The 61,649-nt window shown below is 43.2% G+C and overlaps 1 protein-coding gene across 1 annotated transcript; it reads left to right on the top strand.

The window, feature by feature from the left end:
* Positions 1–18,752: 18,752 nt before the first annotated feature.
* On the top strand, positions 18,753–40,686 carry GPI (glucose-6-phosphate isomerase). The gene is made up of 18 exons (XM_066557328.1): positions 18,753–18,982; positions 23,200–23,290; positions 23,666–23,734; positions 26,464–26,583; positions 28,402–28,485; positions 28,571–28,717; positions 30,451–30,522; positions 31,545–31,589; positions 32,362–32,415; positions 33,285–33,345; positions 34,805–34,848; positions 35,072–35,224; positions 35,535–35,664; positions 36,025–36,101; positions 37,417–37,545; positions 37,945–38,020; positions 38,103–38,169; positions 39,626–40,686. Exons 1-18 carry the CDS (start codon positions 18,864–18,866, stop codon positions 39,747–39,749), a joined length of 1,662 nt encoding a protein of 553 aa, XP_066413425.1. The 5' UTR covers positions 18,753–18,863; the 3' UTR covers positions 39,750–40,686.
* The last annotated feature ends 20,963 nt before the right edge of the window (positions 40,687–61,649 follow it).

Here is a 61,649-nt window from a genome sequence, read left to right as displayed (position 1 = left end):
TTTTTAAAAAAAGAGGAAATCAGCTTTGAAATGTATTATGAATACAACTCAGTGTGATGGGCTGTAGGAGGAAGAAATCATCAGCTTGGGAAAAGAGCAGCACTGGCACAATGGCCATGTGCAGATGTTAATAAGGATATGCCTATCAGCAAGGTGTGGGATAAGATTAGGAGGATGAACGTTAGTAATATAATCCCCAAAGAGTGTGTTAAAGGAAAAACCTAATTCACGAGAGGTTGTTTCTGTTAACCAGATGGAGATGTGTTTAGGAAAAGGAAATGTGGGGAAAACCAGGGTGATTTTGGAAAACAGACTTGACCACTAATGTCCTATTGTATCAGCAGTGATTTTCCCTTTGTGGTTGGCAATTCCTGTGGAGCTGCAGTGAGAGCATGTTGGAGTGCAGGATGAGCAGAGCAGTGTTCCCTGGTGTTGGGGCTGTGTGTGCAGGTGGAGCTGAGCAGCAGTGAGCACGCAGCTCTGGCTGGGGCTGTGTTGCACAGTCTGTACAGTGTGTCACAGCCCTCGTGGCCACAGCCTGACCCACTCCTGCTGCCTGGATGTTTGACAATGCAGGCATACATGTAGGCAAATCGGCCTTCTAAAAATACATTTCACAAATCATCCATTCCAGCTGTCAGGCTGAGAGCAGTCCTTTTGTCCCGCAGCCCCGGACAACGAAAATCCCATTTCAGACAAATGAAATTTAGTCCTTTTCTGCCTGCCAGGAAAGCTGCTGACCTGTGCTTTGTGCCCTCAGTGCTCTGCCCACCATTGTGTCCAACCTGAGGCTCAGCACACACTTGGCCTCCTGCCCAGGCCTCAGTCTCATCTGGAAACACTGAGCATGGCTGGCTATAAATGGCCACCTAAAAATAAAAAGCGGGACAATCACCTTTTCTTGTCAGACAAATCAAAGTCCAGGTCACCTTAAAAAATGCTAGGCTGCAAGCCATACTGGTTATAGGGAAAATAAATAAGTACATGAAGTACATAAACCTCTGAATCCTGCATGGGTCAGTCCAGTTGTGATCGAACTGAACGGAGGCCGCTGACTTCAGCTGACACTGGATGTGTCCCATGACCTTCTGGTTTATATATTTAGATTCCCCATACTAATCTTCTCTTCCACAGGTCTGATGTCATCACCATTATTATAAGCAGAACTTGTGACTTGATTGACAGCAAACAACCTTTCCAAAAAGTAGCCAAGGAGTAAGAATGTTTTGTCAGAGTGACACATGATCATGACTGCCTGCAGTCCATTTTTGTTTACAGGCAGTGGAAAAATTTCAGATATTTATAAGGTCAGTGTCCCCAGTCCAGAGAAGAAGGAGATGTGTTTGGTTTTAAATTGTTGTTCTGCTTACAAAATTGACTTCCAGTTGGGCTTGAATGAAGGACTAGGCTCTGAGGTAAATCCTTTGCCTGCTGCAGCCTGGAATGGGCTGCTCCCAACTGCACACACAAAGGGGTCACTGGCATGCCATATTTTTGCTTTAGGAAGTCAAATACTTAAACATATGCATAATTCTTTTTGACTGTCTGGTGATTCAGATGTCTGGGATCCTTGTTTCATTTTTCTTGTTTTTTTGAAGACTTTCACAAAAAGGAATCAGCTTGCAAAACCACAAAAATGTACTTCTCAGGCAGCTGCGGTAAAATATTTTGCATGGCCATCTCAATACTGGAGAAATCTTTATATTTAAAAAATCATTCTGATGATTAGCAAATGAACATGAATTCATTATCAGTAAGGCATTAGCAGTTGCCTTAGAACCATTCAAGGTATGCTGCAAACACAGAGGAGCTGAGAGAATATTTGTGAGACAGAGTGTTGACATTCAGTCATACTAGAACTTAGAATATTGTTTTAAAGCAGATATGCTGCAAATGTGGGAATGAGAACTAGACTGGTTTTTTTTTCTACTTAATTTGGCATTTAAGTATATGGCACAATAGGGTCTGACAAAAAGTAAAATGTAAATCTATATAACTAACTCCACTTATTAAGAGGGTGTTAAGGACTTGTAATATTACAGAGTCTAAATACTATTTAGGAAGAAGTGAAACAAAATTTAGAATTAATTCTAGAACATTTATAAACAGGTATAGAAAATAGTGTCCTACTACTGAATGTTAGAAATTAGAGTCTGACCACCAAATGATGTTCCATTTGTTTGACCTCCTTCAACTGATTCCATTAAAGTGTTGTATATGTTTCAGATAACAAAATTTGACTTTTTTAGTAAGTATCTTATATTGGATATAAAATTGTTATTTTAACAGTCTATACTAAACATTTTACCGTACAAATGGTAAATTTTATTTAATTTATGTTAATATAAATACACAAAATTAATACATGTTTTATAAATACATATAAATATTTAAAGTGGTCTAGAAAGAAGCTTAAAAAGATAGATTTAAATCATTTCCATGTGGTAATTCCTGTAACATGGGATTGTTGCAGGGGGACTGGATAGGGGCCCACGTGCTATTGCATTCACTTAGTTTTTGTCAGGGCACTGTAACAAAGGCAACTGAATTTCAGCTGCCTTAGTGGTACTGTTATTACCTTTTGCCTATACAGATTTTTATTGTGGAAGACTGCCAGATAAGGAGTAATTTTGTAATTGAGAACGTAGAGTTGTGAAAGTAGTTTGAACAGAAGGGTAAAAGGGAAGCATATAAGTTAATATCTTATGGATGAAATTTTGCTGAATTACTTGATAACGCAGAGAAAAGTGTAGTAGATCTACATATGTTTGTCATATGTTGCTTCAGTAGATTCTTCATTAATTACTGAAATGCTCAGTGTTTCACTGTGTATCACATGTCTGAGAGTGGGGTGTGAGTACACTCCTTACAGCAAGGCAGGAATCCACTGCCAGGAACCGCCTGTGAGACTGACCCAACCAACCCTGCTGTACCCACCATGCAGAGCCTCTTTGGGGTGCCCTATCCAAACCAGGCCGGGTCTCCTGGTGACATCCTGAAATGGGAGATGCCCATCAGCTCCTCTTTGGCCATGACAGAGCTTTGGCTTGAGAAGATATTCAGGATGTTGACAGAGAGGAGTGGGACTCATCTACTAAAACCTAGCAATGCAGGCTTGTCTGTTCTCCATGGGAGAGTGCAGCCCTCCGTGCTCGACTGGCTGAGGACCATTTTCCTCTGGCTCCAACAGGAAAACCAGCATAGGTGACCTCCCTGGCACCAGCACAGGTGCCCTCACTGCTGGTTTCAGGTTCCTGATTTGTTTAGTCAGCTTTCAATGCCTTCATACTTTCTCAGTAACTGCTGCCAAGGCTGTACATGGTTTGTTTGTATCATCAGGCTCTGCGGGGCCGGGCTCTCCTGCCCACATCTGATACCAGGTTTGAGCAGCTTGCTCCCCTATCACTAAACTAAAGTTGATGATACAGTGCCCAGTCATTTTTTTGTTTGCTTGCTTGCTCTTTAAGCTTTCTCAGCAAAAATGGTACCCAACAGGCTGTGTTATCAGGTGCAGCTATCCTGCACTGCTGGACACATGCCAGGGATGCCGAAGCAGATGTCACAGGGATTATGGTTCACTCTGCTGTTGTCTTCTTCACAGTCCAGAAATTCCACAGTTGAAAATTAAGGGCTACCAGAAGTTGTTTCTCTGGCATCCCACAGAACTGAGATCTTTCAGCTGCACCAGGCAGAGAGATGCCCTTGATGTCTGAATGATGCTTAATGGTGCTCTCTGCATCCCTTGTCTCAATTTCTGTGCCCTCCTTGTTTCAAGAGGCACCTACAAACCTCTCTGTTGTTGCTGGGCTCCAAAGGCCACAATTCATCTGTCGATACAAATTGTGTGTAGCTTTGCTGAAATTGATAATTGTGGTTCCCAGCTCTTTTGCATGATGTCTAATCAATTGCAGTATTGTAAAAGAAGGTAGATCAAGCTACCAAGTCTGTATCAGACTATCAGATCACAGTTGTGCCTGGTGTGAGAGGCAGGAAACAAACCATCAGTCCCACCAGAAGTGCACATATGAATTATGCAACTCTTGTGTGAGTTGTCACATCTGTGAGCACAGGGACCATGAGACAGCAGCCCTGTGGTAGTAACTGACAGCTGAGGGAAGGAAGATCTTCCTTTGTGTGTGCTCTGCTAAATAATTCAAAGACAAGATAAACAGCACCTATAGATGCATCTTTTCTTCATTTCACAGTAATGGGTGAATACTCTAAGTCAAATATGTGCATTTCAGATCCTTTTAGGCACCCATCAAGCCACCAGTTACTAAAAGATAAGGGAGATAAGACAAATTCTATACACCAGTTGTTTTCTGTTGTTGAGTTTTGCATATGTTAGTTTTTCTTTCAGAATTCCAAGAGTAAGGAAATTATATCATATAATTCTTGCAAAGTTAACCTTGGATAGTGGTATTGAGTGTCAACAGACTGTATTCACATCTCAAGGATCATTGTAATTCCAGGAGCTGGGAGATGAGAAGGCAATAAATAATAGGATACAGGGTAAGCTCTTCTTCCTTTTGAATGGGAAAATATTTCAGCCATGGTGATGCAGTTGACAAACGTTTGGTTTAGCATAAAAGGAGCAGAAAAGAGATTGAAATATATAGTCATATAGGAAATAAAAAACCTAATCAATAAGTAGTCACAAAAGCAGTGAAAAACTTCTCCTAGAGTGTTCTTAAATTAAAATGTAGAACATGCACATGTATCCTCCAATCTGGTCAATATTGTTTCTAGAGAATAAAAAATCTGTAGATTTGTTGGGGGAACACAATTTGCCATTTCCTGGAATAATTGCCCACAAACATGAGCTTGACCCCTGTGTTAAACTAATGAACTCTTGCCTGTGTATGGAGGGTGATCCCAGGGATGGATGGTTACAGAAAAGTCAGATTTGGATATTAGACACACATGTCCCTAGCAGAAGTTGTGGTTTTCTCCTCATGTGGATTAAAAACCCACTGACAATCTTCAGAGTTGCTAATTTAGGCCTTTCTGATTGCAAGTTCCAGGCAACTCCATGTTTTGCTTCATAGGACTATTCTAGGAATGGTGGTTTCCTGAGAAAAACAAGCTCATAAGGCTTTGGAACTCTCTCTCTCTCATGGTTTCTGTGCCTGCAGAATTGGCAAACCAGCACAGAACATAATAAGAATGAAGTTCAATCTGCAGTGGTTTTACACCCTATGTTTTTAAGAGTCTGCAATCATTTTTCTGAAAACACATGAACAGAAATCTTTGTAAAGCTCTTTCCTCCATCTGTACAATGGTATACAAGTAATTTGGGGACTTTCAGTCATAACTATAGTAGCACTAGCAAAAGCTTGTTAGCTTCAGTCATGTTTTTTCTTGTTAATTTTAAAAACTGTGGTGCTGCTCTTCCAGTGAGATCCATTTGCACATAGGTCTCATTGAAGGCCCAGGACCTGCATTTAATATGATTCTATTCTGTATCTAATCACACTCCCATTTTACAGAAAATGAAGGTGGGAAGTTGGTTCAAGGTCAGCAATTTATTTATTAATAATAACATTTGTAAATATCCTAAAAATCGAATTCAATAGGAATTTGAACACCTCAAAAATGCAAAGATCTGGAGAGTTTATCCCCTGAAAAATTGGATGATATCATGAATGATGAGGTATAAAATTGTGTCTGTAATTTAAGAACCTGCAGCTATTTGCAGTGTAGTGATTTTTGCCCCCTGTTTGACCATACCTTTTAAATTCAAGTGTCTGATAATACAGACAAGCAAAATCAAACAGGTAGGTAGTTCAAACAGAATCTGTAGAAAGGACAGCAGTAACATATAGGTCTTTTTGAAAATATTCAGTCTATAGAACTGGGATTTTAAAGAGTGAGACTGGCAAAAGAATCAGGCTCATCTGATATGCAGAGGAAAAAAATGTCAACCTGAGGGTAGCATCTTCTAGAACAAAATCTACATTTCCAGAGAACTTCCTTGAACTGAAACAAGCTGCAAGATGAGCTCATTTCTTAAAATATTAATAGTAAACTTGGGTGAGACATTCTTATTATGCTTTCACTGATGCAAATTCATCAAATTGCAATGATAATAAATCTTGAGAGATTAAGTTTATAACAGAATATCAGATGGTTGTTTCTGGATTTTCTAAGACCCTGAGATTGGTTTGGCATGCAGCTGAACCATCATTTATCTTTGCTGACAGCCCGGTTTTCATTCCCAGCCTTTGTGCTGCTGTGCACCAAATGACACTGTCCAGTTGGGGGTATTTTTAGTCTGCTCTGTAGCAGATGCAGGCTGGCACATCCCTGCTTCCCCAGTGATGTGGGTCACATTCCCAGCAGGAGCCACACCAAGAGAGGAGGAAGGAAACCACTTGCAGAAATGGGAGTGGTGCAAAGCCCAAGCCTCAGAGCTCTGCTTTAGTGGGTCAGCAGCCAAGAACTGCGTGTGAGTAGTGCTTTAAAGCTGTCTTTGCTTCCCTTCAGGGACTCCACTTGCAATTGAAATATCACACATGGGGAGTTTGCCAGAGCTTTGAATTAATATGCACATGACCAGAACAGTTAAAGTCACCTCCTGTTTGGTGCTGAGAATTCCTCATCCTCAGATGTGTATTCTATCACTGCAGCAGTGAGGGACGTTTGGAGTAGTGAGTGTAGAATAAGGAATATATTCCAAGAGTTTAGTTGTGCTGCCTTTTAAATGTGCATATTTAAATTTAAATGTTAAATTTAGCTGCGGAGATCAGGCCCTATGACTGCAAAAAAATTATTTTTCTAGAAACCAAAGTAACTGAAATGTCTGTATTAAAGCATTTCCATTGAGAAAAATACCTCTAATCTGGAAAGATGTAGCATTTAATCTCAATAGCATGTTTTAAGACCTTTACTCTCTATTGTATAGTATATGTGCAAAATCAGTACAATGTGTAATATGTATATAATTATGCATAATTATTATGATTAATATTTAATTAATGCTAGCACAACAAATAGTAAATATAAAAATTACTTCAAAAAGTAATAGTTATAGGAACTGATGTAATTCAATTAACAACAGAATTCCCCATTGTTTTCAGCAGGACCCCACTTCCCTGGCTGATGGAGTCACCTTATGAAAATGAGACCAGGACAGCTGGATCACAGACCTGCAAACCAGGCTTGGGCAAGGTGAACTTGTGAATGTGCACTTTTACTGTGAATGTAGGCTAAAAGTACACGTATTTTAACAACTTTGCTACCCTTCTGAATGAAAAAAGATCTGCTTGCTTTCTTTTTAGATGAGTCCTTCTCCTGCAGGTTTGTCTCGTTCTTGTGTCACCACTAATGCACTTAGGACTCAATAAGCTCCATGGCTGTTGCATCATGAGCAGAATTATTGCTTGCACTTCCTGAATTTATCTTCATTTTCATATTGAAGTCAGCAATAGTACCTTTTAATATTAAATGGGCCAGGCTGACAGCTAGTAAATTGAAACTGCAAAGGAAATGTGATATAAAAATCAGAGGAGTCACCATTTCTTTTCTCCCAAACACTTGAAATAAGAGTAAAAATCTTATTTCAGCTTCGCTGCTTGTAAAGGAGAAGAAACACTGGAGGTTGGAAGAGAAGAAGTTTCTGTGTGGTGTCTAAAAACACCTCAGAAGGAGCTTACCTGTCACGAGCCCCCAAGCTGATACAAACGGGAGCAGGCTCCGGGTACTAAAGTGATTTCAGATTTATCATAATAAAGAGAAAGGCCTGAAGCCAGGGGGCCCGGGCCGGGCAGGAGCGTTCCCTCAGGGATGGAGCAGCGCCGGCGCTGGGGCCGCTCAGCAGCGATGGCCCCGATGCTCCAGGGGGAATAGCACAGCTTCCCTGGGTCAGATGCCCCCTTTTTAAGCTGTTTTTTGTCCCTCTGGATTGGTTTCTGTTGGGATCCTTCATTTGCAGGAAGGCTTAAGGCGCTTGATTGGGCCATGACATTTCTGTCCAGGCTGGCTCGTGGGGCACTTTACTGAGGTGTGTTATGGTACCCTGAGTACCGTATTTCCTATAACTGCCCTTTAACCCCTTTTACAATATAACAACCAAACTAACAGTGCGTGCTTAACGATTATCAACTATTTTACCACAGTTTCTCATCTATTTTTAACAATTGACAGGGGTTTCACAGCGCCGCTCTCTGCCTGCAGAGCTCCCGAGAGCGGGCACAGCCCCGGGGTGCTCGGAGCCGGCCCTGGCAGGGCATGAGCATCACACTCAGCCCTTGGAAGGGTTCTGGTCCCTCTGGGTGCCACTGAGTCCCTCTGGGTGCCACTGAGTCCCTCTGAGTGCCACCGAGGGAACCCCGGCCAGCCCCCACACCGTGCACAGCGGGATGGGGGCGCCCTCCCGTGCCCCGGGGGTATGGAGGGCAGCCAGGCTGATCCCGGGGGTACAGAAGGACAGAAGGACAGCCAGGCTGATCCCGGGGGTACAGAGGGCAGCCAGGCTGATCCCAGGGGGACAGAAGGACAGAAGGACAGCCAGGCTGATCCCGGGGGTACAGAAGGACAGAAGGACAGCCAGGCTGATCACCTGCAGCAGAGGAGACGCTGGAACAAGGGCGGAGGATGAAGGGGCTGGCTCTTAGCAGGGGTTAATCCAAGGTTTATTTCAGGAGCTCCGGGGAGCCCCTAGAACCTCAGGGGGCTCCTGCTGAGAGCCCCGGGTGAAGTGCAAACCTAAAGCAGGTAACATTTACTGATCAATAAACAGCCCTAAGGGATGGATACTGGGGAATGGACATTTAGGACAGCGTGTGGGGTAACACTTAGGGGGTTGACCCCTGGCCTCTGGCTGATCACTCAACGTCCTGGACCGAAAGTTCTAGATGGAGGGGATGGGATGCTGAGTGACTGACAGACTGACAGGGTGGGGATTTGGGGATGATCTCAGCAAAGGAAAGGGATTACACAGGTAGAGGGAGGGGATACCATTTGGGGAAAATAAGGGGATACAAAGACGAAACCATTATAAAACATAAAACCACACTGCAACAAGAAGGGGCATTCCCACCGAGCTGGGCACCATCTCGCTGGGAAAGCTGGCACCGTGCGCTCAGCCCCATGTGGCACTCGGGGAACTCCTGGAGCTCTGTGGTGGTTTTTTTGCCAGGTTTTTATGGAAAAGGGAAGCACTCGGCAGTCCCCATGTGCTGCAGTGTCACCTGCAGGGGCTGGCTCGGCTGTCCCAGTCACCGGGGTCGTGGCGCTTTCAGCCGGGCTCCTCTGGCCACAGCTGTGAATTGACAGGGGAATTTTAGCCTTTGGTCACACATACATACCTGAAGGGAGTTTGTGCTGCTCAAATAAGTGTTATTGACCACTACTGAAAGCTCTGCCTTCTGTAGCAGTGTTATTGAAAATTCGTGGGTGTATGCTTATTATTTAAAAGAGTGCCCTTACTTTCTGATATAATGGTAAATTATAAATTTTTATAATGGTAAATTATAAACTAATTTCCTACTCAATGGTTAAAATCCATTTTGCAAAGAGGAACTGTACCCAAAATGAATGTATTCCTGGGCTACCAAAACAGATTTCTATCTGGTAGCCAGTATTTGTTTCATCTAACAAAAAATAGCAGTCTTTGTTAGAAAAAATGTCTTTTTAGAAACTCTATTACTTGGTAGCTTTAGCAAAACAATAATTAACTGAAGAGATTTTATTCTGTGCTAATAGAAGTGATTTATTGCCACGCTCAGGACAAGCATCTCATAAAATAACTCTTCCAACTTTCTCAAGTGTAGGATTCTACTGCTGGGTTTGCCTCCCATGATCATACTAACAGTGGTACCTGTGCTCCTCCCCCAGGAATACAGGGTTTAACTACACATGCATCTTAGCAGAGATGAGACCCAAATGTGGCAAAAAGGAAATTGCTCTCATCTTACAGAGCTTGATTAAAGCTTTAGGCATAGAGCTTTTTAAATGACAAATGCTCAATGAAATAATATTATGTCTTTATACTCCAGAGCACTATTAATCTGAGGTTCTAGGACTTTGAGAAATGTTAATTAACTCATTACCATTCACATAAAGTGTTACCATTACATTCATTTTGTGGGCTGATAACCAAAGCATGGAATTATTATATTTTTCAGAAAGAATGAGATTGGGATTCTCTTCCATGTGTGTTCCCTATCAGGTATTTACAGAGATTTAACTGTTTATGCAGTACTGAACTCCATGGATCTTCAATCAAGTCACCCCAAAAGGAACAGCAACAATTTTGGGAGAGATGGAACAACTTCAGCAGAACCCAAAGAAGGATGTTTCTGCAGCCTTAAGCTTTGTGTTGGGTATTTGGGAGCCCAGATCTGATAGCTAAGAAGTTGCATGCTCTGGGAAATAACAGAGACACTTTTGGCTGTTCTGCAGAAATGTAAAGGTTTGCATCACTTTAAGCAATTTTTTTTCCCCAGGAAGCTGCCTGCTCTTATAATTCAGGATAAATAATATGCAAATTAGGAAGCCACTGTTTGGTCCATTGAATTGCATCTCAGGCTTGCTGCAACCTGTTTGTGGTTTCAGTATAATGAAAGAACAGGATCACTGCAAAACACACCACAGAAATGTTGTGCAGTGTGGGTACAGAATTTGTTCACCTGGTGCACACACAGCCTCGTGCTTTGTTTCCAATGGAAGCCACCTGCAGATAATTTGGGGGAGAGATGTAGAAGCCCCATAGGCAAAGAATAATCTGCTGTATGCATTAGACCTCAGCCTTAAATCTGTTTGTATGGGAAAAACATGAAGTATGACATTTTCATATACTTCCCACAAGTTTCAGTCCAAGAAATGACTGCTTTCCAGTCCCACAGGTAAAAATTTAGCCTCTGAAATTCTTCTGAATCTTGTGAACCTGTTGGTCTCAATGATTTTTCTTAAGAATTAGTTTTGTAATATAATTACATGTTTATGTTATTATTGTTAATTTTTTTAATTTCACAACAAATTTTGCTTTGTTTCCTGTTACAAGAAAGCAAGGACTGAGGTTCAAGATCTACTTTTTCTGTAATGTGCTGCATTTTTTATGGTGGATTTTTTTGTTTGTTTGGGGTTTTTTGATTGGTTTTTTGGTTTTTTTTGTTTGTTTGTTTGGTTGGTTGGTTGGTTGGTTGGTTGGTTTTTTTTTAAATCAAGGTCTTTCATGCCTGATTCATTTTTAGGGTAAAAACCAAACATCTTTCACTTTGCCTTTTCCCTTGCCCAGGTCATTCTTCTCATCCTTTTATTAATTTCACCTATCCCTGAGGTATCCTTTATTGAGGTTGCTGCCACTCATAATCTTACACTTCCTTCCATATAAAAGTACTGATTTATCTAACATTCTTCAACTTCTTAATTATCATTTTTTATGCACACCAATATTTTCTTCACTTGTTTTGACCACAGCTAAACATGACCTCAGTCTGCTCTCTAAGTAGGGACCATTTATAAGAATTAATCACACAAGTAACTTATCTTCTTCCCTTCCATAGCTCAATGCTTTGTACTTAACAAATTTGAGTTTTGTGTGCCATCAGCCTGCCCAGGTGATGCTACTCAGCTGGGTCTTTTGAAATTCTTTCTAGGCCTCTCTAACCCTCACATAAATAACCTCTCATCTACAGATGATGCTGCTCCCTTGTCAAATTTAGCTCTTTTCTAAATCAGTGATAAATATGCTAAATCACAGAGAGCTATTATTTTATTTAGTACAATTGCTAGTATAATTCCAATATAAAAAATCTCTAGTTTGACAATTTTATGTCTCTGAAAGTTAGCCTGTTTTCTACCTGTGTTTTACTCTTCAGTAGCCATTACCTTTATTAGAATGGCAAGTCATTAAAACATGGTGGTTTAAAGCTCACTTCTACTCTGGCTCCCTTTTCCAGATCTGTGATAAATAGAAACTGATAGGAAATACCTCTATTATACAGAATCAGATTTATTTCCCCATAATAGTAGAATTTATATTCTTAGCCTGCCTGTGTTACAGGGGGTTTGGCCCACAGAATGATTTCTTTAAAGGAGAAAGGTTTTTGAGCAGTCTTGGGAATCTGGAGAGGTCCCAGCTGACTGATGCCATAAGGCATGGGATGTCCCTGTGGTCACTTGGGGTCATCTGTCCTGGCTCTGCCCCCGTAAGCCTCCCAAGCACCCCCAACTTCCTTGCCAGCATGGCAGTACAAAAAGTAGCAAAGGTCTCTATGTAACCTCAGCAATAACAAAACCAAAAGCAATTTAATATTAACAACTCTGTGTTCAGCACAAATTCAAAACATAGCCCTGTTCTGCAAAAAAAATTAACTCTACCCTAGCTGAAACCAGCACAATGTCTTACTAAAAAAAATATAGTTTCACACTTCGGAAACTGAGTTTTATATACATAAAAAATAATCTCATGCTTTGGACAAATCTCTAGTGTTTTAAGGGTGACATATTTAAAAATGTTTATTATTAAGAGAACCCCCAGTGAAACCACCGACTCTGCCGTTACCTGCCGTGGTAACGAGACGGACCGCCCTGATGGCATCCAGAAGCACAGCAGCAGCAGGCAAGTTCGGAATTCCTTTTCAGGACCGTTGGCAGCTCCCGGGCAGGGAAGGACCAGGCGGGCCCCACACGCGGGTGGCGAATTCTCGGTGCGGTACCGCCATCTCTCGGTCCCGCTCCGCGCAGCAGCGCAGCGCGCCCGCATCCCGCGCCCGCATCCCGGTCTCTGCATCCCGCACTCTGCATCCTGAGCTCCGCATCCCGCATTCCTCATCCCGCGCTCTGCATCCCGCCCCTGCATCCCGCACTCTGCATCCCGCGCTCTGCATCCCGCCCTCTGTATCCCCCACTCTGTATCCTGAGCTCCGCATCCCACATTCCTCATCCCGCACTCTGCATCCCGCCCCTGCATCCCTCACTCTGCATCCCGCCCCTGCATCCCGCCCCTGCATCCCGCCCCTGCATCCCGCACTCTGCATCCCGCCCTCTGCATCCCGCCTCTGCATCCCGCCCTCTGCATCCCCCACTCTGTATCCTGAGCTCCGCATCCCGCATTCCTCATCCCGCCCTCTGCATCCCGCCCCTGCATCCCGCCCCTGCATCCCGCCCTCTGCATCCCGCCCCTGCATCCCGCACTCTGCATCCCGCCCCTGCATCCCGCACCCTGCATCCCGCATTCTGTATCCCGCACTCTGCATCCCGCACTCTGCATCCCGCATTCCTCATCCCGACCCTGCATCCCGCACTCTGCATCCCCCACTCTGTATCCCCCACTCTGTATCCTGAGCTCCGCATCTCGCACTCCTCATCCCGCACTCTGCATCCCGCGCTCTGCATCCCGCGCTCTGCATCCCTCGCTGGACATTCCTGCACTCCGCACTCCGCACCCCTGCACTCCGCACCCCTGCGCTCCGCGCTCCCGCAGCCCCGCGCTCGGCGCTCCCGAGCTCCCCCGCAGTCCCGCTGGATGCGATTCCCGTGGGCTGCTCCCGGGAGCGGCGTTTCCCCGGCAGGAATCGCCCTGCACTGCCGGGCACGGCGGGCCCGGGGCTCCAGCTCCACTCGCACTGTTCACAGCCTCCTCCACACCGGGGGCTGCTCCCCAGGGGAAGCCTACGAACACCCGGCAGGGCTGTAACAGGAGTATTCAAGAATCCCCCACCCCTCCGAGGGAAAAAGTAGAGAGTGTAGTCTGCAGAACTTCTCTGCGTGAGTTTTCAAACCCGTAAAACCTGTGATAGATAAAAAGTGTATTGAAAGCGCAGCTCTACTTTCTAGCCAAGACATGTTCACCTATCACGAATCTAATCGACAGCTGTACTTTTAAGTACAAAAGATGTGGTGCAAGACCTGGGATTGGGTGTGTGGAGTCCCAGTCCCAGTGACTCACCAGGAACCATGCAGAGGTTCACTTTCTCAGCACTGCCACCTGGAACTGCTCTGCAGTAAGTGTCAGGAGTGCCAAGGATCTGTACAGTGAATTCAAAGTCCTGGAGGTGCTGAACTCTGCACAAGATCCACCAATATCCATGTTTCCTAAACCTGGACATGCCAAAGTGTTCTGTTATCTAATGAATCAAAAGTCCTTATGAGGACTATATGAACCACACAGTTACTAGAACCAAAGAATTATCCCATACAGAAATTGATTCCAATAGACAGGCAATAGAGAATTAGCAGTGGGAGCCTTAACCAAAGTAAGCACCTGTGATTGCTCTCCTGACCACCAAGAAAGCCTTAAAAAGTATTCTGCAAAGACAAGCCCAGGAACAAAAATGACAACAATGGATATAATGGACACATTGATCTTACAGTACATGGCATTTTCCACCCACAAATCACCTCATGGCCCAAAAGAAACAGGTAACTGCTGTTCTCTGTTCTGTACAAGACCAGCATTACTTTTCCCCTTGTGAGTTTCCTCCACTGGTGCATGTGCCAGGTACCCTTTTCTTTTCCCCCTCATGTTGTTTAATTGATTTAACAAGCAAAGTTAAATTCAGAGCAATTTCTTCCTGTCTGTGCTTAGCATAAAGTTTGCTCTCTCTGTGCCACATTTGAAGAGGAGTTTGTACCTGAACATCACAGTCTGGGAAAAAAGATTACCTCTCCTTGCAAAGCATCCCAGCCTTGAAAATGCAGGACACTTACTTTATCAGAAATACATAAAAATGTAGGCATGGACCAGCAGCTCAAGTATTTCTGAGTTAGTGCAGTGACACAGCCCCCTGACCTCAGGCTGTGCTTTTGCCCCACAACTGCTCCAACCCCTCCAAGGTGCTCTCAGTGAGCCCCAGTACACCCAGCTCCCCAGATGGGAATTGCCCAGCCAGGTTTGTCCCTAAACTAAAAACAAAAGCTGATGGCTGTGAAGCACTCTGAAAATCTGGGTCTGGGTCCTTTTTTGTCTTTGAAACCAGGAACTGGATTTGAATGTTTGATCCCTTTTTTATTGTCCATCTTCAGGAAATCCATTCTACTACTTTCTATGAGGCCATGGAAGTATTTTTTTCCATTACTGGAAGAAGAAAGTAGGATTCAAGACTGTAGTTTTGTTTGCTTTCGTATAATAAGTTAGTACAATGGATTTAAATTGAAGTGGAATTATATATGAAAATTTTTTATCATGCCAGAAAATTTCAATTAGGGGAAATTAGCCACTTGGTTCTTTCTGATAAATTAATCATAGAGATTATCTATTAAACGTGGTACTTAACCTTTCTGGCATAAGTGCCTCAGGCAGTAGTATTTAGGCTCTCCACATTAATTTGGAAATATTAATTTCTAGGCAGCTGTCTTCCAAAATGGAATTTTCACTTGTCTTTTTTTTTAAGTAGGTCATTGTGCAGCTGTTGTTAAAGAGCCTGGCATTTGTGGAATGGTAAATCCACCATTGTACCCTATCAGCCACAAAATTGATCTCCATCAATTACAGAATATCCTTTACTGAAGTGCCCTTTCTCAGCCCCAAAGGATGGCATCCCTCACTGTGGTAGCCTTTGGCCTTTTCTGGAATGGGAATGTGTTTCAGTGGGTTATCCTGCAGCAGCTGAAGCACCACTGTGTTCACACTCTCTGCCTGCCATGAGATAAGGGCTTGCCTTAACTTCATGTTAGCACTCCTATCTCCATTAGAGCTGCCTTCAAATGAATCCTGAGGGAAATGGGTATGACAGCTCTCAGCTGCCAAAGGAGCAGCTGGTTCACCTGCTGAACACCCAGTCCAAACCTTCCTCAATGAAATCAATTGGTGCTTTCACTGGGGACAGGCCTTGCTGTCTCTGTGGTGCTCAGCTGTTGCACAGCTTATGGAGAGACAAACCTTGTCCTCTGCTCCTTCAGAATTAGAATCAGGACCTTGGCCTGCTTATCTTCCTCATATGTCATAAAATTTGCATAGTCTGCTGCAGGGATAGTTTGAATTCTAGAACTCTCTGCATTCTAGTGAGAAAAAGAGAGTAGGAAGGTGCTGGAACCAAAGGATTCTATGGAAAGGAGTCTAAGGAAAGAAAATATGAATGGCAGACAATTTATATAATTTTAGGTTAATGAAATGAGAAATAATATCTCAAAATCTTAGAATAAAATGTTAGAAAGACAAGAATATACATTGAAAGAAGGACAATGGAATATACATTATGTGAGCAGCAGGCACATTAGCAATGGGTAACCAAATCAGTGTACCAGAAGACAGAATTGGTAACCAGGATACCAAACCTGTGACTGTGGTGTCACAGTCAGTTTGTCCCTACTGTTAACTAGAATCAATAGATTATCAATTACCTTATTGATTACCTGAACCTATAAATTCTTGCACAGATACAATTAAGCATAAGAATGCTTGTAGACTTGGAATGTAAAGTTAACAAAATCCTGCTTACTTTGGGATTGGGTCAGATAAACTTGAAGATCTTCGAGGTTTAAGAGATGGAGGATTTTGAGATAATTCAAATAGTGCAACAACTATGATAAAATAAGAAAGACAGGGAAAGGGAAACAAAATTGAGACCTGTGTCTCAGTCAAAAATGAATGAACTGAAATTCAGACTTGGACTGAGATATTTTGTGTTTCATATTTTGTGTGAAAAGGGAAAGAACTATTTCAATAATAATAATTCTTGTGATCAGAGCAGTAAGAAGCTAATGTGGCTCTCCAGTTTGGAAAGGAAGTGGAAAAGTGAGGTGGCCAGAAAACAGAAGTATAGTAACGAATGAGGATTTAAGAACTGTCAAAAGATCTTTTAGCAGGCCTTGTAACCTGACTGTGAAATCCTGAACATGAAGAGAGTAACAGCTCAGACACCACGCAAATTTTACAGTGAAAGGCAGGATGGGAATTGCCAGTTTTGAAATAATAAAGGTGGAAAAGTTGGTGCAAAATTGAGACATTATCATCAATTTAAAAATGACAGGACAGCTGGGAGGACCTGCAGGAAAAGTGGCTGTTAGTGTGTAAACATGGCAGACCTTTGGCTGATCAGAAGAAAGAGGCTCTGAAAACAATGCCTACTGCTAATAACAGCAGAGAAACTTGGGAAAATATGTGTACAAGACCCCTGGATTTGATAGGGATGTGGTAAGAACAATTTAATGAATTCTGCTTCCTCTGATTTGAGAAAAATCTGACAGGTGAGTCAGAAGTTTCATGGCTGAATATCAAATGCTGTCAGTACGATTAACATTTTTAAAAAGGGTATTTTCTCTCTCCCTGTGACTAATAGAAGATATTTATTAAGCCAAAGAACTTTACATCACAGGTTACACCTGGATTACAGTTTCTGACTGAAAAGGAGGCTGTGATTATTCAGGGTTGTATCCTAAAGGTCTTGGACAGGAAGGAAAATATGTAAAGGTGACATGGCAGTGTGCATGATATGTCTTTTTAAAGACTTACTGGGCTCTTGTGTTCTCCTCTGTGGCATCGACTCCAAAGTTTAATTTTTGCCATTTTATTTTCCTGCCGTACTTGAAGGCGTACAGGGAACCACATGCAGTGAAAAACAGCCAGGCAGATTTGGGTGCATGAAAGAAGCAGCTCTGGCTTGGTGAAGTTGTCCAAACCTATGACTGGCAAGGCTGAGAGTGGCCTCCAAAGATGTAAAAAAACCCCTGAGAATATATCAAGTGATTAAGATTTATTTTGCTGAAGAAAAAATGTTTTGGTCTATTAAACAGTTATTTTAAGTCTGAAAAAGCAAACCTTAGAAACAAGCAAGAGCGAGGTATGGAAGGACTTTTGCTAAGGATCAATTATGAATGCTTTTTGTTTTGCAACAAGGACAAGATGCTGATTCTGCAGCTTAAGACTTGGGCTGTGATTTTAGTACTCTGAGTCAAGTTCACGCTCTGTGACTCTGATTTGGGCCCAGATCCATAAAGGAGCTTAGGTGCTTAAAACATGATTTGACTGGGATTTGCTCCCCTAAGCTGCAGAATGCAATCTCTGGAATTTGACAAACTCCTTTATACACCCATGTTTAAACAACATCCTGCTTTATGCCCAGAACAGCTTTTGCCTCCAAGGATGGCACAGCTGCTGCTCTGCCTGCCCCGGCCTGCCCAGAGCTTAGCCAGGTGTGATGGATGGGGTGGCAGGCAGGGATGAGGGCAACAAGGACACGGGCAGGGGCCTGGGATCCGGGGACACGGGCAGGGGTCCAGCAGCTGGGGACACGGGCAGGCGTCCGGCACCCAGGGCAGCACCCGGTGCCCCGGCGTGCGCGGCTGCGGCGGTGCGGGTGTCACGCAGCCCTGTCCCCGCTGTCACCAGCCCTGTCCCAGCCCTGTCCCAGCTGGTGCTGAGGCCGCCTTCGAGCGCTGCCGCAGGACGGGCCGTGGCCCGGCCCGGGGTAAAACCAGCCCGACCAGGGACGGCGTTTTCACCGTGCACCCGCACAGCCGCGGGCGGACACTGGCCCCGGGAGGCGCTGAGCCGTGGCGGGGACACCGCGATTCCCTCACACGGGAGGTACAACCGGGAGCGCTGCGTGTTCCCCGGGGCTCCCGGCCCCGGTCTTAGTCTCAGCCTCAGCCTCAGCCTCAGCCTCAGCCTCAGCCTCAGCCTCAGCCTCAGCCTCAGCCTCAGCCTCAGCCTCAGCTCCAGCTCCAGGTCCAGCTCCAGGTCCAGCTCCAGCTCCAGTCCCCGCCGCCGCCCCCGCGCCGGGACCCGCGGCCGCTCCTCCCCGTCTGGCGCGGCACGGAGGGAATCCCACGGCGGAGGGCGGGGACGGGGCCGTGCCGGGCCCGGCCGGGGCGGGGCGGCCGCAGGAGGCCGCGTCGCCGCTATAAAAGCGGAAGAGGCGGCAAGAGCTCTGCTGCCTTGCCCGGTTCATCCCGCCTTGACTGCTCATCCTGCGGACATGGCGCTGTCTGGCGACCCCCATTTCAAGAAGCTGGTGGAGTGGCACAAGGCCAACTCCTCCAAGCTCGTCCTGCGGCAGCTCTTCGAGGCCGACAAGGATCGCTTCCAGAAGTTCAGGTGAGGCCGGGCGGCCCCACGGCTGAGCGGGGCAGCGGCCGCGGGCCCTGGGGCTGCCGCGCCCGGGCGGTGCCGCGTACGAGGCCCGGGGAGCCGCGGCCCCGGAGGGCGCGGCGCGGCCGGGCCTGGCGGGCAGGGCTGGCGTGGCCCCGCTCCGCTCGCTCCCCCCGCGCAGTCCCGGCGGGGAGCGGATGGCGCACGGCCCGCGGTGCCGTGTCCGCCACGGCGGGGCCGCGCCGGGCCATGCGAGGCCGATGGCGGCCCGGGCACACGCGCCGGGGGGGCCGGGCCGGGGGCGGGGGAGCCGCTCGCAGCGCCCGGGGGGCGGCCGCGCCGCCTGCCCTTGACTCATCCTTGCAGCAGGGTACGTGCCGGGCAGCACAGCGCCCGCTGCGCTCGCACAGCCGCACTGTGGGGCGGCACTCGCAGCCCTCTCGCACGCCGTGCTTAGTCACGATAAGCTCCGCGATAAAATCGCGAGGGGCCGCGCATCCCCCGGAGCCCCCTGCGCCCGTACAAGCCTGCCCTGTGGCGGCAGCGGAGCCGTGAGGGGGTTTAGCCCTCCCTCGCCTCACGCCATCGCTGCTACAGAAAATGCCTTGCAGCGCGTAGGGGAGGAAGTAACAAGTGGAGGCATCGTGATAGCGTTCAGCGCCTTCATCTTGTAAAGTAGAACACGTATTTTCTGTTTGCTGGAGGCCGTGCTGAGAAGGCGCGTGTGTGGTTACGTTGTTGTACTATAGCAGCAGTCGGAAAAGTCTAATATGAGATTCATCCCAAACTTGGGTTTTAAGATGAGCCTGAGTGATAGAGATAAACCGACCTTCCATTCTAGAGTGTTGCGATAAGACTTGTTGCGTGCATCAAGCTTTTCATTCCTGTCCTGCGTAAAGGGATTTTTTTCCCCCTTTTGAGCTCATTAGAAAATTCTTACATTGTAATTAAAAATTGTATATGAAGTCCTGCGTATATATGTATGTGAGATAAAATATTATTTGAATTGATGGGAAAACTATGCTGAATTTTTCAAGTACTGGCTTCACCTGGCCCTTTTAACAGGACTTTTTTTTTATTTTTAAGAAATTGATCAGTAATGTCTTATTAAATCTGCTGGATCCTCACTAATAGACTTAGTTCCCATTGCAAGTTTTCCTTATCTCCAGTATTTTTTTGTGAAATGGTCTTTACTGAGGTTTTTTATTTCAAATACCTCCTCTAATTCATGTCCTTTTGTGCTGCCCATAAGTAAACAGTTGCAGTATCTTAAGATTGCTTCATCTATCTTAATCCATTCTTTTAATTATTTCAGTTCTATTTCCTGCAAAGCCATCTCATTCTAGTCCAGGAGCACTTCCTCATAGCAAAGCACAATTGCTGAGCTGATAGCTTCACTCTTGCCAGTGCTGGCTGCTCTGAGCCAGATCAGCAGGAGGATGGTAGTTAATATCTGTGGAAAACTGTAGTCTGGAGGTTTGGCCACGTGCTCCTGTGTCATTTGCAGCTTCCCTCATGTGAAATTAAGGTTTATGAATATCTTTTCGTTCTGGTAGATGTTGTTGTAAAATCATTGACTTCCTTCCTTTAGAAGGAAAAGAGAAACCTACCCAGGTGAAAGTGCTTCCTGATACTGGTTCTGGAGGAATTTCAGAACTGGTGTGAATAGTTTTTAATCTGAGTATTTTAATCTGGGTACAAGTATCTATTCAATATTATTGGAATAACATTACACTCACTGACTGCATCCTCTCAAATATGTATACAAAAAAATCCTTTCTTCCTTTTTTTTCCTAGTTCAGCATTTATATGTCCTGTTTGCCTGATAAGGAGTGTAGCCACACCTGTAAGAGATCTTTGCCTTCTTTGCCACCCAAGGTGGTGAGGTAAGGCCTGATAGGAACAGGAGTTCTTATCAGTGTGGGTTGTTCACTGAAAGCTGCTGGTTTTGAAAGGGTTAGAAGAGATATAATGCAGCCATCACAATACTCAGCAGGTAAGGGATGTCTGGGTGCTGACACAGTGTTAGAATGACCCTCCTGCTGCTTGGCTTGTCCATTGTCAAGGATAAGAGTAAATGGAAAGTAAGTGCAACTGGAGAATGTGGTGGGAGATGCAATCACTGAGATGCTGCAGGTTGTGGGCAGCATCACTTGGAGGTGGCTGTGGCCTACGTGACGAGGCTCTTGTCCCCCCCTGAGCAGCACCACCACCAGCTGCTGCATTGCAGTGGGTGCTTGGGAGAGCACAGCTCGGCTGCAGGGCTTGGGGCTTCTGTTTGAACAGAGGGTGGATGGATCCACAGGATTGCACTGTACACTCTGTGCTCCACCTTGTGTGTGGCAACTTAAATCTGGTGGCCATTACTTGATTTGGCTTTGCCTGAAAAGTCTTGGGCAGCACATTTCTGCAGTTTCTTCAAATGAGCAGTGGCTTGAATCCAGCCATAATTTCATGAGAGGTTTTGTCTTCTGGTCTAGTGAGATTGATTTTCGTTCATATATATAAAGTAATGAATTCTAGGTGGAAGACATCTCAAGTAAACATGAAATCCTTTTCTTTGTGGAGTAGAACACTTGGAGAGGCTATCAGCTGCTGTTTAATGTAGAAGGAGATTTCCAAGAGTTCTGCTTCTCTGAAGTGAAGCGAAACTGAAGACCTGTTAGTATGCTGATGGTCTTGCTGTATCATTAGTGAAATGTCTTCAAGTCTGAGATGTCTTTAAATAAATTGCATCAAATATCAAAGGCTTGGGTTTTTTTTTTTCCATGCTGTATCTGAGTAACAGTAGTGGCAGGTGAGCCAAACCAGTCCTTCCACTAGGTAGCCATATTTCAGGGCTCCTGGTGCTGGGGGTCAGGGTTTCAGGATTGCTGTTGGCAGCCTGCTGAGGAGAAGGGCGGTTAGCAGCACTGGTACTGCTTTTCCTCACTTATTAAAGAAACACGGTTCTGAGACTGTGCTTGAAGACACCTTCCTTTCCTTATTCATGCTTATACTTTAAGACCATAAGAAGGATGTTACTGTTAATGAACGTTTAATGAAGTTAACAGTAAGTGAAACCACTGAAATGATAAGACCTTGCTGGTTATTACTGTTATTGTGAGTTCAGCTCCATTCTTCCTTTGAAGAGTGTTGCCTGTCATGTTATGTATGAAGAGCAATTTTTACTCTTATTGTTATGAGTGTATGTATTATGTATTATGAGTGTATTATGCTGTGGTGTGTCCCTGTGAATATATATCAGGCATATGTGGTGGCTAAAATAACAGAGCATGTTTCTGTGCTCAGGTATTGAGAAAGAAGCAGCAGGGGACACAATGAACAGAGCAGAAACACAGAATTTAGATGGCTGCAATTTCCTGTGGGGTATGTGGAGCAACAGGGAAAGTGAGATGTGCTTTTATCAAAGGCTGACTTACAGAATTCAGCTCTTCAGTTAGAGTAATTTATAGATTTGGTTGGAAATTATTGCAAAGAAGAAATTGGCAAAAGAATATTGTAAAGGATTAGAGGAACTACAGAACCTTGTATCATATAGATACAAGGATAGTAAATACAAATGGGCTCACTTGGTTTCTGCTGGGCTACCATTGCTGTGTTTCCTCTCAGATGTGAACCTACAAGTGCCTGTATTCTGATGGGTTAGACTGTAGCTTGCAGATAATTTGTTAAATAGTTTGGGGACCTCCACTGAATCAATGAGGGTAGTGAGACTAAACCATGCACAAATGAGATTTAATTCTGCATAGTAGTTGGCAGTGTTTCTGTTCACGATGTATAGATTTTTAAATTAGACTTATTCAAGACTCTGTGTGAAAGAATGACAGGACCTGTAGGAAGACAGTTTAATTTTCCAGCAGCAGAAGAATGTGAAAAGCTCTTTACTGATAATACATTAGGAAAAAGCTGATTATTGCTAGAGAATGCTAGTGGAAACAATATGTGATTGTCCAACTATGCATCAAATATACTTAATTGTGTTTGGGTTTTCACAAGCAGAAAGTGGACACTGTAATTCAGATTGTGGGAAAACATGATTTTCAAAAAAAACAGCAGTCATTTTATGAAACTTTTTGGGCAAATTGGTCACTCTTCTTTACTAACTTAGTCTAATTAGGATTCCCATTATTTTTGTAATCTACAGCAGAGTTACCATTGTCATCCTTAGAACAGTCACCCCTCAGGAATGTGCAATTTAACAACCTGTTGATTTTTGACAGCTTGACCCTGAACACTGACCATGGGGACATCTTGCTGGATTACTCCAAGAACCTTGTTACAGAAGAAGTGATGAAAATGCTGATTGAACTGGTAACTATTTAAAATCTTGCATTAATAAACAAAATAACTTTTACCTGTAACTCACTATTCTAGCACTGTTTATAAACATTAGCTAACATATAAGTTAAAAGGCATCTGTTTACAAGTCTTGGCAGGATTCAAATTCTTGCATTGTCATCTAGCCTTGAGTTACAAAGCCATTTTTCAATGCATATTTGCATAAAAATGTGCTTTGAAAAAGGAAAATAATATTTATTTTTACCTAGTATCTAGTGAGTCTTTTAATCCATCATAATTTGTTTCCCTGTGTTGTGTTAAATGTTCACACTCTTTAATGTAGCTGGACCTTTGTAATATGTGTTGACTTCCACTATTTTAAGAGGAATCTATATTTACCTTTCTCAGGCAAAGTCAAGGGGTGTGGAAAGTGCCAGAGAGCGCATGTTTAGTGGAGAGAAGATCAACTTCACTGAGGTAAGGCTATTTCTGTCCATGGTTCTTTCCACTTTACTTGTGCTTATTATGGATGTTTATGCATCTGTGTAAGCAAAGTCTGAAAAAACTTAACTTTAAATACTTCATTGAAATCCTGAGTGATTGGAATGTTTGCTGCACTACTTCAAGAGAAAATTTTACAGCTCTTCCTAAAAATACCTCCTTCCTTCAGTACATCTTATTTTAGAGATTTTGGTGGTATTTTTTTTTCTCTTCCCTGTTTTGTGGAGAGAAAGATGAGTTAGACCATGCAAAGGACATGGAGCAGAGTATTGCATTACATGCCTTTTGCCTAGTGTTAGTGTTCATAAAGCTTAATAAACTGCCTAAAGGGTGTGAAGGGAGGATTGTGTAAGACCTTCTCTTTTGGACTGTGATGCTGCTTGTTTTTCAGTACAATTAACAGTTGAGACTATAAACAGTCTTAGGAAATTAGCCATGTATTTCAGTAAGAGGATGAGTACCTTCCTCCTTTTGTAGATCTGAAGGCTCTAGTTATGGTTAAATCTTTACTAAAACATATAGAAAACCAACTGTACTTTTTCTGATGTTAAAAATAGGATGGAAACTGGGAACTCCACGGTACAGTGGGTTTAATTAGTCTGCATTAAAAATGAAGTCTACTTAGTATGTTTGAGGCAAATTCAGAGAAACCAGTGTTTCCTTGGAGTTGGCTATTGACTGGTTTAGCTATTGCACAAGCTGTTTGCTTAAAGTAACTCAGCAGTTGGACATTGTATTGTTTGTGAATGATTCATGTTTGTGAAAAGGCACAGACAGAAAGAAATACAGTTTCACTGGAGAAGTGGTTCCTGTTCCTTCTGTATTAATGCCTTCATTTCACAGATGTAGCTACTGAGAAAAGAAAGCAGGGAAAGAGGGTGAGGAGTCTTAAATCTGTCTGGAGGTTTTGTCTCATACTGCCTTTCACTAGCCTCATGGAACACAAATTATTACAGGGTTAGCCTATCTCTGACTGTATTATGGAGTTGTTCCTCATTGTGTACTGAGAGCAGGTGTAGCAGTTGAAGTGTCAGAAGGGTACAGTTTGCACAGAAAGCACCTGAACACGATATCAAACTCTGATGTGTTTCTGCTGCTAGCTCCCTCTTTTCCTGCTGTCTTGATACCACTTCATGTATCCTGTAAGTCTAGAAACACCTCTATCAGGCTGTTCCTCAGTTACTTCCTTCCAGTTCAGAAGTTGACTTAGATGGGGTTTGCCTAATTTTTGTTTGTATAGAATATCAAACCAGGTTGGTTTGGCTCTGGAATAGGAGCACGTGGACAATGTGAAACTGTCAGGTGTTAAGCAGGATGCTGTCAAACAGCATGAATAAACCTAAAGCAGTTGGACATGAGGGAGCTTCTTGATGGCAAGAACTGACTCGTCCACTACTCTTGATCTGCTTTAGAACATTCTTTGGATTTTTATCTGAAGTATTTTAGACTTGTCTGTGTTTTGGTGCTGCAGGCATTGGCTGCATGGTGTGTGCTTATGTGGAAGTTCTTCATCGTGCACCCATGTGTGTCACTGCCAGGTGTTGGTCCCAGACGAGTTAAAACTTGGAGCTTGATATGGTGCAAAGAGTATTACAGGATAACTCATCTGAGCACTCATCATGGGGCCAGGCTCTATAGCCTGCATGGTGTTTGGGGAATACTTCTGCTTAACCATAGAGATCAGGTCAAGTTATGATCAGACAAAGCATCCTTCAAGCCTGATAGTGAGCAGTACTTACCAAATACCATTCCATGGCTGAGTGCTGCAAAAAAATTTCTCTGTTCACCCCAAATCTGAGTGGGTATACTTTAATTAGCAAGTGAAAGAGGGTTTTTGTATTCCAAGTCAGTAACCACAAGCTCAATGATTTTTGAATTAGCATTTGGTATTTAAATCATAACTTGGCAGTTCATATTGTCTGTGTTGTCTTTGTCTCACAGTGCCTCTCATTGTGGAACAATGAGGTAGAGCAGACTAATTTTTTTAATTTGTTCATTAGTATTGACTAATTCCTTCATTCTGGATTAAAACTGTTAAGCTCTTAAAACCACAGGGCAGATTTTGGTGCTTTGACTTATGTGCAGCTGTGGAGAAGTAACATAAATCCTGCATGCTAGGAGATTTTTTCTTATAGCACAACTACTAAATATATTTGGTGTGCAAGTGTTCAGGCAGCATTTAATTGTGGGCAGTGGATAGAGGGATGTGGCTATTGTATTCTTTGTTGTCAAATGCTTAAATTATGTCTCTTCCTATATTAAATGGTGTACTCAGGATAATTGAGAAGATGCCTGAGAAAATAACTTCAGCTGCTTGTTGTAATTGATTTTTTTAGTGTTGTCATCAATAAGAAACAATTTCATTCTTCAATACCTAAAGCATGCCAAAATAAAGATCACTGGGTCATGAATATTGCTGGATTCTGCACTTTTAAAGGGATTTTGAGCCTTTTCTCCCAAGTGAACTTTTCCTTTGCATACTGTGCTGTTGTAAGCCCCTTCCACTGGGTCAGTGGAGTGAGAGGGGGATTGAGGTAGCCACTGATGTGTGTATGCACACACACTGAAAACACTGCTCTCCTAATCCCAGTTAATCTAAAGGGTTTTTAAATCTTGATGACTATACTGCCCTCTGGATGAGGCATCTGAGGCCCTGGGGTGTAACTTGGAGAGAGCCTCATCTCAGTTTTCTCCCCTTGTTTCAGAACCGAGCTGTGCTTCACATTGCTCTGAGAAACCGCTCCAATGTGCCAATCCTTGTGGATGGGAAAGATGTTGTTCCAGAAGTCAACAAAGTGTTGGACAAAATGAAGCACTTCTGTCAGGTATAGTACCACCACAGCTTATTTTTTACGTGTTTCTTTTATACCCAGCCAGGTTCTTACATGTGGATTGTAGACTGGTTCATGTGAATTGGGTCCTTTTTTGAGGTTTACAATAGTTCTGGCTCAAGCATGGAGTTGGAGCTGATTTTATTGATCCACTTTTCTCTCCCTGTTTCTAGTTGGGTTTTTCTTTAATGGGCTCCCTAGATTTTGTTCCTTCAGCAGTAATCTCATGTGTACTTTGGAAGTCTTGTAAATCATTAAGTGCCATTCAAATACTACTTTATTTCTTGCTAATTTTTGAACTAATTGGCTGCACCAGGTAGAAACTGCCACTTAACATTTGTGTAAAATCAGGAGGGAGGTAGGAGTTCCCAGCTCAATTGCAATTTGATTATGCTCTACTTAAATAGTTTCTTAAGGATCTTCTGGGTTTAGGTCAAATTACTTTAATTCTATTCTGTTTGCAGAATACCCACCTGGGTAGTTTTAGTGCATTTTAAACAAGGCTGGGAGGACCTGGACCTGCCTGGTTGCTGTTGTGAGTCTTAGCCAGGTGGTAATGCCCTGTTTCACTGCAAATTCATACTTCTATGCAGAATGAGCTTGCATTCTGTTCTATTCTTAATGATAAATGCCAAAACCACAATAACTGACACCAGTTGGTGTGGATTTGGTACTTTCTTCATATGCTGTGAGACTTGAATGGCCATGGAAATTCTGTGGTGTCTGGCACTGTAGAATTTCTAGCTGATTTAGGTTTTGGTAGTGCAAAACAAGAGTTTTCACTGGTGCCATCCTCTTGTTTGCTCTATGGTTTCAACTATCAGAACATGTGAATATCACTTTCATGTGGATGTATCTTCTCTGCAAAATAAAAATCATGTTAAGCAGTTTCTTTAAAAATATTAACAAAGATGCTGGTTTCAGTTGACTTAGAAGATGGGATTTTGAGACTATGGCAGCATCATCTATGGGGTACAGGAATGCTGTTAGTAAAATGGATTTTCTGTTTGGAAAAATGAAAAGTTTAAACATTTGTAGCAAAGGAGAGCGAAAATCAGCATAACTAAACACCATGTAGAAAAATTGCTTTAGAACTGGGGAATGTACTTGGAAGTATTCATGACACCAGGAAGATTGCTTTTGTGATTGGAGCAGATTGAATGCAGAGGTGGTAGATGATGGACAAAATTTAATGTAGAGTTTCAGTTAATGTTTGGAATTTTGTTTTGTTTCAGTGATGCTTAAAGAACAGGAATAGAGCAGGAACTTAGACCATGTGCTGTTAAGGTGCAGCCCAGAAATAAATCCTAATGCAAAGCAAACTTGCAAGAGAAGCTTTTAGAATCGTTTGCCAATAAATCTCTTATCTCTGTGGCTTTATTCATACTGTCTTCCAGTTTAGTTAGTGAAGCTCTTTCTAATGAAAGACACTTGAAGAACAGCTTCAGGTTGAAATATTTGTTGCACATAGTTTAATGCCCAAGATTTTATCATTTTTGGATAGATGTCTCTTGCCTTAGCAAACACTATAAATGCTACAGCAGTTCACACAGTAGAGGGAGAGTTTTAACTGCATTAAGTGTTTGATGTTTCAGTGTGGTTTTGCTTCTATCTTAGGCATAGTACAATGTCTGGCTAAGAAGGTGGCTCTGAGTGTAGGCCTTAAGGTCTAGAGGTTTGAAAGCTGTATTTGGCAACTTTCTACAACAATACCTGAAAACAAAGCCTGTTTGCTGGTCCTGGGTTAGCATCAGTAGCTTTAGTGCAAGTATAAAATGGTCATTGTGTCTCTTGTTAATTTTTTTGCCCCAGAGGGTCCGCGGTGGTGAATGGAAAGGCTACACTGGCAAGGCAATCACTGATGTGGTCAATATTGGCATTGGTGGCTCTGACTTGGTAAGCTCCTGACTTCTATACACCCTGCCCATCTCTGTGTGCATGCTTCCAGTGAGGATAAAATCTAATTGTGGCTTCTATGCAGGGCCCTCTGATGGTAACTGAAGCCCTGAAACCGTATTCCAAGGGAGGCCCTCGTGTCTGGTTTGTATCCAACATTGATGGTACTCATATAGCCAAAACCCTGGCTGAACTCAAACCTGACACTACTCTCTTCATCATTGCATCAAAGGTATGTCTGACACAAGCTCTGCCTTGGCCTGTTCTGCTGTACAGAGTTCAGTCAGGAGGGAGGGCTGTCCACAGGAATATCCAGACCAGGGGCTTGCAGTGTGGATTCTTTCTAAACAGGCCTGTTGTGATTCTTTCTGAACTTGCAGTACAAGGTTGTGTTGGCTGCTGAAATACTTGGGGATCTGTAAGTCAAATGCTGAGAATTACTTAACCTAAATAAGATACAGGAACAATTCCATGTTGTCTGGGGTTTATTTCTCAGTCAATGCAAGTTTTAGCTTTATTCACAAAAGTTTATTTTCCTGCATTTCTCTGTAGGTGGAATGGAGGATCCAACGTAGTTATTTCTTTGAAGTTCTGGATATTATTTCATTCCTAAAGGACTTTTGATCCTTTATTTTATGTACAGTGTACTTGTTAAATGCTGGTTTTTTGCATTAATGAATTGCATGTACTTTAAGAATCTCCATTTTATAGGGCAGTCACAATACCTTCACCTAAATAACTTCAATGCTGAGTTCCTTGAGCACTATAAATGCTAAGCTGCTTTACTTAGAGGTAAAGATAGGTGTCATCTTATGAAGCAGCAGCAGCTTATTTCTGACTGCAGACTGAATAGCTGCCTTTAAGTCTTGCCTTGCTAAGAGCTGACTCTGTAAGCAATAATTGCCAGCAGCCCTCTCCCTCTGAGGAATGCTTCTGTCTGAGCAGAGGAAGGAGGTGGAGACAAACTTCATGGTTATGTAACCTGGGTTGCCTTCGTTTGTCAAGCACAGTAGAACCTTTCTGCTGATGGAGGCAATCTGCAGCAAGTGAATGTGTGTGCAGTGCTGGTCATGCTCTGCACGGTGCTCACGAGCTTATCTTGGCACTGCTGCAGCTGAGCAACAGCTTATGGAGCAATAAGGAAACTGCACAAAGTAATACTGATGGTCACTTGCAATCACTGAGTCCAGGGATCACGGTTCAAAGGCTTAGAAAACTGCCAGATTGAAAGAGTAACACTTGAGTTTGTTTGCCAGACTGTAGTTAGCTAATTGGATATGTTTGGAAGAGGATGAATGGCATTTTTTTCTTTCCATAACAGGCTTATGTTTCATAATGAAGTATTTCTGGAGATGGATGAGAGTAGGATGAATCTAGTGTTCACCCTTAAAGCTAAATTTTGATGGCTGAATAAATCAGAATGGTTGTAGATACTTGCAAAACTGCATGACTGAACTTCTGTGCACACTTCATAAAGCAGGAAAATTTTTTCCTCTAATCAGCAAAAGAAAAATTATGACAAGAGTCTTGGCAGAAATGAGTGCTCATCCATGAAAAAGTAGGAATTGAAGAACAATAGGACAGTCCCGCTGGGTTATCCTGTTTAGATGTTCAATTAGTTTCTTTTTAGTTGAACAGTAAAACTTCAGTCTTTTACTAAAAAATTAAAGTAGAGGACTTTAGTCTCAAGGTTTTACAAAACAGTTTGGGGAATGGGAAGGCAGGAGATGGGGAATAGTTATTCCAATTTCAAATACATACTAGCTTAAAACTAGATGGGTAAATCTAGCAATATTAGTGTTTACTGGATTCATAAGCTTGCTTTTTTTCTGTAATCTGGCAGCAGCTGTGTGTTATGAACATCTAGAATCACTCTGCTCTAGTTATCTGAGATGTGATGCTTTAGTAACCTGAAGTTGTTTCCATGTTAAGAACAGTTTTACTTATTTGCTTTCCACTGTGCAGACCTTCACCACACAGGAAACCATCACCAATGCAGAAACAGCCAAAGAGTGGTTCCTGCGTGCTGCTAATGATGTAAGTCTGAGATGGAAGCCTAAGTAACAGAATGCAGCAGTTTTTGTTGTGCAATTTCTTTCCAATCATTCTGTGTGCCTTGGAGCAGAGCCAGTAACAGCCCAAACATCAGCTTAGCAAATGATCATTGATACAATGCTAAATGCATTTGTACTTAGATCATTTCAGGGCTTTGGTAATGACAGGCTGTTTTGTCCAATTGAAGTGATAACCCGCTAGTTTTTCATTATAAATGGTTCTCCTGCATTGTTCCTCCAAATCTTGCCTGTTAAGTAATAGAATGTAGTGTTTGCTTAGAGATAACCAATAATTTGCTAGAACTACTAGTAATGAAAAAACAAGAATAATGCGTGTGGTACTACCTTTAAATTATTGCCAAATCTTTAAAAACTAGAGGTGAAGCTATGGTTGGAACAATACACTGACATTTCTATGGCAGATGGCTGTGCTATGAATAGAAACCTTGTGTTTGGCTCATTCTGTCCTATTTTGAACTCTTAAAGTAATAAAGCAGATAGTGCCTGTTCAGGTAATTAAGATGGGCAGTGACCTGTTCCCAGTCAGGGTAGCTGTACTTAGTTTGAAAGCTGGGCTCTGAAATTCCTCCTTACACTCAGACAACTCATCCTTATCACAGCACCTTCTAAAAGACTGAAGTGTGCCTCTGGAGCTTGACATTTATCAGTAATTCCAATTGTCTTGGTTTTTTGCCCCTGGCTGGAAGGGTGGTGGGTGTACATTGAGCTCCATCTGCTCCAGGGCTGTGGTGGTGGTGTCCAGGCTGGGAACACACTGAAGGAGAGGCTGTGCCTCTCTCTGGAGGCTTTGATGGGAATGCCCCAGAGGGTTCTCTTTGGGTATGCTCCCAAATCCCACAGTGAATGTGAATAAGATGATTTCAAATTAATAACAACTGATGATTGTCAACAGCATTTTGTTTAAATGGTAGTGGATCAGCTTTATAACCAGAAATGAAAGTAGTTAACATTGTAGATCTAACTATTTTTTTTATTTTTATTAAGCCTTCAGCTGTGGCCAAGCATTTTGTTGCCTTATCTACCAATGCTGTAAGTATAGTCAATCTAGTTAATTTTTCCTATGTACCTTTAAGGCAGCCTTACCTTAAAATCTAGCAAGGAAGTCTGTCCTTTAAGATGCTTGAATTCCAAATTTTAGCATTCCTTCTGAATGGAAACCTATTTTTTCCTACTCAGAGTAACTGAAACACTTCTAAAGTATTGAGCTGTACTAAGACTGGACTTTGATTATAGATGTGTGCTTCTTCTGCTAGAGTTTTAAATCTGAAATCAAGAGCTCTTGTGCTTGGAATGACTTGTTATTAATGAGTGTTACCTCTAATTGCCTAAGTTGTGTGACTGCAGTTACATAAGCAAATGTTATTCCAAACTCCAGGTAAGAGCTGAAATAGTGCAGGCAGTTTGAAAATGCTTATGATGAGCACACTGTGTGGTGCTTCATGCAAAAGTATGAAGCAGAGAGACTGTCAGTAACTAGAAAAGCACTGCAGTCATTGGCAGGGTGTCAGGGACTGACATTATGCTTCTGGTAAATGTAAACTGAGTGTCAGTCCAGCTTTAACTCTATGGCCACTTAGATTCATCAGGAAATGAATGTATGTCCTTGATTTTTTAATAGTGAGTAGTGACAGTTATTTCTGGAAATGAAAATGTAATTTTTGTGATGGATGCAATGCTTTTTTAAAATAGATGTAGTGTAGGATTGTTTATTTAATAGATATCAAACTTGCATTTGCTTGCTTGGTATAAAGCTTTTTATGCTGTTGGTTTTACTGATGGTGTTTTTTCATGTTGATTTTAGCCTAAAGTTAAAGACTTTGGAATTGACCCAGAGAACATGTTTGAGTTTTGGGATGTAAGTAAATGTCTGATATTATGTGGTAGATGTGAACTGTTAGCTTTTTCTGAAGCAAGTAAGATGATTCCAACTAGATGTCTTGGAACTGCAAAAGCAGTTTCTAAAACAGCAGCTCCTAAATTATAGGAGTTGTATTCAGTGCACTTCAATACCTGAAAAGCTCTGACTAAAGGCAAATTGACAACTCTTTCTCAGTCTGTTAAAATTTTCCAGTCAAAGGTCTGAAGAGGAGTCCTCCATGTTTTTGGCTGTCTAATCAGCTGTGAGTAACAGGAGATAGTCTTGACTTACTGCTCTATGCAAGTAGTTATTATAAGCTGTGACATTTGCCTCTTGGTGTCTATGGTATATAACCTAGGCCTGGTAAAGGTCAGACATCAGAAATGGGAGCCTGATTGGAGATTTTGTAGCAGATGCATATTTTAAGTATACTGCCCTTAGTCTTGGTCCTTATACTTAATCAGAAACAGGTTGGTATGTCTCATTGACTAATTGCCTGACAAATAAGCTGCTGTTCAGAAGTTGTTTGGAATGTTACCTTTCCCAAGTGTCAGAATTTTGCTGAAGCAGGCTTTCCCTTTAGAGGAGTGACTTTATGAAAGCAGTTATACAAGCTATATATAACAAATTAAGGATTTGGAAGTTAACTGGAATCAAGCTATTTAGTTAAGAGATGTTATAAAAATTGGACAAGTAGGATAACTTCAGACTGCAGGTTCTCCTGACTATGCCAAATATATACAGTGAACTGTCACCAGAAGGAGTATTGATTTTGCTGGGAACAGTCTAAGCACACACTGCTGTTTTCTAATAGTTTGAATGTAAAAGCCTTGCACTTCTCCATCTCAGCTGTTTCTTGTTTGCAGTGGGTTGGTGGTCGCTACTCCCTGTGGTCTGCCATTGGTCTCTCCATTGCCCTGCATATTGGTAGGTGTTCCTGGGATGTCACTGTGCCAAGAATTGCCCTGTTTGCTTCAGGAATGTAACTATGGAGTGCATTACCAATAGTGGATTGTGAATCAGATTTGGGGCAAATACTATATGTGGGTGCTAAAAAATGATCTGGAATGTAATGGAAACGTTGGTATTTTAATACTGCAAATACGGTTTTGGAACTTACCCCGTATTTGGGGACGATTAGTCAAATTGCATTGCTTTAGTCACAAAGCCAAAAGTGCCTGATTTATGTAAAGCTGTAGCAGGGTTGAAAATCAGACCTTGCATCTGACACTGCTAAACCTGAAGCAGAGTATTTAGTATCTGTGAGTATACACACACTAACACCAAAATCCTGTCTCTGGTTCTGCATATGAGCTCTGTTTAGCACTGTTAACAATGTCCTTCTGCTATTAATTCCTTTTGCTCCCAGTACTTTGTCTAGGCTATAGGGCCTGATGATTACATTTGTTCCCTCTTCACTGCTTTCAGATGTTTAAAGTCTGAAACTATAATGTCATTTATTTTTCTAGGCAAAAGCTAGAATTCCCTTAGACTGGGATTAGAAGAATAACATTGGGTTTGATGTTTTTTGGAATTATATGAATAGGAGTTTTCATGTGTAGAAAAACCTATTATAAGAGCAAAATAAACAAGTCAGGCACTTACTGTTTCATCTGCAATAAACTGTTCACTGCTGCTGTCAGGCAGATTTGGTGCTGACTGCTGACATGCCAGCCTATCTCCACTTCTTTCTCTTAGGCCCCTCAACTGGCACAGCTGGCCTCTGACCACAGGTAGAGCTGCTGCTTTGAGTCCAAACACTTCACCTCCCAATTGCTATGTATGAATCAGGATTTCTGTTTTTTCAAGAAAGATTAGCCGTTAAACTATTCATTTGGGAAAGTGAGTGGAGGTTTAGATACCATAACTGAAAAGCAAAGGAAGCTCAGGTGAATTGTTAGCAAGAACAGGGAAGGGAGGGGTAGCCTTTTTCTTTGAGAATATCTTATTAGAGCTGTTTCTCCTCACACCAGTGCAGAAATCCCTGCTGTGCTAGCCTTGCCCTGTTTTTTTGGCAGATGTGTCTCCCACTGGCTGTGATTAAGTGTTCAAATGTGCTAAAAACTATGTGGCCTCAAAGTAGGCTCTGTATTAAAGGCCTCTGTTTTCCTTCTAGTTGCTCATTCTGCCTGGGGATTTTAGGCAAAGGTTTTTGAATTATGTTTCATGAAGTTGGACTTGCTCTGAAGTCTGGCTTTAAGCATAAGTGAATGTCTGGCTTATGGGATGCAATATCAGGAGAAGTCTGAGTGCAGCTTTAAACTTGATTAGTAGTTGGGAGCCTTGCTGCATACAAGGAATCAAAACTGTTTCTCAGTTGTGTCTATAGGAAAAATAAAGCTTGAGTTGTAATAGTAAATAAAAACTGACTTCTTTCCATTGTTAGGTTTTGACAACTTTGAGAGTCTGCTTGCAGGAGCCCACTGGATGGTGAGTGTTGGATGCTCATTTCAGATTGTTCCTCTTAAAGAGTTGTTAGTAAGGAAATGGAAGGCACATTGATTGTCCAGCTGCCCACGTCCTCATCAATGATGATAAAATGACAGTTTGTGGGAAGCCTGCACTGGATCAACACAACACTATAAACAATGTAGGAGTTGGGAGGGATGGCAGTTGCTTTGTCAGAAGTGTAACTTTGCTTTGTGTGGTGCAGGATAATCACTTCCACACTGCCCCCCTGGAGAAGAACGTGCCTGTTCTGCTGGCCATGCTGGGGGTGTGGTACATCAACTGCTACGGCTGTGAGACGCACGCCCTGCTGCCCTATGACCAGTACATGCACCGCTTCGCTGCCTACTTCCAGCAGGTAGGGCTGGCCACAGCTTGCAGCCAGTGCAGAGAACATTCTGCCCTGGTTCAGCATCCTCAGTGCATGAGGGAGATAAAAGTGCAGTCACTTAATGCATGCCTTCAATTGCCTCGAGAGACTGGTGCCAGGATCGATACCAGCTTATTTCCTCACTTAAAGACCTTTGTTCCTCATATGTCTGTTATCTTGACGTCCATAAATGAGTCAGCTGTATCCCTCATGCTTAGAAAATTCCTATAAACAAGCACTGTTTATTGTAGTTGAAGTATATATGGAAACTGAGTGATCCTCCCCTTCCCTTCTTCAGGGTGATATGGAGTCTAATGGCAAATACATTACCAAGAAAGGCTCTCGTGTGGACTACAGCACTGGCCCTATTGTGTGGGGAGAGCCTGGCACCAATGGGCAGCATGCTTTCTACCAGCTCATTCACCAAGGTGAGCAAACTGGTCAATACCTTGTTCTGGAATTCAAGTCTGAATGACTGCAGGAGGCTGCTGAGTTTACACTTGTTTAGAGGTTGGACCCCTGTCTAACCTAGCATCACATTGCTGTGGGGTTTTTAATTAGTAGCTTGTGAAGGCTACAAGATGCAGGTTTTAACTGCACTAAGGAGGTCAAACAAAGCTGGAACTCCTGAGCTGTATTGTTACTTCCCCCTGCTGCAAATAATAATGCTCTTCTATAAAGCTTGTACAAATGACTGAGTCTTCCAGCAACTCTGAAAATGGGGTGAGAAGTGAAGGTTTTCTAAGACTTACCTGATGCAGAGTTATTGACCTGTTTTTTTTTTACAGGAACTCGCATGATTCCCTGTGACTTCCTGATCCCAGTGCAGACCCAGCACCCCATCAGAAATGGCTTGCATCACAAGGTGAGTTCTTTGTCAGGGCACCACATTTCTTGTGGCTCAAGGCACTGAGGCTTACTTGGTATTGCAGTATGTGATATTTCTAACTGTCCCTTTGAAACTATACACAAAAGCTCTGTCAACATTCACAACAGATTTAAAAGTACCTAGATTATAATTGCCATTTATAGGTAATATGTAATGCAGTGGTATGTTTATTCTTGAAGGAATTGCAGTGGCAGCTCAGTGGTGTTTCCTGTGGGCCTACTGAAGCTGGAAAGAGTTGAGTGAGCAATTAAGTGTTTAAAATTCCTTGAAGAATTTTAAGGAATGTAGTTCTTGGAGGGTAGAAAGAAGCAAATTCTCAGACCTGATGTGGCACCATCTCTGAGGAAGCTTTCAAGAATTAAATTCTAGAACAAAATTTGGTGAATGTAATGGTATGGCTGGGTTGATGGCCTTCTACACAGATCTTGATAACCTGTCCAGTTTTCAGTTTATCATCTGACTAAGGATTTTCAATGAACTAAGATTTTTCTTAACTTCCAAGGGGGAAACATGTTCAGGTTAACTATTTTCTGCATACTTCACAAAAAGAATCTTTAGTCACTAAATTTCACTCTTGTCATGATTTCAGATTACAAGTGCTCTTTGTATTGTGTAATAGTAATCTTTTTGTCAAGTAAGACTAAATATAGGTGAAAATTGGAAATATGAATTCACAAAAGAAGAGGGGAAAAAAGGTTTCATTTGGCTGTAAAAGACTTACTGTGTCTTCAGGTAAAATAAAACCACAAATTTGCTGTCTAACATTAGATAGGGAGCAATAAGTTGGAACCTTGCACTGCATTGGTAGGGATTGGTGTATGGTAAACTGTGGGGATTTTCCTGCATACAGATGACCAAATACATCTTAGCTGGGTTACCTTTGACTAATCCTAGTACCTGGCTCTCCATGAGATGGTGTAGAATGAGATAAAATCATAGATTATACTGGGTGAAAGGGCTGTGTGAAGTCCAGGCTCCTCTGGTGCCTTTGGGACACTGGCTGCCAGCTTCAGCAGGAGCAGGATTCTGCAGAACTGTCCTGGTTATCTTTGGATGCATGGACTTTAGCACATGTGTTAATAGTAACTGAGTCCCCTGGCACTCTGAGGTAAGAAGCAGTAGCTAAAACTGATACATTTTTTACTGCCAATGTTAAAACTGATACATCTTGTACTGCCACAGTGCTAAAATGAACTGGGAAGTCTAGACTAGGTCTTGGTATGGGCTCAAGCACCAGGTACCAGTATTCCAGCTATGCAAACAGTAACTGGTGTTTCTTTCTACCTGCTAGATCCTTTTGGCCAACTTCCTGGCTCAGACGGAGGCCCTGATGAAAGGGAAGACTCCAGAGGAGGCGCGCAAGGAGCTGCAGGCGGCCGGGCTGAGCGGGGACGCTCTGGAGAAGCTCCTTCCCCACAAGGTGCCCGGGGGGCTGTGCTGGGGGTGACAGGGCAGCCTGGATGGGGTGGCACTGATGGCACCTTGGCAGGGCACTGGGAGCAGGCTGTGAGCACGCTGTGGCTCTGAGGCCTTGGAGGTGCTCCAGGGAATGTGGGCTATCTCAGCCCAGTGACTCTTGGGTTACTTCTTGTAGGCCACAGTGGCCAGCAATGGTGCTTGGGACATATTTTCCATTGTGTTTGTAAAAAAACATGGGAATTGTACAATTTTATGGTTGAAGGCCTTTAAAGCTTTCAGAACTTGGTATTTGCTGCTAATGCAAATAGTCCAGTGTGGACTCCAACAAAGACAAAACCTGCAAGTTTCTGATGTACTTTTTACAACATACTGGGTGACAATGTATCTCTTGTTTTGAAAGGTCTTTGAGGGAAATCGGCCAACCAATTCCATCATGTTTACAAAACTCAACCCCTTCACCCTGGGAGCCATCATTGGTAAGTAAATACATTTCTCATCTGTGAATTCTAATGAAGACTTTGTGATCGAGTTTATTGATAAATCTCTTTCTGCTTATAGCCATGTATGAACACAAGATATTTGTTCAAGGAGTTGTCTGGGACATTAACAGTTATGACCAGTGGGGGTAAGTTTCCTTGGTTTGTTTCTTGTATACTTCTTGACAGATTCTTGAATCTATCATGAGTTAGAGAAAAGACCATCAAAAGGGTTTTATACTTGGAGCACATGATTATGGGATAGTTACAAATGAAAACAGATTTTCTGGGGATAGGTTACCATGCTATAATGCATAATGACTTGTAGATAACAATTCTGGCTAAGGACCTCTGTTGAATTTAGAAAAATACTGTGAATGTAAAAAAGATGCAGTAGTGAGGAAAACAGTCAAGAAGGCTGAACACATGTTCTGAGAATTAGGAAAGGAAATGTTTTCCCTATAGCATGGAAAAAAGAATTATTTTACCTCTAGATTAGTAGGCAGTTTGAGTGGCATCTGATGAGCAAAAGATTGATTACCTCTTAATTTTCCTGTGCTGGAGAGACAGCATTTCTGGCAGAGGTCTTTGTATGCAGCAGCCCTTGGTTTCATGCAGGCTGCATCTGTGACTGAGGGCTGTGCTGGAGCTCCATGTGTGCAACAGCAGCTTGGGGGATTCTGTCACTGTGTCACTGAAAAATTCAGGCAGGAGTTAATCAGGTTCTTTCATCTGTAATATGACCTGTAAACATACTGTATGGCTTAGGTAGAGGGATTGGGAAATAAGATTTTTCAGGTGCAGCCTGCCTGTGCTGTGAGGGGTTGTTCTGAAGAGCACATTTGCTCCACAGGTGTAGAATATCAGTTTACACTAAGCTGCCTTCATCTTTGTATGCATTGTTTGGTGCTGTGCTACCACAGCTTGTTCTATAACCAAATACTGTAGCAGAACATGAAAATGGCAGACTGTGTCTAGTACAAGCTGATGCCTGCTATAAACTCTGAGGTCAGGAGTGTGGTAGGAATAAATACAGCTTTTACTGCCACAGATGAAATTCCAGAATGGCATCCAAAACTACAAGGTGGGGATGCTGTAGAACCAGCCTTGTTTCTTGCAGCTGTTGGAATATCCTAGATTCTTAGACAGTGGGGCTGTAACTCCTGGATAGGTGCTGGGGGTGCTTCCAGGCTGTAGCTCAGCTGGGCATTGTTTGGGTGACACAAATCAGTGTTCTGAGCACTGTCCTGTTTAACAGTGAACAGGAGCCAGCTGAGTGCACTCTGCACTGGGGCAGGCTGCATAACACAAGTGACTACCGAGGTGAAAAGATTCTGCTTGACTCTGAAAACAGAATATTCTCTTAGACATCCTGTAATTTGAGCTGTCTGCTCAGCTAAGGAACAATGATAACTCCAGTTTTTCATGAATGACACTGAGTTAAATACTTCAAGAGTAATTTTTGAGGGATAAAACATCAGATTGTTCACTGGGAGGTTACTTTTTACTGGCTTCTATTTTTAATATCAATGGCTTATAGTAAATACTGTAAGTTTTTAGCACTAACATTGCTTTTTCTTTCTTCTCCTGCTTTTATAAATGCAGAGTTGAGCTTGGAAAACAACTTGCCAAGAAAATTGAGCCTGAACTGGAGTCAGATGCTCCAGTGACATCTCATGATAGCTCAACAAATGGGCTCATCAATTTCATCAAAAAACACAGAGCTTGAAATGAAACACTTAGAGGACATCGACAATCTCACCACCGAGTACCCAAATCTGTTGTAGATGTGCTTTTTTTAGCCACTTTTAACAAAAATAGCACTTTACAGATGTAGCTCTCTTCACTTGTTGCAGTTAATCTTGTTGCGTCAAGTGTTACAAATGAAACTAGTTCTGTGAAACCCTGAGATTGTATAGTTGCTTTCTATTTCTGTGGCTGTTAATCTGTAAAGTGCAGCTGGTATATTCCTCGATTCTTTATCCCTCAACTTCCTTAAAGATGGTCACCTACTGATACTAGAAAATAAATGGTATGGTGGATGAGTAAAACTTCTTCACTCTATTTTTGAAGTGCAGCCCTAGTAACATTTGCCTCACTCACTGTGTAAGGTCCTCTGAAGCCAAGTGAGCCGACTTCTGTCTTTTTGGACTGGTTCTACTCTAAGCTGGAAACTAGAATGTGTTTAAAGAATCAGACCTACAGCTGTAGGTTGTTCAGTTACATTTCATCCCTTTTGAGCAAGATACAGACTTTTTTTTTCCCCCCAGTGCTACTGTGAAAATCCAAGTTTACTGATGTTTGGTAAAAGATTTCCTGTTTTGTCTGTAAGCTATGTGGACAGCTATCCAAAAAGGAAGAAGGTTCCTGAAGAGACAGTGGTATCTTAACTTTTCCAAACAGTTTTCCAGAGTTTGTGAAGCAAAAGCTTGGGATCACTTGGAGAACAAATGGTTTTGGTATCCTCCAGGGGCAATTTCTCACTGTTTAATCAGCATCACTCTCTGACAACAACAGTGAAAGAAATAGAGAAACCTGTTGTCAATATGTTGTTTATCCTCTTTTTTGTTCTCTACTACTGTTAACCTCCTTGCTAGCAAATTGGCATGCTCTGGCTATTGTTCTGTAACACCTTTAATAAAGGTAAGACACAAGCATTAAAAGGACACTTTGGTTCTCATGGCCCCAATGGTGACTGCGCGGTGTGGGCTGGAAGCCCTCAGTGCCCATCTTTGCCGGGCAGCTTCACTGTCAGGGTTGGGTGCTGCGGGCTGAGCCTGCCTGCTCTGGCACCTCCGCGGTGCTTCACCCGCTGCCTGCAGAGCTCAGGCCCGATGGAGCAATGTTTCTATAGGAAGAGAGAGCCCGCTAGAGGAAAGCGGCCTGTTCTCACCGGGGCTCTAACGCTCTCCTTCCCTCCCGCGGCTCCCTGCGCGGCCGGGCTGGACCTGAGGGGCCATGGCCGCGCGCGGGGCGCCCCCTGCCGGCGCAGCCCTCAGCGCTCAGCCCGCCCCCTCCGCCGCCATGAGGGAAAGGCTGGGGAGCGCTGTGCGGGTCCGAGCCCGCCGCTGCCCGCCCCGTCACCCCGGCTCCGCCGCCATGAGGGAAAGGCTGGGGAGCGCTGTGCGGGACCGTGCCCGCCGCTGCCCGCCCCGCCACGCCCGGGCTCCGCCGCCATGAGGGAAAGGCGGGCGGGCACCGTGCGGGACCGGCACCCCCTGGGCTCCGCGGCCATGAGGGAAAGGCGGGCGGGCACCGTGCGGGACCGAGCCCGCGATGTCCGCACCGCCAGCTCGGGCTCCGCCGCCATGAGGGACAGGCGGGCGGGCACCGTGCGGGACCGGCACCCCCTGGGCTCCGCCGCCATGAGGGACAGGCGGGCGGGCACCGTGCGGGACCGAGCCCGCGATGTCCGGACCGCCAGCCCGGGTTCACCCTCGCCAGGGGCTGCTCGGGGCCGGAGCGCCGCGGGGCTGCGGGCAAACACAGCATGAGAGCCGTAAAGAGGCTTTAAAAAGAGCTGGTTTTCCCTGCACTGCTTGAGGAGGCTACAAGTAATGTGCAAGGGAGGGTCTGTGGCTGCGATTTGAAGAGGAGACGGTGCAAAACCCTCATAGGGTTCAGGAACCTGCTGTCAGTGACAGGAGATTTTTGTGGCCTCTGGGTCTTTGCCTTTCCCTTGCAGGGACTCTGCACTGACCTGTGCCCTGACACATGGCCCTGACACGCAGCCACTTTGTGACTCAGTTTCCTGAGCTCCACTGAACTGGTTTAAATCCTTCAGTTTAATATCTGGCCACCACATTCCTGAAAGAATAAAAGTGATTTCTGCATAAATTGTGCTCTGGTAATGAGAAATTCCAACACATTCAAGTACATCTGGGATAATTGTAATGAGCATGGCTGAGGTCTGATAAAAACTGTTGTCATATATGAGAGAGAATGAAAGGTAATGATGTGCCTGAAGTAAGCAGAAGCTTGTCATACCCCTAAAATGGCACACAATCCCTAATCCTCAACCCCATCCATTGCCTACAAGACCTGCTCCTCCTAAAGCCTCTGAGGAAATACTGTGTGCAGATGCTTCAGTCAATGTAAGTTAAGTTGATGATATATTTTATGCTTGCAATGCTAATTTGACTGTCTAATAGTAATAGCATCTCAATGTAAAAATTAATCTATGAATGTATTTTAGGAGTTCTTGAGAAAGTAATTACTGTATTCATGGGAAAAATCTAATACTTAAAGAAAATTATGCTAAATTCATATTGTATTCCCACTGGACATGTACTTAATATAGATTGTGTGGGTTTGAGTTTAACAGAGGAATATGTTTGTATAGCAGTTGATATAAAAAGACTGTCTCAAAAGAGCTATGCCTGTGAAGGCCTCTTCAAGTCCTTCTGTTTAAAGAGGATTTGGCAGGGATAATCAATGAGTGATCCCTTTTGGCCAAGTCAGATCAGTGATCTGATCTGCTGGGACTGTTCTAATTTCCCAACTATCCTGTGCCACATGTGGAGTTCCTGCAGACATCATGAGCTTATGCTGAAACCTTGAAGGAGGATAAGATCAATAAAATTGTATTTATCTTTTATATATAGTTCCCAAACAGTACCAAGAACTTCAGTTGAACGTTTTGCTGTTATGGAGGAATAAAGAGCATTTACAGATCTCCAGTGCTCAGGTCATGAGCCTGTAAGAAGATAGCTTTGCCTTATTTGTTCTTTACCTATTTCAGGCATAGTGTTTATGTTTAGATGCTCTTGAAATTGTTCTGCTTTGGCAATTCCTGCTTTGTTTGTTTTGTTTTGTTTGGCTTCCAGAGAGAAAAGTTAAGCAACTTGGATTATTAATGAAAATTCAGCAGAGAAGAGCTTGCTCTTGGCTTTTATCTCAGTCAAACTTTAATGCTAGTAACTGAATTGCTCTACCCTCTCTGAAAGCAAACTTCAAGTTTCTGTTAGTTTTGTGGCAGAGGGATTGTCAAAATAGATCAGATAAAAAGTGGTCCTAAAGAGAAACATTTCCAGAGGGCTGGTAATGTCCAGATAATTTTTTATGTCCTCATTTTTTTGTGTTCCTTCTTAGATGTTTTTTTCTGAGAGAAGAAAATGACAAATCCTGATGTTCTGTTAAAACAATATTTTCCAAACGTGCTGGATGTACTTGAAATTTCAAAAACTATACTCACAAAATAGTTTGTGTTCAGGTTGTCATGGTCAGACCCTGGATTTTACTGAATGGTGCTTTCACAAGTAGACATTCTTTCAGGATTTCTGGCACTGTTCTTTGAGATTTACGTGGTCTTTCCTCTAAGGAGCTACTTGGAGCCCAGACCTGTGGACAGTAAGTGCTGTGTGGAGAGGGCACTGACTGTGGCTGGCTGTGCTGAGCAGGGCTCTCCCTGCCTGGGGCATGGCCAGTCCTTGCTGGCTCTGGAAGCTGGCTGCATGCAGGCTGCAGCTGAGGGAAGAGCTGCATGGCCAGGAGCTGGCCTGTGACCCTGCTCTGGAACACTCTCAGCTATGTGGTGATTCCTAGAAAGGCTGAGCTCTGCCTTTTGGCATGAGCAGCAGCCAAAAGAGACAAGATCTGCTAGAGAGATCCCTCACACGGGATAAAAGCAGAGCATCTTGTTTGTTGTTCTGAGTTCTAGTGAACTGTGAAAAAAAGTTAAATAAATCTGAAGTAGCAGGGTTTTGTGGAATATTTCTGTGGCTTTGGACTTATTAAAAACACCAGTTTTGTCATTCTAAGTCAGTAAAGCAGCTAACCATGAGTTTGACAAGTTCAGACCTTGACTCTGACTTTTCATAAAGTTTTCAATTTACAGTTGATTTATGTTTATTTGGAAACTGCTGGATTAACTAAAGGGCTTTGCTGTGCTCGCAGAGCTCCTCATTTTAGAACTGCTTCTCCAGGCTTTTCAAGACATGCAAAACCTTTTTTTTCAGCTATCTTGACAAATCTATTCAGTTTTGTTGTGGTCTTGATACTTTATCTAATAGGGTTTGGGGGTTTTTTTGTTTGTTTGTGGTTTTTGTTTGGTTTTTTTTCTCTTTCTTTATTTTCCAAAACCTATTATAGGCAACAACACAACACCAAAAGAGCAGTTGGCATAGCTCTGTGGCTGGGTAGTCTGTGCTTTAGCACCAATGTTTCCTGAGCTGCTTAAGAAAATCAGTATTCCAAGAGCCAGTACAGGGCATCAGGACAGAACAAGGGGGGCCAACACTTTACTCCCTTGCAACAGGACATGAGGAAATGACCTCCAGTTGTACCAGGAAAATTTTCTTCACTGAAAGAATTATCAAATATTGGAGCAGGGTGCCCAGAGAAGTTGTGAAATCACTGTCCCTGGAAGTGTTCAAAAACCATGTAGATGTCCATGGACATGGTGTAGTGCTGGACCTGGCAGTGTTGGGTGAATGCTTGGGCTTGGTGACCTTAAAGGTCTTTTCCAATCCTAATGTTCCCTGATCAACTAGAGCCTCACTGGAGTTCTCAATAAATAATTATCAGTGTTGATCTTCAATGGACTTTTAAACGTGAATTACATAATTTTGAGCTGGGTGAGTGTGCTGGTTTTGCAATAATTGACTTTTGGTGAAGAGGGAAGAAATTAGGCATGGAAGTGATAATGTTCTATTGCCTAAGTCATGTTCAGTTCTCAGCTCACACACCTGCCACGTGGAACCACAGTGGATTTTAGGATGACAAAGAAGTGAAATTAAAATGAGTACAGGGACTTTGCCCACTCTAACCTTAGAGCTATGAGCATGGGCTAAGGACTACTGGCCAAGGTCCATATGTTGTACAGCTTGGGTCAGATCCTGCTTAGTTATATTTCCACTGGATTGAGACTTTACTGGGGAGACCTGCTGTCCTAGAATTCATACCTAGGATTTCATGGACCTGTGAAAAGGCCTCATTGACTTCAGTAGACAGTGGTCTGTGCCTGGGATTGTTAACTCAGTCAGGAGGAGTTTGGGTTGACCTGGGTTATGTGGCAAAGATATCTTGGGCTGTTTCAACCTGGTTACAGATCTACCTTCCTACAGAATAAGAGTTAAAAACAGGAATCTGCAGTAAGAGACAGATGCACATGCAAGCAACTTATAGTGTAGCCTGTAGGGTCTTTCTGTTCTGGCCTCACAACTCTTTTCAGAGGTGAGTAGTATTCAAGAAAAAAAAGCACCAATTTTGTTTCAAATGTATCCCTTTGGAGCTAAATTAAAGTTGTAGAAGATGGATGATGCTCTAACTGTTTGTTGTAAAAGAGATCCTGTAGCAGTGCTCTTCCTTCTGAAAACATTTTGCTGTTAAATAAGTTTAAGATGGAACAAAAATAATATGGTGGTGTCCTTAATTCTTTTAATAAGAAAAAAGTCATACTTAGATATTTAAAATAGACATATGGGTGTTACATATATAAAAATACATTAAATGTCTTTTCCCTTTTAAAGCCTCAGAGATCTTCCTTGTGGGAGATACTGACATTCCCTTCATATTGGGTGGATTTACCACAAGGAAAGCTGGAGAAAACTTAAAAGTGTCCGGTTTTATTTAAAACCTTGGTGGTCTTTAACGGCTGCCCCACAGTTCCAGCCTGGTACAAACTTAAGCAGAGCTCTTTGTTGCTCTTGAATGTGACATAATCCTTTCATCTGGCATGCTGAATGAAGTATGCACATGGCTTTTTTGCTACCCCTGCTGGGCTGCCTTGTTACACCTTCAGAGCAAACCACCCCCAGTAAAAAAGCTCGGGCTCTGTCATCCACCCTAATGCCAATAAACAACAGATAACTATGGCATCTTTTGGCTTTAAAATGCTGCCCCTCATTAAACTTGTGTGTTGAGGAAGGAAACTGCTCCCCACATCATTGTTTCTTGTAGATACAGAGTACATTTTTTTGTTGTTTGCATGTTTGCTAATTTGAAGCTCTTTGAAGAATCCTACAGGGAGATCAAAGACAAAAGATTAGAACGTTTTTAATAAAGTGAAGAAGGATCAGGTTAGATCAAAGGGACAAGCTGACAGGAAATAAGTAGGTGCCGTTGTTGGCTGACACTTGCATGCTGTAGGGTGATTTCTGTGTTAATGTGAGGTCAGAAGGAGGATTGCTTTACATCTTATTGTCTCCAGACTTTGCTGACTGGGTGTGTCTTTGTACTTCACTTTAATCTCAAAAATTAAAACCCATAAAGTCACAGTTTGGTTCAGCCACATGATTTTTCTAGTTATTTAACTTTGATTTTGAAATAAAAATAAAATTTGGAATGCACCAGCAGGGTATGGAGGTAATTAATTGGTCTGCAAGGGGATTCACGGGATACAGGAATATTCGTTATCAGAGGCACTGGGCCTCAGTCACCCCCACTGTCATTCTGCTGACTTTAAGGGAATTAAGTCTTCCCCCACTGTTGCAGAGGAAATGTATTTTCTTTCCGTACACACCAAAGCCTTGCATGCTCACAGGTTGTACTGCTGTAGATAAACCAGTACAATAAATTAATATAGGCCCTTCGCTTCATGATGCAGTTTTATTGGGATAGAGCTGCCAACTGGGCAGAGTTTGTTTCTCTGAGAGATTGAAGTTGCAGCACTAATCGGAGTGGGCTCACTGGCCTCCTCATGAACTTCAGTGGCCAGGCTGTGGTGGATGCAGGGTTGGCTTTGATAGCCCAGTATCTGCACATCAGAAGTAAGGTGCCTCACAAAATACCCTTTTCCTCTCAGAGTAAGTCACCTTTCTGCCTGCTGTAGCTGGGAGCTAATTTGAGGACAAGCAGATTTCTTTACTATGTGATCCATGGGTGATTCTGTAGTTTCACAAAGCTTCATCTCCCCATGTGTCTTCACAGGTGAAGAAAACAAACAAGTGCTCAGGAGGTTTCTGTGTCTTTGTGCTCATGACACCTCCTCTGAAAGGCTTTCCAGGCAAAGCTGCAGTTCTGGGGCCACTGACACAACCTTTTGTTCCACAAAGGCTGGCAGCACTGGTGTTCTGTCCCACTCAGCTCCACGTGCAGCTGCTCCTGCAGCTCTGAGGGCTCTGCTGCCCCCGTGCAGAAGGGCAGCAGTGCTTAGGTACCCTGCTGGGCATGGTGCAAGCAATCAATGGTTGTTTCCATCCACTCCTGTTAAAGTAAATTAGCAGGGTTTGGTATGGCCTTAACAGAAAGAGCTGTGCTCAGCCCCAGGTTTAGCCCCCATGATACACATAATAATTATACTTTATTAGAAAAATGTATTTTTATTGTATTCTGTTATTTTTGCCTTGCAGTTGGTTATGTAAATGATCATTCTACTAAAACAAAGCATTCTGTAAAATAAAGTTACCCAAACTTTTTGGGGAAAAGTAAAACCAACGGGAAAAGATATCTGTTTGCAAACTGAAAAAGTTTGTGAGTCTCAAAGGGATGTAAGAAAGAGCACTGGGTTTGGCTGATGTGCACCAGTTGGAAAAAGGGTTCCTTTGCCCTGGCTGTGCTGTGGCTGAGCAGAGCTGTTCTGTCCTGGGGCTCAAAGCCAGAACCTCACATGCTGCACCATTGTTTGCTGAGGGATGCAGTGGGCAGTGCTGGAAAGCCACACGTGAGATGGTGGCAAGTGCTGCTGTTGTGGGTGCAGTCAGGATCACTTCACAGTGCAGTCTGTGAAGATTCAGTTCAGGACACACAGTGACCCTGGGGGTGCAGTGCCATTAAGCCAGCAGTAGAGAATGACATGGGAAGGAAATCACATGGCTTGCTCTTGAATGTTGTCTGATTTTTTTGGGTTCCATGGAGTTTGCTGAGTTGCCCAGCTCTTAGATTTTGTGCTTGGTAGAATCTAATTAAAATTGCTTTTAAATCAGAAACGTGCAGCATTCAGACAGAAAAAATACTGAGGGCTCCTCAAATAACCCAAGTGCTTGTGTGTGCCCCTTGTAACAGCCGTGTCCATGTACCTCTGCACCTGACCTTAGTCCCTGGTGAGTCCCTTGCTAGACTTGGCTTTGGTGGGAAATATGCCCTGATGTACTTCTTTAAGCTTTTGGATTTAGAAGTGGCAGGTCATTCTTTTTGAGATTTATCTGTCCAGTTAAAACACTGGAATTTTGCCTAATTTTAGGCGCTGCACTAAGCTCTTCTTTTGCAATAAAATAGAGTCATAGGAAGAAGTCTGATTGCAAAAAGGAGTAGTGCTTGTGTAGCAAAAAGCTTGGGATCTTTGAGATCCCAGCAGTGGTATGAGATAATGGTATTTAGATAGAAAGGTCTAAATCCACTGAGGTTGTGAGGGATTCTAATGAGTCCATCTGAACATAGGCTTCTGGATTATAGAAGTGCAAGAAAAATAGGCTGTCTCCAAATCAGAATTATCTGGAGTTGTAAATTGATTCAGTTAAATTTTTGCAATCATTTAATATGTACAACACCATAAACCTACAGGCATTGCAGGAGACTGATAGGATTGGAATGTAGCAGAAATTCAAGGTACACAAAGCAGTCTAACAGTATGAAAGGAAATGGAAGAAAAAGAGTCTCTTTTAATGGCCTTTGCAGAATGAAAATTAACAATTCAAGGAGAGGTGCAAAGCAGGGAATAAGGATGTTAGCAAAGTGTTATGGTAACAGAAAATTCAATGATGAAATGCAGAATTCCCCAAGGGAATCATAAATCAGCTTTAGTCTACAAAGTATGTTGGTTCCTAAATCAGCAGGAGTCTGGTACCTAAATAGCTTTGCAGTCCAGTCCCAGATGCTTTACTTTGGACTTTTCTCTTCACTTTAGGTTTCATGTGGTTTTAAATTTAACAAGGCACTCATTCCTTTTGAACCAAAGCATGTTAATAGTGTCCTTAATATATTTATAAAGCAAAGAGTCTCGAAGGGTAGCTCGGTATTTTTCAGAGTTCAGAAATGCTAAGTGTTTTAATAAAGTAGAAAGCACTAAGAAACGGTTGAAAAATGGCAGGGAGTGTCAAGCTGAGGCTGAATAACTTTGGAAGATTTGATTTATCCCATGCTTGAATTTTTAAGGTGTCTCTTTGCGGTTCCTTGGATGTGTGGCTGCCGTGGCAGGGTGCTCAGAACAAGGAAGTACTCTCCAAGCCCAGACAGGGCCGTTCACTCGCTGCTGGATCCATCGGCCAAGGGCGGTGAGAGGTTCTGCAGGCGGGAGGGTGGAGAGAGCAGCCCGTGTCCGCTAGGTGGTAATGCTGGGTGCGGAATGGGCTCCCCGCCTGCTGCAGGGCGATTTCCAGCTGCGATCGAACGCGACCTCGCCTCCGAGAATCCGCTGCCTTTACAAGGAGAGGGGGGCTTGGTGAACACGGAGCGGGTGGCAGTGCCCCAAAGCCTCTATAGATGCCCCCTATGCGGTGGTACACAGCTGTAATTTCTCTAGGCAAGTTTTGGGATGGTTTCTAAAGCTGTTGACCATTAACTGTACAATAACTGTGTTCAGCACGTTATCTCTATTTAAAAATCTTTGGTCTAAATAATACACAGACGTGAAGGAATAGCTGGATGACAAAGTGCTGTCACTGCTGTCAGTGTGAAGGTAAATTTACTTGAAGTGATTTGTGGGGGGAAAAAGCCACTGAGAGATGTTTAAAATTAACTCAGTACAGCAATCTGTGTGCTGAAGCCTTTGTTTCATAGTAGATCCTGGTGTCCTGGACTTCCACAATGTCAGGTTAGAAATTAACCCAAACTGAAAAGGGGATTTGGGGAAGGAAGAGTGTGATTATTGGATCTAGAATTTGGAGAAAATAATTTAAGAAAAATTTCCTTGAGTCTCCTGACTTTAGAAATCAGCTACATTCCTATTCTTTTTCCTGAAGACAGAGTTACCAGAAGCAAAATACTTTGTGGATCCAACATTGGGGTTTTCAAGATTAATAGCATAATTACTCCTTGCAAAACCTAGGGATGCCCACTGGAAAAGTCCTGCTTCAGTCTTGAAATAGCACAGAGCAATTTCATCTTCCTTTTCACTGGTGAGTGTGAAACAAGGCTGTGTAGAAGGACCATAGATAGAGATGGGCTCTGCCACAGAGCTACTGTGAAGGTCTGTCCCTGGAGGGGCTGCAAACTTAGCTGGAGTAGAAAGTAAAAATTCTGGGATGTTTTTAACAGCATTTCAGAAAATTCTGATAAATGTGTTTGAGAGTATCACCCTGAAAAATAAACAAATTTGAACTCTGTATAAATCTCTAAAAATGCAAAAGAAAATGCAGCTTTCAGCTGACAAGTGTTAAGGTTCAGTGTTGTACTCAGGGTCCTCTGGTGCAGGCTTTGCTCAGGCAGTTCTCTGTGTTAGACCCCAGCATTAACTCTAGACTCAAAACAGACCAGTAATGTCACTGGTATAAATGGAAGCTTACAAGAACAATAGATGTCACTGTTTTAATGCTGGCAACAGAGATTACTCATATCCTTTTTGAAGCAAATTTTGTATTTTTGCAGTGCACTTTGTTTTCCTAATTAGATTTCTTGTCAGGCTGTGCCGTGTAACTTAATCTAATTTTGCTAAGCCTGTCATTGTAGAAAGAAACCAACATGAACAACACTAAAACTTGGTTTTCATGTTCTTGATCCTGCAATCTCAGCCCCAGAGATGGCACTTTTGGTTGGTACAGAGCCCACTAGATGAAATGCATTTCTGTGTGTGCATAATGACTTGATTGGGCAAATCAGTGCCCTGGTCAAGAACTGTACTGGCCAGAATTCATTTGGAGTGGGAAATATGTCTGTTAGAGCCTGTCAGGTCTACAACATACCTTGCTCTGCCCAACTGTATTTTGACTCGAAGCAAAATATAGTTCAACTCTCTGTGGGAGATTTTTTCCCTTTAAAAAATCTTGTTACATACTTAAAAAAAAAAAACAAAAAAAACTTATCTGTCCTTACTTAAGTATTTTATTACCTGTATTTGATGTAATTGTCATTTGATGTTTTAAACTTACATCTAATACCTTATGTTTGTGTGGCTGGAGAAAAAACAGCAAGTCAGAATTTTATTTTGGCACTATTCAGCTTTTCCCTCAAAAGTAAAATATTAACATTAGGTGGAATGAGGCACATCAGCTAGTATGTTAATTATGGAGACAGACAATCATTAACTTTATTAAAGATCTCAAGACTGATCCAGGGTTATAGAAAACAAATTGTATTTTTTGCTTATATTTTGTTATTTAAAGGTGTATAAATGCCTTGTAGATGGGATTTGAAAAATAGGTACAACAATTTCAATTTTGTAAAGAGTATGTACTCTCTTTGTATACAACTCTGACAAAATGTAGGATTTAACTCTAGGATAAGCTTGCTGAAATATTTGAACCAGTTCTCTCCAGAAAATGATAATTGAAACCTTAATATTTCAATTTAGAAAAAAAGATTGGAGTTTTTATACTTTAAAAAATAAGATCAGCAAGGCAAGTTCTTAAGACTTTGGTTCTATTATTTGTAGCTGGTACCAGAAAAGGCACAGAGGAATATTCAAAACACAGTAAAGCCCCAAAGTTATAGTGCAGGTATTTGCTTGGGGAGACTGGAAATATTGAAGCAAGCAGTGCGTATCCTACAAATGAGGAGGGCATTTCTCTTCCTGTACACTGTTACTGGCATTAAATGCTCTGGAACCAACAGGCCCAACTGCCCTGGGAGGGGATGTGCAGGGCACAAAGCTGACTTTGGCCTCTGCCCCGGGGAAGCTCTGCGTGCCCGGGGCTGTGCGGTGCCGAGGATGCAGGGGCACACTGAGGATGGGCTCGTGTCTCTGAGGTGGCACAGCCCTGCTGTCCTGCAGCTGCTGGCCCAGGCTGGCCGTGGTCCCGGGGAGGAGTCACGTCTGTCACACAGCGACGATGGAGAAGCACAAATTCGGAGGAATGCTGGAGTTTTAGGAGACATTTCCTCAACACACTCCACTTCTTGCTTCTCCTAAGTTTTGGCTATCACTGATTACAGAGTCTGTGGTCACTGAGGAGCAAAAACTCCAAAACCAGCAGCAACCTGTGGCAGGAATCACCTGGAAGAAAGGAGCAGTTCCAAAGGATGCTGTCTCATCCTGAATAGCTGCTTGCAAGCTCCACTTTGGGATTTTTGAGGCATGACAGGGAACTTGTTTAAGCCTCTTGTTTAAGACTACAGGTGTTATAATCTCTGGCTTCCAAGGGAAAAATGGTGCCCTTTACTGGGGTGTCCTGCGTCTTATTTGCCCATTTTGAAAGGATATAGTAATAGCAACTTTTTAGATTGAAAGGCAGAGCACTCTGTGTGTGTGGAACAAAGGATTTGTTACTTTCCCCCCCCCCAATTAATTGATAGCTAAATCACATATTCTCTTGTACTCCATATTTCCTGTCCTTTTGTAAAATGTTGTCTTTGTAGGTACGTGTAATGTTTGTTCAGTCTGCAGAAGACAGATGAGAGAGGAGAGAATTGACCATGAGACATTGAGTGCTTTAGACAGTTGCTCTGTATGGTTGCATTAATATGAAAGGAGAGATCATTTTGGCATGTGCTGGTTTGTTTTTAAATAGTAGTAGATGTTTCTTAAAAGGCAACAGGCATGTGATATTCAATTGGAACTGGACTAAAGCAAACACAGGCTTTCTCCTTTGACAAGCTTACAGTTCATTAGGGTAAATTACCCAGTACTGAGCTCCCTGTATGGTTAGATGGTTATGGATCCAACCTTATTAGTTGAAAGCTGCCTTGGGTATCTCTGCACAACATGGCTGTTATTTCTGTGCTGCTGCGCAGACTTACTCTAAATTCTTTATGTGAAGTCCATTAAAGTCAAAGCAGCTCTTTCTGTTGGTTGAATAAGCTTTGCATCAGGCTGAAAACATGTCAAGAGTACAGTACAGAAAACAGAGAGCCTGGCAACGTGGTCCAGGCCTGGCATGTTTATGGGGATGCAGGGCTGTGGGGAGGGGGCAGGAATGCAGGCACAGGGTGGCATGGAAGGGGGACAGCAGGCTCAGGGGCCAGACCAGGGGGACAGCGAAGGAGTCTTGTGTGTAATGGAAAAGCACAGCAGGAGAGGGGGAGAAGCTGGAGTACCAGAGAGATGAGGGAAGAGGAACTTCTGAGGAGTTGTGCCAGTGGTGGGAGGAGGCTTGGGTTTTGTCTGGAGAAAGGCAGAGCAGCACCCGGTGGAAAAGGGCTCAGCCAGCACCTCTGGGAGAGGTGGGTGAGCAAAGGCAGGGCTGGCAGTGCCATGGATGGCACCGAGGGGCAGCCAAGGGAGGAGCAGCTTGGGGAGCAGGCAACACAACCAATCTAGTGGTAAATATTCAAGTCTTCTTTTCCCACTGCATGAAGCAGCCGCCACTCTCTTTAAAGAAATCCATCCTGACAGCAGTGGGGGAGCAGCAGGTGAGCCCCAGGGCTGAACAGGCAGTTGCTCCTCAGACTGGTGCAGACATGACCATGCTAAGGAGAGATACGCTTCTGAAAAAAAAATCTGAAAAAGCATAGCAAGCATATTTTAGGGCAGGATGGAATGTTTGCTCAATTAACCAGTCAAAACAGGATTTCTTTGTGTTCCTCACAGCACTGCAAAGGGAACTCCCTTTATGAGGAGTAAGTTCTTTGCCTGTATCTTTATTACCCAACATATACCGTTGTCAGGAGTTTGACTAGTGTTAGCTGATCCCACTCCCTGTTGTGGATTAAAGAAACTCTTTTGTCCTGACCTGACTGGACACAGAAGCAATCAGATCAAAATTAGACAGCTTGTTCAAAACCTGAAGGATTTGTGATCACAGTGAATGTCACAATACTGTTCTGCTCATGTAAGCAGGACCATAAGATCAGCAGAAAACATTTAAACATTTTCATCAAGCCTTGACCACTGACACCATGTGTTTGGGTTTTCTTTAATTCTAGAATTTTTTTTCTTTCTAGAATTTTTTTTAAATTTAGAACACCCACTTCACACTTATCTACCAGGTTGCAAGGTTGCAAAACACGCCCTATAACAAACTTCAAATTGTTAATCTTATATAAAAGATCAAAAGCAGTGAAGTGCCAGGAAAAGAGATCTGGAGTGAAACCTTTATTCTAGTCTTAGGCCCTTACATGAACGTGAAACTTGCTAAGTGACATTCCCAGATTAACTGGAAAGCAAACTATGCACTACAGTACACAAGAAGACAAAACAATTATTATCCTGTCCCTTAACAATATGGTCATCAAAGGCATATAATACCATAAAGAGCGTGAATAACCTGACTCTATAAAATGTTTGGTGCTTCAGGGAAAAGCCATCAATTTTCCCTCTTCCACCACAAGTCCCAAAAAGTTGTATGTAAAAGGGAGAAATATTTGCAATTTCCTAGCTTATTTTGGACAACAGGAGTACAGCACAGATATGGCACAAAACCCACAAGCTCCTTAACACTGAAAGACCACATTTAAATCAGACAAGACTAAACGAGGCAGACCAGCCAGCCTCACACCTGCTCTCTTGTATTGGGACTTGACATTGCCTTATAACCCTGAATCTTCTATCCTTTTTTTATGGTTCCTGCTTGAACTAAGGTTATCAGAAGTATGGTATTTTTTTCAAGGTTTATACCAACAGAATATGCAGCAGGAATATGTCATCTCTGCTTTAGCCAGGGTTCCCACTTTGTGACCAGAGGATTGGGTCATTTTGGCCATAGTGCTTCATGGGATGCTGCCTCCCTGCAAACCACCACCCCAGCAAGGAGGGAGGAGTGGCCTGCAGCTTTCAGCCCAAGGCACAGACTTACATCTGACTGCTCACAGTGCACACAGCCACTCTGTCAAGCAACTGGTTTGTCTTGGAGCCCTGCTCTTATTACTATTTGCCATTCTCAAATGGATGTGTCATCTGTGGAGTTAATGTCCAAACAGCTTGAAATTTTTTTCCATTTTATAGGTAAAGGTACTAAAAAGGCTACTGTCAGGAACCAAGCCTGTGTGATGCCATTAAAATACAGCTCATGAGGGATGAGTTTCCATTGACCGTTGTGTTTGTGGAGCCATTGCTGAAATGGTTAAAAGGGCTGAACTGCAGCCAGGTTGGTTGCAGGGGCTGTTGCTGCTGCAGCTGCACCATTGCTGTTTGCTTCTCACTGGTGAGATCTTCCTGCTGGCTCCCAGCTGTGTCACCAAACTGTTTCTTCTTGGGTTAGGCTCTCCCCTCACTCAAAGAGTAGGATGAGAGGGAGGAGCTGTTCTGTGTGAGGCTGCCTCATCTCTACGGCCTCTCAACTGGGCTAAGGCCCAGAGAACCAGGCTAGGGCATGTGCTGTGCCTGCCTTGGCCCTGGGAGACACAGCCAGCTCTGCCTGGTGCTGGGACAGCCTGGATCAGCTTTTTCACTGCTCATTCCCCAGCACTGGCAAGGGACCTCCGTGGTCCTTTGGCTGGGGCTCTCCTCAGGATCCAGAACAGGAGTTTGCAGTGTTCTCCAGCCTGTGCTGTCAGTATAGAGCAGCACATGGCAGACATGAACCTCCTCCATGTCCGGGGAGAGCTGAGGACTGATGATTGCACAGCAGTGTGCACCTGCTTGTTGATCACCTTTAATGCACAGATGACTTCAAGAGAGTAAACACTGCCTTCCTCCAGAGAGGTCAGTGCCACAAAATGCAGCTCTAGGCTGCATAGCTGAGGGGACTTTCTCTGAACAGTTCACTGACTTCTGTAGAGAAGAGCAGCATCAGGTGCATGGTCAAGGCTGGGAAGCCCTAGAGACCCTGGCTTTAGGGGCCTGTGGTCTCAGCAGACTGAGTTATTGCTCTCCTGCAGCCTATGATAAACCATTTAATTCCTTTATACTCTGTTTTGCTCTTGTGTTTCCATACACTACAGAGCTGAAAGCAGACACAAAAAATGATGGAATATTGCCATATCTAAAAATGGATATATTAATTTTTCTGTTAGCCATCTATTGTAGTCTGTACTCTTCAGAGCTGATGTTTTAACCTCATTCCTTCTGTACTGTAATGAACAGGGTACCTAGGAGACAGGAGACTGAGCTAGAGTGGGTGCTGAGGCTGAAGGCTGAGCTGTAATTTACATACATGCTACATGTATGTACGTATGTAACCATCTTATATATGGTTATGTGCACTCCTGCCACATCTCTAAAACATCTGAAGCAACTGCAGATCAGAGCCAAGGCATTTGTAGCCATGTGAAACTGGGAGTCTGGGTGGTGGCTGCTGCCCGACAAGGCGGCAGCATTGCTGCTGTGGTGGCTGCACATTGGTAAAGAAATAGAAACCTCTGTGGTGTCATTCTTGTCTGCAAAGCCCAGACAGTGCAGAGCAGTTCAATGACTGGCTTGGGATGGGCAGACCCCCTTGCTTGTCTTGGTTTTTTGGGGGTGGGGTTTTTTTCCAACAATGGAGCTTTTCACTTTACATTGAGGAAAACATGGGTTGCATTTGCTTAGGGCAATTGAATAAAATGTAGTGTGAAGTGTGATAATAACTGATAAGCAGACAAACATTGTTGGTCCTTCTCTCTGCTAAACATGTCACATGTAACCTGGAACAGGCTTCATTCATTCAAAGGCGAGTGAAATCCCTAAAGGCCATTAGCTATAACATGGGGAATATGTAAGCCTAATACACCTGTTCTTTAATCTACAAAAATGCCATTCTGATAATACTGCCTTGAAGACATAAAGCAACCCCTATTATGGTCTTTGGTTTGGGTTCACTTCCAATTTTTAGATATAATTTCACTGGGGGAATCAGTAGCTCCTAACTGCACACTTCACAGTTCCTCTATATGTTGCTCAGGAAATAAAGTATTTCTTTGTTTTGGCAGAACCCTTTGTACTAACCTTGAGTTTGAAGATTTTTTTTTTCACTTGTTTTAATATATTTTAGGTTTTTTCTGGTTTGCATTCCTTCTGATGCTGCCCTGGCTACCTTTATAAACATCTGAACAGTTACTCTGTTTTCAGATACAAAGAACAATAGCACCTCAAGCGCAGTGAAAATACCAAATATTGATCTGTCCCTTGAATGCCAGAAAAGCTCAGCAGGAGGCATAGAAAATATTTCTGAAAAATGATAGCTTATCACCTGCAGACCTGGAGATTGCTGTCTATTATTACAAAGACTTGCTGGGGGGCTCCAGTGACCTCGAGCCTTCAGCTATTTGTGTCTCTTTCAAGGCAAAGAGAAAAAAATCTCAACCCTCTCCACAATGTTTGCATTCACTCTTTCCCCTGTCTTTCACCTAAGCTCTGGAGGTGCCCTGAAACACACCAGCCACACTGATGCAGCACCATCAAAATTTCACAACAGTGGTGGGACCTGATGCATGAGCTGCTTTCAGAGTAAAGGTTTGGAGCCTTGTTTACACCCTTGCAATATCCCTATCACTTAATCAAGTGGGGTGGGTTTTGGAGATGTGACTCTTGCTATATAGATATGTTTAAAATCAAGCTGCACCTTAATGCTAATTGCACTGTGTGCTCTGATGTGGTAATTATTTCCCTGTTAAAAACATGCTTGTGCTAACCTGGGGATACCAGCAATGTTAATGCTGCTTTTCCAGTCAAATTTGGCCCTGTGGGGGCAATGGGGGTTTCTGTTTGCTCTTCCTGGCCTGTTGGGTGGCAGTGGCCAAACACTGCTTCTGAGGGACACTCAGCAGCCACCACAGGTTGCTCAGGGAGCTGGAAGAGCCTCTGTAATCTCCAGAGTCATCCATTTTGGAGAAACAGAGATTACTTCTAGTTTGGCCTTCACTTTTTCTTTTGGACAGGTCCTGTTTGGTCCCAGCAAACCAAACAGGTTTGCTGGGACCAAACCTGTTTCCCACTTCTTGGTGTTCCCTTGGTGTTTCCCAGAGGGACAGTGGGTTCTGGGCTCCTGGTCTTTCATCAGAGAATGGAAAATGTGGTGTTTGAGTGAACAACTGTTGGTGAACCACTAAGGAGAATTTGAACCCTAAGCTTGTGGTGGAAAGTGGAAGAAAAATTGATCTGTGAGCAGTGAAACTGCCATAGGATGAGGTGTGCTTGAGAGCACCCACTCCACACAGCCCCTTGGGACCGTGCTCAGGACTCCAGTGGGAGGTGCAGTGTCCCTGTGTGTTGTGGGAACAGGTGGAACAGCATGGAGATGGCAGTGCCACCCTTTGGTGCCACACAGCTTTTCTGCCTGCCTTCATTTTTCTTTTATTGTGGTCATGAGATAGTAGTGAGTGACAGTATCCCCCTTTAGTGTCATAACTCTGGGTGATAACTGTTATAACAACTCCACATTAAATGATATTAAATATTAAATTCAGCTGGCAGAGCTAACCTGAAGGTTTGTCTGGATACATGATGATGTGCACTCGGTGTGTGTGCCTGGCTGGGCCATGCAGTAGGAGCTGTTACCTTCAGTTTATAGCTGTAAATTAAAGTGTGCCTGTCTCTGGTTCCACTCATGGGAAAGGTGCTAACACTCTTAGGTCTTCCATATTTTCTGGAGAGAAAATGTGTAGAGGGCAGTATTTGGGATGGGGTAGGTTCAGTTCTTGGCTTGGTAGGGAAGCCTGCCAGGTGAGCAGAGGGAGAAACAAGAGCTGAGCACAGTTGAATTGAGTTGAATTGGGTTTCCTTATGTGCTGTGAAGCTTGTGAAGTACCAACACAGAAGGTAGGTTTGACTGAGTAAAATAATTAATCTCCATATGTGGCATAAATCCACATAAAATTACTATTTTTTAAAAATTTCACAGGTAAAAATATCATTTCGGGGTGTTGGGTCTGTTATGTAGTAAATCTCCTGCAATCCAGTTGGTTTTTATGCTCAAACTACTTTCACAGCCAAGGTGGTGCCTCTGTTTTCTTGCCTTAAGCTCAACATCAGGTACCTCGTGGTCCTTTTAAAATGTCACATCAGTCACTGTCACAGTGCAGGCTTCTTCATGTCCTTTGGGTGAGGGCTCCTCAGTCATTTCAGCACCTCATTGTGTACACCTGCAGTGTGCTCAGGCCTCTGCTAACATTTCACTCCAATTGTTAGTCTGAATTAACCAGCCCTGTCAAACATAGGCTCATATGCACCCCTAGTGCAACCCACACTTAATGAATAGAACACTAAAGCTGAGTTTATCCCAATGTACTCAGAGTCTACCACTGAGAAAAATTTTTTTGAAAACTGTGGAAATAAAACCCAAACCAATTCTGAAAGCTTCAAATCTCTTTCTCTCTCTTTATGACACAAAACCTATATATTCTCCCAGGGTTACTATCACCTGAAATAAGTTAATATAACTCATTTTATATCATATAACCTGTTCTCTTTTTTCCTTTCCCATACAAAAATGGTCGGTCCTTGCAGAAATTGCTGTGAGAATTAACATTTAGGTTTTTTCCTTCTGTTTTTCAACAGAGGGAGCTCTAAAGAAGCTTATCTTTCCACTGGAAGAGTAAACAGACTGCATCTTCGAAAATGCTCGGGGAAACAGCAACTCCAACGTGCATGCCTCTCATGATCATGTTTCTAAGAGAACCAAGGCCAGCCTTGAATTCTCTAACAAGGGAGCATTTCCACTGATTGCTGTATCGAGGCTGGCCTGTGGTGTTTTCTTGCTTGCTGAGAGTCCCTCTGGAGAACTCATCTTACAGCCCTTCTCTCCTGGGGACCCTGGGGCTCTGCCCCTGCTGCCCTGGGGAGCAAGGTGGTCCTTGTTAAAGAGATTTGCAGAGAGCAGGGATTCCAGGCTGGCTGTTTTCCCAGGGGTGAGTGCTGGACTCTAATGGAAAGGTGAATTCACAGAGACTGGTTGGAAATCCCAGCCTGTGAGGCTGGCAGGGCCCAGGGGAGCTGTCCCAGTGACCTCGGTGATGGTGATGCTCAGGTGTTCTGTGTGCAAGGGCAGAGCCAGGGGGTGGTTATGGAGCCAGCTGGAATGTGGGGTCACTGCCACTGGGGTTTGAATGCCTCATGCAGCCATGTGCTCCCCTGAGTACAAAATGCACTCCAAAGGGCCTTCAGACTTTAAAGATAAAAATGTATTAGGAGCCAGCCAGTACTGAGTGAGTGTGTGTAGAGACTGGGGCTGGTTTTATCAAAGCCATCTGTTGACAATATATACTTAATATCTGGCAGGGAGCTATGGAGCTTTTCAACTGTATTTGTGTATACAGTACCTGGAAACACAAGGCCAAGTTCTTCCAAGAATCATTTTGATTTACACTTTTGGGAGGAAAAAGGCATATCATTGTTAAAACCCAGGATTTTTACTGTTACAATGCAGATATACATTTGGCTATGTTCCTTTTACCAAACATACGGGAAAATAGATCTGAGAAAAATGACAAATGCCACCCAGCCTTGCTGCAGCAGAGTGTGGTTTATGGACTCCATATACCTTTGTTCTCGTAAGATCATCTTTGCTCTTGTCCTTGGACCAAAGCTTTTTATTAACAAGCACATATTCATTGTCTTTCAGAGATTGTTCTACTGAAATGAAATTACTGTTTCTAAAAAATGAAAACCTAAAACACCCCTGCTCCTTCCCCAGCTGACAAACACTCTTTAAAGTATAACAAGTTGCAGCAATCTGTGCATTCTGCTGACATATAGAAATTATGGTTGTACTAGAAATCTTTCTCAGAAGTAAAATGACAAAGACTAAATATTAAATTTTTGTTCCTGTAAGACTTCATCTCTGGGTTAGTGTGATGCTTATTTTCTGGTTTCCTTTAGTCAGCCAGCTCCTGACATGGCTAACATTGGTGGTAGATGTTTGTCAGCTGGGAGGTGACTGGACACCAACATAAAGGATTTCAGATGTGACCAATTTAGTTTTCTGTTTTTGCTCTGTACAATTCTGTAGCATTTTAAAGTACAGTCTGCTCTGTATATTGAATCATATGATTAAGGAATGCAAACTCCTATACTATTCCACTGAATTGGAGTTCTCCCCCCTCAATGGTGACTGTAGAAGGCTTTTATTGTTCTCTTCAAGTCAGGCCCTATGCAAGCAAAGGTCAGGCTGCAGACACAACTGTATGAACAAAAACACTTGCTATAGAGGTTGTTTTGCTTGTAAACTGATACAAGGTAGGTTGGTTTAAAAGCAGACAAACAGTATTTTTTTACTCAGCATAGACTGCATGTATTCTTAGCTGTTTTGTTCACCATACGTGCAAACTGCAGGAATGAGGCTTGTTTTGGAAGGAGGCATTTCATGAGTGCCTGCTTGGATGTTTCAGGAGTGTGTGTACTTGTGCAGCAGCAGCAGCAGCTCTGAGCTGTGCTGAACCTGACCCCTCCCCGGGAGCAGCAGGCAGGCTCTCTGTGATCCTTATCTGGCTGCCTGCAATTATCAAAGCTTACTGGGAGAGAAAACTTGTATCGCTGCTGCTGGAGCTCTGTGGAAATTGTCTTTAGTAATTCAATACATTTTGTCCTTAAAATCTTGGTGGGCTCTGTAGTTCTCATGCACAATCAAACCCCCCACACTGTTACTGAAAGAGAGCCTCTAGTTAAACAGTATAAAATGTGCATTCCAAGTGGGGCAATGTGTGTGACCAGCATGAGCAGTTCAGAACAGAGCAAAGCCTGGCCCAGAAAGCCTCGTCCAGGCAGGAGGAGGAAATGCCAGTGAGAGGAGTGGGCTCAGGGCACAAG

Source organism: Molothrus aeneus, chromosome 11 (assembly GCF_037042795.1).
Source record: "Molothrus aeneus isolate 106 chromosome 11, BPBGC_Maene_1.0, whole genome shotgun sequence".
NCBI lineage: Eukaryota > Metazoa > Chordata > Aves > Passeriformes > Icteridae > Molothrus > Molothrus aeneus.
This window is presented reverse-complemented; position numbering and strand designations above follow the sequence as displayed.

Excerpts from the sequence above, each read along its gene's own strand:
- GPI (XM_066557328.1), top strand. The coding sequence starts at position 18,864 with ATGGCGCTGTCTGGCGACCCCCATTTCAAGAAGCTGGTGGAGTGGCAC. Across the intron at positions 33,346-34,804 it reads CTCCATTGCCCTGCATATTG|GTTTTGACAACTTTGAGAGT; the intron begins GTAGGTGTTCCT and ends TTCCATTGTTAG. Across the intron at positions 38,021-38,102 it reads CACCCTGGGAGCCATCATTG|CCATGTATGAACACAAGATA; the intron begins GTAAGTAAATAC and ends TTCTGCTTATAG.